Source organism: Erinaceus europaeus, unplaced genomic scaffold, assembly GCF_950295315.1.
Source record: "Erinaceus europaeus unplaced genomic scaffold, mEriEur2.1 scaffold_723, whole genome shotgun sequence".
In the NCBI taxonomy this organism is placed as follows: domain Eukaryota; kingdom Metazoa; phylum Chordata; class Mammalia; order Eulipotyphla; family Erinaceidae; genus Erinaceus; species Erinaceus europaeus.
In genome coordinates this window covers 1-66,056 of record NW_026647730.1, presented here as the reverse complement: position 1 = coordinate 66,056, position 66,056 = coordinate 1, and the positions used below count along the sequence as shown (strand labels likewise).

At 46.5% G+C, this 66,056-nt stretch overlaps 1 protein-coding gene across 1 annotated transcript; it reads left to right on the top strand.

Annotated features, from left to right (window-relative positions):
- Positions 1–18,562: 18,562 nt before the first annotated feature.
- LOC103110565 (hormonally up-regulated neu tumor-associated kinase) lies at positions 18,563–64,263 on the top strand (the record flags this gene model as incomplete). The annotated part of the gene is made up of 8 exons (XM_060184305.1): positions 18,563–18,855; positions 22,737–22,792; positions 30,867–31,002; positions 49,432–49,559; positions 59,796–59,931; positions 60,956–61,118; positions 63,081–63,164; positions 63,967–64,263. Coding segments are annotated over 8 exons (1,278 nt in total), but the record flags the coding sequence as incomplete, so codon positions are not given.
- Between the last annotated feature and the right edge of the window lie 1,793 nt (positions 64,264–66,056).

The following is a 66,056-nucleotide window of genomic DNA, read 5'->3' as shown; positions in this document are numbered from 1 at the left end:
TCCTTGCGCACCGTAACGTGTGTACTCAACCAGGTGCACCACCACCCGGCCCCGGTCTTAGTTGTTTTTCAAAACCAAGACTCCCTTTGTGTCTTTCCTGATGTTTCACACAGTGGACTCTTGCTGCTCAGGAGAAGGCATCTTCTCTTGTTGTCATCTCTTTCCACACGTTTCCCCTCTCGGCCCATTGGCAGAATGGTCCCTGGAGGCTCCCTCTGTCTGGCTGTTGATGCCTGATGAGGGTTCTCCAGGATGGCAGCTCCCTTCCCCTAACTGTTGGTACATCATGGCGGTTCTCTAAGATGGTGGCTACTGGCTGATGTAGTGTGAGCAGTGAGGCCTGGGGCTGCAGGCACGGTCATTTAAACCTGCTGGTGTGCTCAGCGGGCATCTGTTGACTCTCAGAGAGGGAGTCTTGGAGACCTCCAAGGACTTCTGGTGGAGAATGTATGGAGGGTGTTTCAAAAGGTGGTGCAGTAGATAAAGCATTGTCTTCTCGACCATACGGTCAAGAGTTCAGTCCCTGGCAGCACATGTACTAGTCCTATCTTTCTCATCTATAAACAAATAAATTCTGAGAGAGAGAGAGAGATAGGTAGACTATATATGGAGGTCCAAAGTTCTTTCCTGACAGCACTACTGAGCCCTGTGCCACACTGAAGTTAATCGGTACTTGGGACTTTAAAGACCCAAGTCCAGTGCTGGTTTATTATGGTTGATTTTTAACTTCTCCAAGGGGACCGGTGCGAGATGGTTGGAACGAATTTCATGAGGTGTTAAGAACCTGTGAATCACCTGCTCTAACAAAGCACCACACCTGAGTGACTCAGAACAACTGCAGTTTATTGTCATGATTCTAGAGGCCCCAAATTCAAACTCAGAAGTGTTGACAGGTTCATGTCTCTCCTGGGAAGATTTCAGGGCAAGAGCCGGAGGTATTCTGCCACTGTCTCCAAGCTTCTAGGAGTTCCTGGTCTCATGGAAGCAAAAATACCAGTCTTCACCCTCTCCCCTCCTTTAAAAAAAAAATCTTTATTTATTGGATAAAGACAGCCAGAAATTGAGAGGGAAGGGGGTGATAAAGAGGGAGAGAGACAGAGAGACACCTGCAGCCCTGCTTCACTGCTGCTTCATCTGCAGGTGAGGACTGGGGGCTTGAACTGGGTCCTTGCACATTGTAACGTGTGCTCAACCAGGTGTCCCCCACTTTTTTTTTAACCCTTGTGGGTTTATGCCCCACTGTCCCTTTTTTTGGTGAAGATACCAGCTGTGTTGGGTTGGGGCCTGCCCTACAACCTTCTCTCAACTTGTGACATCTGCAATGTGACCCATTTTCCAAAAAGTCACATTCTGAGGTCCGTCCTGGAGGGTTAGGACTTCTATGGACATATCTGGGAGAGAGGAACATTCAACCCATACAAGTGTTAAGTTAGGGATTCTCTGGTAGAGCCCTGAGTTGGGTAGTGGGGTGACTTGGGTAGGGAGGTGACATTGCCAAGTCGGAGGAGGTCGTAGGTAAAGAGGTTGGAGAAGGGGGTGACGATCTCTCTCCACATGGTTCTCCTCTTGGCCCATTGGCAGAATGGTCCCTGGAGGTCCCCTCTGTCTGGCTGTTGATGCCTGATGAGGGTTCTCCAGGATGGCGGCTCCCTTCCCCTAACTGTTGGTACATCATGGCAGTTCTCCAAGATGGTGGCTACTGGCTGATGTAGTGTGAGCGGTGAGGCCTGGGGCTGCAGGCACGGTCATTTAAACCTGCTGGTGTGCTCAGCGGGCATCTGTTGACTCTCAGAGAGGGAGTCTTGGAGATCTCCAAGGATTCAGCCTCAGTCACATCTGTGTTTAGCTAATGTTTAAACCTGTAACTCAGCTTTCTCTGTTGACAGTGCCTGCCCTGGCTGTTCTTTCCACTGTTAACCGGCTTCTGATAATCATGGGATTCAACTGCTTTCTTTATGCTAAGATAGATCGCCTGAGATGTCTCAGTAAGGCCCCGCAGTAATAGAGAGATTTGTAGTTTATGCTTTTATTTTTCATTTTTTAACAGTTTATTTACTTATAACTGGATAGAGACAGAGACTGAGAGGAGAGGAGGAGATAGGGAAGGAAGAGAGACAGAGAGACAACTGCAGCTCTGCCTCACCACTTGTGAAGCTTTTTCCTTGCAGGTGGGGACCAGGGGCTTGAACCCAGGTCCTTGTGCACTATAATGTGAGTACTTAACCAGGTGCACCACTGCCTGGCCCCTTCTTACTTATTATTATTATTTTTTAAAAATCTTTTTGTGCTTTGTTTTTAATATTTTTAAAATTAAATTTAGATTTATTTGTTTATTGGATGGAGATAGAGAAAGCGAGAGGGAACGATAGAGAGAGAGAGAGAAAGAGAGGAAGAGAGGAGCACTTAACAGCAGTGCTTTACTGCCCTGAAGCATCCCCCCTGAAGGTGGGGACCCAGGGCTTGAACCCAGGTCCTTGATTATGGTGGTGTGTGCAGTCAACTGAGTACATCACTAATTGGCCCCTGTACTTTTTTTTAATACTTACTTTTTGCTTTCACTCAGATTTTTATTATTTTGTTTTGTTTATTTTATTTTAGTGTGAGAGAGATTCAGAGAGAAAGACTAGAGCACTGCTCAGTTCTGCTTGCGGTGGTGCTGGGGATTAAACCTGGAATCTCAGAATTTCAGGCATGAAAGTTTTCTGCAGAACCATTATGCTGTCTCCCCCCCCCCATCCCTGAACATAAGTGACTAATGTGTAAATAGTAAGAGGAATGAGTTTGTTCGAGTCCATTGCAATAACCAAACAGCAAACACACTGGGTAGTTTAGCTCAGACCCCTGACAAGGTCAAGTGTATCCTCTGTGTGGTATGAAGCTGTCCCATGGACCGAGAATCAAATCCGGCTGTACCATGTCCCAAATGGCCAACCCAGAACTGCCTGGTTGGAGAAGATGCACCCTCCCAGGTGGACAGGATTCGGGGGTGGGGGTGGGGTGTCACATGGGACCCTGCAGGCCCAGAGTCTCACAGAAAGCCTTACTTGTCAAATACTTACTAAGCAACACTAGTCCTCCTTTGAGATTTTTGGGACCTGGTGGCCATGGGCCACATATGTACCTTTTTATTTGTTTTTACACAATGAAGTTGACAAAGAAATGACAGTTCTTTTATATATATATAATTTCCCTTTTGGTTGCCCTTGTTGTTTCTTATTGTTGTTGGAGTAATTATTGTTGTTGTTATTGATGTTGTCATTGTTGGCTAGGACAGAGAGGAATGGAGAGAGGAGGGGAAGACAAAGAGGGGGAGAGAAAGACAGACACCTGCAGACCTGCTTCACCGCCTGTGAAGCGACTCCCCTGTAGGTGGGGAGCCGGGGCTCGAACCTGGATCCTGATGCCGGTCCTTGCGCTTCGAGCCATGTGTGCTTAACCCACTGCGCTACCGCCTGACTCCCAGAAATGACAATTTTTCACACATCAATAGCCTCTAGCCAGCTAGACTAGATGGTTTTGATGGTCTTTTTTTTAAATTTTTTATTTTTGTATTTATTGATTTTCCCTTTTGTTGCCCTTGTTGTTTTTTTATTGTTGTTGTAATTGTTATTGTTATTGATGTAGTCATTGTTAGAACAGAGAGAAATGGAGAGAGGAGGGGAAGACAGAGAGGGGGAGAGAAAGATAGACACCTGCAGATCTGCTTCACCGCCTGTGAAGTGACTCCCCTGCAGGTGGGGAGCCGGGGGCTCGAACCGGGATCCTTGAGACAGTCCTTGTGCTTTGCGCCATGTGCACTTAACCCGCTGCGCTACCGCCCGACTTCCGGTTTTGATGGCCTTAGTGGATTCCCCGGCCAGTGTGACTGTTGACATGGCTCGTGACATTCAGAGACTTGCTACTTTAATTGGCTGATGGATGAACCAACCTGGACAGTGAAGACGCATCCCTGATGTTCCTTAATCACTGTGCAGAATGTTAATACCGGGCCTGGGAAATAGCTCACTTGGATAGTGCTGTGCTGTATGTGCTGTGTGCATGACCCAGGTTCAAGCCAGTCTCCCTCTCCCCCCATTGCGTTAAAGGTAGCTTCGCTTCTGGGGTCTTTGACTCTCCTCCCTGCTTGCTGCTTTCTCTTCCTAAAAACAGAACAAAACAAAACAAGCAGAAAACCATTCATGTCACTAGTTAATCTTTTCCTTAGAAAACGGCAATGGGGGGAGTCGGGTGGTAGCGCAGTGGCTTAAGCGCATGTGGCATAAAGACCAGTGTAAGGATCCTGGTTCGAGCCCCCGGCTCCCCACCTGCAGGGGAGTCGCTTCACAGGCGGTGAAGCAGGTCTGCAGGTGTCTGTCTTTCTCTCCCCCTCTGTCTCCCCCTCCTCTCTCCATTTCTCTCTGTTCTATCCAACGACACCAATAACAATAACTACAACAGTAAAAAACCAAGGGCAACAAAAGGGAATAAATAAATAAATATTAAAAAAAGAAAAGAAAATGGCAAAAGGGTGTTGAATGAAATAATCCCTACGGATCCACTTTAACAACTTTAAGAATTACCGAAGCATCTTTTTAATTCTTCTTCTTCTAATTCACCAGAGCCCTGCTCAGCTCTGACTGATGGTGTTGGGGATTGAACCTGGAAGCCTCAGGCAGGAAAGAGAGTGTTTACAGAACCATCATGCTGTCTCTCTTCTCCCCGCCCCCACTTTTTTTTTTTTTTGAGAGTGTTGGGGTCAGTAACCAGTTAAGTCTCCTCTCTTCTGAAAGGGACCATTAAAATCTTTTCAGCCTGATTTTTTCACATAACAAAGTCCCATTAATTGTGATGAAAGAAATAGCTAACTGGTCATTGACCCAAATTCTCAGTGTGGGACTCCACAGGCTGGGAAATGAGAAATAACATAATAACTCCAATCACAGCTACCACCCTTTCCCTCCAAGTAAAAAATAAAGACCCCTCAGAACCTGAACTCTTATTTTTGCTGTTAGGAATCATACTCTTTTATGTGGGAAGGGTCCTTTTGAAGTCTCTGTACTTTCTTGAAGTGATTCTTTTTATTAGACGCGACGATATAAATATTCATGTTGCTGTCTGTGTATATTGCATATTGTGTTGTTGGCTGTTTTTCCCCCCCCTCCCCATTGGAAGATTTAAAAAAAATTGTTTGCTAGCTACTGAAAATATTGTTGTTGACAGTCATTTTAATTCGTAGCCAAACAGAGTGACTTAGACTCGCCAGGTTTAAAAAAGAAAATAATAATGACTTCTGCAGTAGGCAGTTGGCTCAACGATGAATAAGAAATCTACATTTTAAAAGAATTCTGCACATGGGTGTCCTGAATGGAGTTGGGATAATTGGGTTCCGCTCTGGGCTTGGCTATTCTCACAGAGAAAGCCCCACAGCTCAGCAAAGGACACTTCTCCCTTCCTGCAGAGGGAAAGAAAAGCCTCACTCCTGACCTCCTCTTAAATGGTTCCGTTTTCAGAGGTCTGGTGTTCAGAAAAATACTTTTGCAAAATGAGAATGATTTTATGGAGGAGGAAAAAAAAAACAAAACAGAAAGGTTTTTAAGGTCATCTTTAAAAGTATGTTCAAGCCTTGGGAACATTACAGCCCCCATGATAGCAAAACATAAGCAAGGACCCAGGTTCAAGCCCCCCCGTCCCCACTTACGGAGGGAAGTTTCATAAGTGTTAGAGCAGTGCTGTAGGTGTCTCTCTGTCTCTCTCCTTTCCTATTTCTTTCTGTCTCTTTCATAATTAAAAGTTCATTAAAAGGGGGTGGGCGGTAGCACACCGGGTTAAGTGCATATGGTGCAAAGCACAAGGACCGGTGTAAGGATCCGGTTCAAGCCCTCGGCTCCCCACCTGCAGGGGAGTCACTTCATAGGCGGTGAAGCAGGTCTGCAGTTTTCTATCTTTCTTTCCCCCTCTCTGTTTTCCCCTCCTCTCTCAATTTCTCTCTGTCCTACCCAACAACAACAACAATAACAGCAGCAACAACAACGGGGGGAAAAAATGTCCACAAAAATGCTGTAGTGGATTCACAGTGCAGGCAACGATCCCCAGCGATAACCTTGGAGGCAAAAAAAAAAAAAAAAAGTCATTAAAAGCACAGTAGTTAAGAGTGGAGTTTGTTCAAGTTGCTTTTCTTTTATCTGAGAATGTTGCTGAGTCTTCATTCCTTTAAAGCTGTTGCTTTTTCCTTCTTCTTCTCCTTCTCCTCCTTCTCCTCCTTCTCCCCCTTCTCCCCCTTCTCCCCCTTCTCCCCCTTCTTCTCCTTCTCCTTCTCCTCCTCCTCCTCCTCCTCCTCCTCCTCCTCCTCCTCCTCCTTATTATTATATTTGGAGGGAAAAAGATGAGAGACATTACAGCACCACTCCACCATCCATGGAACTTCCTCTGGTGCACTGAAGCCCCCATGTGGTGCTGGGGTTTGCACCCAAACATAGAGCATAGTACATCATGTGCTTTACCAGGGAGCTTATCCCCTTTCTTCCTTAAAAAAAAAAAATTATTGTTTTATTTAACGAGAGAGGGAGGAGAGACCAGAGCTCTGCTCTGGTATATGCAGTGCTGGGGATTGAACCTGGGGCCTTCCTCTATCCCTGAGCCACTTCCTCTGTCCGCCCTTAACGTTGTTTCTGTTCTGATTATTGGAATCTGCTAGCAGTCGCAGTGGGTATTATGGGCTGAGCTGTGTGTTCCTCTCCAAATGTGACTGACTGTCCTTGGAGACAGTCTTTTATTAGTGACTTAATATTGATTTACAAAATTATAAGGTAACTGGTATAACTCTGCACCGTTTTCCACCACCCCAACCCCTCCATTGGAAGCTACAGTAGTTCTCCAAGCCTGCAGATGTGGGTTAATTATTATGTCTACAACCATACGTCTCTCTTTGTATATATTTACCCCCCCCTTTAAGATACCAGCTTCTGCTCTTTTCCAAGTCACACGTGCACCTATCACAACATCCAAATGTCCCTCCCTTTTCCCTCTTCTCTCTCCGGGTCCTGATGGAGTTGGAGTTCAGAGCCCTCTGGTCATCTTCCCCCTCTCATTTCTCCCGCCCTGGCAGTAGGGATCAAAATTATTTTGGGGGTGCCGAAAGTGGAAGTTTTGGCTTCTGTAATTGCTTCTCTGCTGGACATGTCTGTTGGCAGGCGGATCCATACCCCCAGCCTGTTTCTGTCTTTCCCTAGTGGGGCAGGACTCTGGGGAGGTGGGGCTCCAGGACACATGGTGGGGTCGAGACAGGGTCTTTAAAGAGGGTATCCATTACGGTGTAAAAGACATCAGACCTCAGAGACACCATCTGGGAAAAACCAATGTAAATACCTCACTGAGAATGACTCAGGGGCTACGTGATGGTTGAATGCATGTTGCAATGCGCAAGGACCCGGGTTCGAGCTCCTTGTCCCCATCTGTAGGGGGAAAGCTTTGTGAGTGGTGAAGCAGTGCTGCAGGTGTCTTCTCTGTCTCTCCCTTCCCTCTCAATTTCTGGCTGTCTCTATCCAATAAATAGATAAAGAAAATTTAGAAAACAAAAGCTTAATGCATGAGATAAAAAAAAAAAAGAAAGAAAGAAAGAAAGAAAAAAAATGACCGAGTAGCTGCCCGAGAGGTGGTGCAGTGGCTAAAGTGCTGGACTCTTGAGCGTGAGGTCCTGAGTTTGATCCCCAGCACTGCATGTATCAGAGTAATGGTGTGCTTTGTACCCTTTCTCTCTGTCATCAATAATATATATATAGATTAATTAAAAAATACGAGAACAGACAAGAGCAAAAAGGCTTGATAGGGCCCAGTGAGACGGCTCACCAAGAAAGGCAGTTTTTTGTTTCGTTCTGTTTTGCCACCAAGGTTATCACAGGGCTCAGTGACAGAACTATGAATCTGCTGCTCCTTGTGACTGATTTTTTCCTTTGTGTTTTGTTTATTTGACAGGACAAAGAGAAATTGAGAGGGCAGGGAGATAGAGAAAGAGAGACACCTGCGGGAGTTGGGTGGTAGCACAGCGGGTTAAGCACAGGTGGCGCAAAACCAAGGACCGGTGGAAGGATCCGGGTTCGAGCCCCCAGCTCCCCACCTGCAGGGGAGTCGCTTCACAGGTGGTGAAGCAGGTCTGCAGGTGTCTGTCTTTCCCTCCATCTCCCCCTCCTCTCTCCATTTCTCTCTGTCCTATCCAACAACGACGACAACAATAAAACAACAAGGGCAACAAAAGGGAATAAATAAATAAGTAAATAAATAAAATAAACAAATAAATAAATAAATAAAAAAGAGAGACACCTGCAGACCTGCTTCACCACTTGTGAAGTGTTCCTCTCTTGCAGGCGGGGAACCGGGGGCTCAAATCCAGGTCCTTGTGCTTGCTAATCTGTGCGCTTAACCGGGTGCACCACTGCCTGGCACCCAGAGGGTGTCTGCTCTGCCAGGCACGAGACCTAGAGCTGAGCCTCACAGCACTGAGGGACACTCCGGTGCTGTGGTCTTGCTCCCTGTGTCTTTGTATCTGAAAAATGTCAGCCAGGAGAAGCAAAACCCTGTGTAATCAAAAAAGAAGCAACAGCTAGGATATGGAGACCACTTCAATCCCACAGATACATGAATTGCCGGAGGAAGTGTGAGATGAGGTGAGGCGAGCTGGCCGCCTCCTTTCTCTGACCACTCGTGACCTGTGTGTGACCTGGGACCTGTAGGACAGATGGGCCTGGAGGACAGATGTGTCGAAGGGAGCTGGCAGCCACTGAATACTGAATGGGCAGCACTGCATCACCACAGTTACTCAAGAAATCTTCAACAAATAAAAACATAAAAAAAAAGGGGAGTCGGGTGGTAGGTGAGTCGGGTGGTAGCACAGCAGGTTAAGTGCATGTGGCACAATGCGCAAGGACCGGCTTACGGATCCCGGTTCGAGCCCCGGCTCCCCACCTGCAGGGGAGTCGCTTCACAGGCGGTGAAGCAGGTCTGCAGGTGTCTGTCTTTCTCTCCCCCGCTGTGTCTTCCCCTCCTCTCTCCATTTCTCTTCGTCCTATCCAACAGCGATGGCATCAATAATAATAACTACAACAATAAAACAACAAGGGCAACAAAAGGGAATAAATAAATAAATATTAAAAAGAAAAAATTCCATAGTAACAGAAAATAGGGAGGTTCGGTCCTCAGAGACAGAAGTGATGGGGGAAGGGTGGGAGGAAGGAGGAGACAGAGAAAGAAAGGAGGGAAGGAAGGAGTTGGGGAGGAGGAACTCCTCAGGAGGTACTGCTTCTGACAGAGTTTTGGCTTTGCAAGCTGAAACGCGCCCAGGCCCAAGCTGCTGGCGGTGGCGGTTCTGCAGGCGCACGCATGCCCTCGGTGGCCCTGAATTGCACACGTAATAACATATCAGGTGCCTCTGGACAAAAAACAAAGAGGGGGAGTCGGGCGGTGGCGCAGTGGGTTAAGCGCACGTGGCCACGCAAAGCACAAGGACCGGCGTAAAGGTCCCGGTTCGAGCCCCCGGCTCCCCACCTGCAGGGCAGTCGCTTCACAGGCGGTGAAGCAGGTCTGCAGGTGTCTGTCTTTCTCTCCCCCTCTCTGTCTTCCCCTCCTCGCTCCATTTCTCTCTCTCCTATCCAACAACTATGACATCAGTAACTACAACAATAATAATAAAAAACAAGGGCAACAAAAGGGAAAATAAATATAAAAAAATTAAAAAACAAAATACAAAGAGGAAAGGACTAAAACCCTAAGGACTCCGCCGCATGGGTGAAAGCTGTTGGATTAAATGGAAAGTCGACGAGAGTGTGTAATATTGTGTATAATAGAATTTTGGTGTTTGATACAATTGTGTGTAAAAAAGAAACGGGGAGAGGTGAGGAGAGCTGGGGCCTGAACCCTAAGGATGTTGAGGAGTGGAGTGTGTTTGAAAGACGTAGGAAAAGGGGATGATGGCATAGGCGTGAGGAAGGGACTTTCTGGTGGAGACTTGGTGACTGGTTACTGGAATGGGGTGAACTGTTTTTGGTTTTTTTTACGGGGGGGTGGAGGGAGAGCATGTGTTCTTGGAAACAGGGGCACCATGAGCCTTTGCCTTCAGGAGATTCAGTGAGGACAGGGACATTGGAGAGGCTGGGTGGGCGCCTACGTGGGGAGCTCTTATACCCAGCCAGCCGCCAGGGACAGGGTGGAGGGTCGGCATAACGGAACTAACTGCTTCTTTGGCATGCTGTGCATCCCCTTGCTTTAGATGAAGTAACTAGTAACTGAGGCTTCCTCTCTGTCCTTGTGTGGACTTACAGGGCAGAGGGGGGCTGGGGTTTGAAAGGCACCTGAGACAAATGGGGTATCAGCTTTTTTTTTTTTAAAAAAAAACCTTTTTGGGAGTCGGGCGGTAGCGCAGCAGGTTAAAGCGCAGGTGGCGCAAAGCGCAGGGACCGGAGTAAAGATCCCGGTTCCAGCCCCCGGCTCCCCACCTGCAGGGGCGTCTCTTCACAGGCGGTGAAGCAGGTCGGCAGATGTCTGTCTTTCTCTCCTTCTCTCTGTCTTCCCCTCCTCTCTCCATTTCTCTCTGTCCTATCCAACAACAACGACATCAATAACAAGAACAATAATAACTACAATAAAACAAGGGCAACAAAAATGAATAAATAAATATTTAAAAAGCTTTTAAAAAGAATATTTTGTTTATTTATTTACTTACTAGCTAGACAGAGAAAAATGGAGAGGAGAAGGGGAGATAGAGAAGGAGAGAGACAGAGAAACACCTGCAGCTCTGCTTCACCACTTGTGAATTTTCCTCTTGCAGGTGGGGACCAGGGGCTTGAACCCGGGTCATTACACACTGTAATGTGAGCACTTACCCAGGTGCACTACCACCTGGCCTCTGGATCTCAGTGTTTTTTTTCCCCACCTGTCTACGTACTAAATATATTTGACTTTGAGGCCCAGGAAGTGGAACTGTGTTTAAAATGTTAGACTCTCAAGCACAAGGTCCTTAGTGTGATCCCTGGCATGGCATATGACAGTGATGCTCTGGTTCTCTGTCCTCTTCATCTTCTGCCTCCTTCTTCTTTGCTCCTTTCTCTTCCTCCTTTTTTTCCTTCTCCTTTTCCTCTTTTTCTTCCCTCCACCTTTCTCTCTTTCTCTTCCTCTACTTCTTTTTTTCTTTTCCCCCTCCTTCTTTCCTCTGTCGCTTCCTTCTTTCCCTCTGTCTCTCCTGTATATATAAATGAGGCCCCCTCTGGCCCCTACCAGCGTGGTGTCTCCTGGGTATCAGGACAGGTTTGCTTTTGGGGGGGGGGTTGCAGAGAACCCCAGGGAGCGGGCACCTGGCAGCCTGGAACTTCATGTCCTCAACTAGAGCCCAGATCCCTTCTGATATTTCCCCCTGCTTCCTCCCTTTCCCCAAAGTCAGATTTCCATCTTATTTATTTACATATCTATCTATCTATCTATCTATCTATCTATCTGTCTGTCTTTTCACTTTTGTTGCCCTTTTTTTTATCGTTGTGGTTATTATTATTATTATTGATGTCATTGTTGTTGGGTAGGACAGAGAGAAATGGAGAGCAGAGAGGAAGACAGAGAGGGGGAGAAAAAGACAGACACCTGCAGACCTGCTCCACCGTCTGTGAAGTGACCCCCCTGAAGCAGGAGAGCCGGGGGCTTAAACTGGGATCCTGATGCTGGTCCTTGTGCTTCGCACCATGTGCGCTCAACCGGCTGTGCTACTGTCTGACCCCCAGTTATTTATTTTTACTTGTGCCCTGCTCAGCTCTGGCAGCTGTTGGTGCTGAGGATTGAACCTGGGAACTCAGAGCCTCAGGCTTTAGAGTCACTTTGCATCAGCACTGTGCTGTCTCCCCAGGCCTCTGTAAGTCAGGGGTAAGAGCAGGTGGCCTGGGGAGCTAAAGACTGTAGCCCCTCATTACACCATCATCACCAGCAACCAGCGTACCCATCCCCCAAGAGACAGCGGTACGTGCTTGCTGCCCTTAAATACAGTGAATACAAGTGACAGTGAAATTAATTTAGAAGCTAGCAAGGAAAAAAGAAGGGTGTGTGTGTGTGTGTGTGTGTGTGTGTGTGTGTGTGTAGGGGGTTCCTGCTCGCTGCTAAGTAAGTATCACCCCTCCCCCACTGCTGCGATGACACACCTCGCTTCCTGAGGAGAAGGCATGACACCAAATGATTCTCTAAGCGTTTTGCTGGGGTCATGCTCAGCTGCCCAGGTGACACCAGACTCAGCCCTGGGCCCTTGTCATGCTCTCTCTTTCTCTCTGTACTTTTAAGATCTATTTATTGGACTGGGGAGACTCATGCCGGAGGCTCTGAGCTCCCAGGTTCACTCCCCAACACCACCATAAGCCAGAGCTGATCAGTGCTCTGGTTTCTCTTACTCTCTCTAAAGTTAAATATTGAATGAAAGAAAGAAAGAAAGGGAGCAAGAAAGGAAGGAAGAAAGAAAGGGAAAGAAAAGTTAAGACTTTCCATACAGTCTTTCAAATGGGCTTTGTCTTTCTTATCTGGACACTTGTCCTACAAGACTAGGATCCCACGCTTCTGACCTCCTTTAGCTTTTGATTCCTCCTGAAGACCCCTCTCCATGTATAGTCACATTGGGGTCAGGTGGTCACCTTGTGAGTTTGAGGAGAGACATCTGCAGCCTACAGCCGGTGGTGAACGTTAACCACCTCATAGGACCCAAATCATCCAAAGCAGCGGGTCTGAATATTCACATCCCTTTCTGAGTGTCTGCCTGGCAGGTCAGGGATATTTCAGGAGCTGAATCCTTGTTTGCTGAAGAAGAAAGATCTCATCTGTATTTGACATACAGCAGTTGTTAGGAAAATAAAATTCCTGGAAACAAAACTTTCTATTTTTTGTCTGATTTCCACCTGCAAACAGAATTTAGCCGATCCAATTCCTAGTGCATTCTAATTCTCATCACTGCAAACATAAGGCATAGCAGCACTTTGATTCAAGAGAGACTATGAACTTAAAAAAAAAAAATTATTTTATTTATTTATTCCCTTTTGTTGCCCTTGTTGTTTTATTGTTGTAGTTATTATTGTTGTTGTCGTCGTTGTTGGATAGTTCAGAGAGAAATGGAGAGAGGAGGGGAAGACAGAGAGGAGGAGAGAAAGATAGACATCTGCAGACCTGCTTCACCGCCTGTGAAGCGACTCCCCTGCAGGTGGGGAGCCGGGGTTCGAACCGGGATCCTTATGCTGGTCCTTGTGCTTTGTGCCACCTGCGCTTAACCCGCTGCGCTACAGCCTGACTCCCTGAACTTTTTTTTATTATTTACTTTCCTTTTTGTTGCCCTTGTTGTTTTATTGTTATAGTTATAATTGTTGTTGATGTCATTGTTGTTGGATAGGCCAGAGAGAAATGGAGAGAGGAGGGAAAGACAGAGACAGGGAGAGAAAGACAGATATCTGCAGGTGCCAGGCTAGCTTTAAGGGTGGGAGAGAGGATCCAGGAACTCGTGGAGGCGTGATAATATAATTCTTTATTCACATGGGAACGCCCCAGAGTCGGGTGTGAGCACAGCGGGTTAAGTCACATGGTGCCAAACTGCAATGGCCACCTCCCGCTCTGCACGCCAGCCCTTCTCCAGGTATGGATGCAGGAGAGAAAAGAGAGAGAAACCAGGAATAGAAGTGGGTTTTATGGGATAAAACTGGAAGTGGCAAGTCGGGAACGGAGATGGCTAGGAAAAGAGGTGGAGAGAGGCAAAAGGCATGCTGGGAAGGTGTAAGTGTTCTTAGCAACTGTTGCGATGGTTTTAACTGGTGTGATTAGTTAATACCCTGCAGGCAGGGCAGGTCTCGAGGTAGAAAGAAAATAGATCAAGCAAAACAATGATTATATAAATAGGCCATACTGTCAGCAATGCAGCATGGAGAAGGCGGAGCTGGTTTAATGCCCAACATGCAGGCTTGCTTCACCGCCTGTGAATTGACTCCCCTGCAGGTGAGGAGCGGGGGGGCTTGAACTGGGATCCTTATGCCGGTCCTTGTGCTTTGTGCCACGTGTGCTTAACACGCTGTGTTAAGCACCACCTGACTCCCGACTGCGAACTTTTGAAAAAACCCAGCATACAGTTTATTGAAAGGACACTCAAACACGGATTCAGAGGGCCACATGCACCCTCTTAGCTGCATTATTCACAATAGTCAAAGAGTGGAAGCAGCCTAAATGTCCATCATCAGATGACTGGCTAAAGAACTTCTAGGATATATACACCAAAATATACTACCGAAATCAAAGATGATATTGTGTCCTTTGGGACAAGATGGATGGACCTAGAGTTGATTATGCTCAGTGAAATAAAAAGATGAAAGACAGCTACCAGGTGGTTTCACTTATAGATAGACTCTAGGAATATGATACATACTAACTTGCAGGACAAATAAACAAAGCCAGAAGCAAACAGACTCTCTCTCTCTGTCTCTCTTTAACCAGAGCACTGCTCAAATCTGGCTTATGATGGTGTGGGGGATTGAACCTAGAGCCTCGGATATTAGAATCTATTTGCATAACCGTTGTGCTATCTCTCACACACAGACTATGGTGGTCTTTAGGAGGTGGAAGGGTGGGGACAGAGAATTCTGGTGGTGAGGTTGATGTGGAACTAATTCCAATAATTTACAATCTTGTTTCCCACTAGCAGTCACAGAAACAAACAAACAGACAAACAAAAAACACTGTATGAGTGTCTGAGGCACAAATGTGTGCTGTGGTGATCAACAAGCACAGCCTCCCCAATCAGCGTTTTCTTTCCTCGGCTGTGCTGTTAGGTCCCTTTCACATGGCTTGTTTTCATTCCGCAGATAGGAGGCGGGGGCGATTCTCCTCGACGTGTCTCAGCGTGATGAATTCTGCAGGCAGTAGAGGATGATCTAAGATGAAGGGATGAAGTTTAAATCCTGTTAACGCTGATCCTGGGGAGCCAGTCTCTATTCCAGAGAGTAGCAAATGCGAAAATGTGCTTCAGGTTCCTTTTTAAAATATGTGAAACCTTTGAGTGAAAGGAAATGCACTTTTTTTTTTTTTTGCCTTTAGGGTTATCACTGGGGCTTGGTGCCTGCACTGTGAATCCACTGCTCCTGTGGCCATCATCCCCCCCCTTTTTTTGAATAGGACAGAGAGGAGGGGAAGACAGAGAGGGGAGAGAAAGATAGACACCTGCAGATCTGCTTCACCACTTTCGAACCGACCCCCCTGCAGGTGGGGAGCTGGGGCTCAAATCGCGTTCCTTTTTTTTTTCTAATTTTTTTTCCTATTTTTTATATTTATTTTATTTATTTATTCCCTTTTGTTGCCCTTTTTTTTTTTTTATTGTTGTAGTTATTATTGTTGTTGTCGTTGTTGGATAGGACAGAGAGAAATGGAGAGAGGAGGGGAAGACAGAGAGGAGGAGAGAAAGATAGACACCTGCAGACCTGCTTCACCGCCTGTGAAGCGACTCCCCTGCAGGTGGGGAGCCGGGGTTCGAACCGGGATCCTTATGCCGGTCCTTGTGCTTTGCGCCACCTGCGCTTAGCCCGCTGCACTACAGTCCGACTCCCTCAAATCGCGTTCCTTACGCCGCTGGTTCTTGCGCTTCGTATTATGTGTGCTTAACCTGCTGTGCTACCACCTGGCCTTGGAAATGCACTTTTTTTTTCTTTGCTAAACTCAGCCAGGATGCTTTCTCATCTTTTCTGCAGGTTGTTTAGTGAAAGGGTTGTGCAAATGACACTGACAGAGTCAGCTGCAGGTGTGGTCACAGAGCGGCAGGTGTCCAATGCTTGCCATCCTAGCCACTGGCTGGTTTATGTGTGCGGCATGGCTGGGCCATGTCATTTTGTAGGCTTCTTTTTTATAAAGAGTGGTTTAAGTCTTTGTACATACTTTTCCTTTTATTTGGTAGGACTGAGAGAAATTGAGAGGGAAGGGGGAGGTAGAGAGGGAGTCACCTGCAGCACTGCTTCACCACTCATGAAGCTCCTCTGCGGCAGAGCGGAATGTAGGCTTGAACCTGGGTCCTTGCTTTTCAGCTACTCTCCTCCTCCCCAGCCTCTTGAGAGGATGCATAGATGAATGAAGCATTTTTTTGGTTATGTATAACTACTGTTTTTAAAACTATGAGTCTGGGGGGGGGGTCAGGCAGTAGTGCAGTGGGTTAAGTGCACATGGTGTGAAGCACAAGGACCGGCGCAAGGATCCCGGTTCGAGCCCTCGGCTCCCCACCTTCGGGGGAGGGGGTCACTTCACAAGTGGTGAAGCAGGTCTGCAGGTGTCTATCTTTCTCTCCCCCCTCTGTCTTCCCCATCTCTCTCCATTTCTCTCTGTCCTATCTAACAACAATGACATCAATAACAACAATAATAATAACCACAACAGTGATTAAACAACAAGGGCAACAAAAGGAAAAAACAGCCTCCAGGAACAGTGGATTTGTGGTGCAAGCACCGAGCCCCAGCAATAACCCCAGAGACCAAAAAAAAAAAAAAAAAAAAAAAAAAACCCACACAACTATGAGTCTGGCCTTTACCGATGTCTTTAGAGGCCAAACTGCAGCCAGAACACAGCTGCACCTTCAGGGGTGGGAGAGCATCCAGAACACCCTAGGCTGTAAGGTGTAGGGGTGGGGCAGGAGGCCAGTGTCTTTCCGAAGTTTACCAGTTTCTGTTGTCCACTGGCATCCTTGGTCTAATCTTTGGAGTAAGGACCTGAAAACTTGTATTAAAATGTGATAGAAAAAATACCAATTCCTAGTTAGAAGAAAAGGAAGACACTGGAGTTAGCATAAGGTCTGGTGACAGTAGCTAAGGGTATTGTATTGTGTACTGGGAAGCTTGGTGGCTTTAAAAGCTTGGCACACATGTAGTCCTAATCCTGTAACTGGATTGGAGATGGGTGTTAACTAAACTCAGGGTGGCGCTCGTTTCTCTGTATCTACCTGTATCAAATCAATATGTTGTACCCTAAATGTGAATAACTGTGCTGAGCCAGTTAAAGAAGTAATGATATAGTAGTTCTCTCTCTCTTTAAAGATTTCATTTATTTATTAATGAGAAAGATAGGAGGAGAGAGAGAAAGAACCAGACATCACTCTGGTACATGTGCTGCTGGGTATTGAACTCGGGACCTCATGTTTGAGAATCCAGTGCTTTATCCACTGCACCAACTCCTGGACCACCAGTAATTCTCTCTCCACAAGGGATGTAGTTGCCGGTGTAGTCCCTGCCTTAAGAGATGGGTGCTTTAATCAGTATCAGAAATGCATTTCTAAGGACAGCAAGTAGATCAGCAATGACAGGAAGTGGGGTCAACAAGAACAGGAAGTAGATCTCCTAAGGGCAGGTGGTCTATTCTGTAAGGGCTGGAAATGGATTTTCCAAGGGCAGAATATAGTCACTGGAGGTCAGAGGCCTGGTGCTGGGCTGATAGGGGCCAGGGAGGAAGGATGGGGTGCCACGTTATTGGGAGTTGCCTCCTCCCATTTCTTCCCCACATCCTGGAGCTGAAGATGGGACTGGAGTCAGTGGTTTCAGACATAAGTCATGTGGGGTGGCCTACCCTGGAGGCATGAATAAGCAGATCTCGGGAGGGGTCATTTCTAGGAGATAGGGTCTGCCATTGACCAGCCAGTGAGTCTTTCAGAGTTGTGGATGAGGTGGGAAGGGGAGTGAGTTTAAGTGTGCTTAAGTTTTCTTCCCTTCCTCAGTAAGTTAGCTTTTGGTCTTTGTTGGTGGTAACATACGTGTGTGTGTGTGTGTGTGTGTGTGTGTGTGTGTGTGTTCTCCCAAAGGGGAGGTTCTATTTATTTAGTTAGTTATTTTATTAGTGATTTAATATCTTCCCTCCATTTAAAACTACAATAGTTCCCCCAAGGTTACAGATGCAAGTTGACTATTATTTATTTATTTATTTTTAATATTTATTTATTCCCTTTTGTTGCCCTAGTTGTTTTATTGTTGTAGTTATTATTGATGCTGTCGTTGTTGGATAGGACAGAGAGAAATGGAGAGAGGAGGGGAAGACAGAGAAGGGGAGAGAAAGACAGACACCTGCAGACCTGCTTCACTGCCTGTGAAGCGACTCCCCTGCAGCTGGGGAGCCAGGGGCTCGAACTGGGATCCTTACGCCAGTCCTTGGGCTTTGTACCACCTGCGCTTAACCCACTGCGCTACTGTCTGACTCCCGACTATTATTTATTTTTAAAGATTCATGAGAGAGAGAGAGAGAGAGAGAGGGAGAGAGAGAGAGAGAAAGAGAGAGAGAGAGAGAGAAACAAGGGCACTGGCATGAGGCCGAACCTGAGGCCTTGGGCATGCAAGGCTGGCTCTGACTCCCCAGCGGCACTCTGTCTCCCATGTGGGCCTTCCTCCTGGTTCTCAGTGCTTAGTGCTCCGTAGTGTTAAGGGAGAGGGAGAGAGACAGAGAGAGAGAGAGAGAGAGAGAGAGAGAGAGAGAGAGAGAGAAGAAAGAGTGGGAGAGAGGGAGGGAGAGAGGGTTACTTTCCCTGGGGTCCTGGGGGCAGTGTCTGACCACGGCCCTGGCCCGGGTCTCTCCTCAGGTAGCCATCAAAGTTATTGACAAGAAGCGGGCCAAGAAGGACACGTATGTCACCAAAAACCTGAGGCGGGAGGGGCAGATCCAGCAGATGATCCGCCACCCCAACATCACGCAGCTGCTGGACATCCTGGAGACGGAGAACAGCTACTACCTGGTGATGGAGCTGTGCCCGGGCGGGAACCTCATGCACAAGATCTACGAGAAGAAGCGGCTGGACGAGGCAGAGGCCCGCAGATACATCCGGCAGCTCATCTCTGCCGTGGAGCACCTGCACCGGGTGGGCGTGGTCCACAGGTGAGGAGGGTGGGATGCAGGGCGCTGGGCTTCTCAGTGCTTAGTGCTCCTCAGTGTTAATGGAGAGGGAGAGAGAGTGGGAGAAGGAGGGAGGAAGAGAGGGAGACAGAGAGAGGGGGGGGGAGAGGGAGGGAGAGAGGGGGAGAGGGAAAAGGAGAGGGAGGGAGGGAGAGGGGGAGAAGGAGAGGAGAGAAGGAGGGAGAGAGAGAATAAAACTCAGCACTTTGAGGAAGGCTTCCAGGTTACACCCCTCCAGTTATAGACTCCAAGGCACCTTCTGTTGTGCTTTCCAGATTCTTGTCTCACGTTTGCTGACTTGTCTGTGGATGTCTGTCTGTCTCCTGCACCACCCACAGCCTAGTCCAGGGTCAGCCCCGCGGGCACAGAGAATGACTTTGCTCTGAGTCTAGCTAGTGTCATGAGTGGTGTGGGGATGGAAACTTCCTGGTAGGTCCATTCCCCCCCCCCCCCCCAAGATTCCACGTTCTTGCTGGACTTCCGGCGGAGTTCCATTGGGTTAACCATGGTCTGTTTGTTCTTTAAGTCACAGTTTATTAAGCGGCACTGTAATTTTTCTCTCTCTCTTTTTTCTTTTTTCTCTTCCTCTAGTGAATGAATAGCTCTTTTATTTTATACACAGAGTCCTTTTCGGGACCAATGCCAGAGCTCAGGGCCAGTTCCCTCGTGGAGAGACACGTCAGGTACATGCTTAGCAGGGTCAGTTTTATGTCTTTTGCCAAATTGCCTGTCCTGGAAAGAAGTCAGAGAGGGAAAAAAAAAAGAATAATTGATTTTAATGCTTTTGAAAATAAGCCTGACAAAAACCAAAAGAAAATAAAAATAACAGCTGTTCACTGCAAAATGCCTGTTGCCATGAGGAGTTAAAATACTCTTCACAGGGGGCTGTTGTTTGTTTGTTTGTTTGTTTTTCTTAGCTTTTTCCTGAACTTCACCTCCTGATCCTCTCCATTATTGACACTTGTTCCCCCAGACCTAATCCTACTTGAGCTGGTCCCCCAAGCACCCCCCCATCTCTGACTTTTCCTGGGTGGGGCTAAGTAGCTTCCGAGACTGTTATCACCTAGTTAATCACCAGGTTCCGTGTTTTCTGGAATCTTCTGGAATCTTGGGTTTCCTTCCTCTTCACTTTCACCTTGTAGCCCTCACGGGCAGCCTCTTTCTCCCTCTGTGAAGCCTGTCCCCGCCCTTCTCTCAGCTGATGGGCCTGCCCTCCAGCCTTCTGAGAACACTTGTTTTTTATTTTGTTTGTTTTTTACTCTTCAAGAAAGAGCCAGAGGCTGAGATACCTGGGCCTCTCCTGACAGCCCTGCCATCTTGTCTCTGCTCAGGCCCCAAGCTGCAGTCCTCCAGGGGACCCTGTCCTGTCCCCTCTCTTGAACCCTGCCACTCTCCCCCTCTGTTTTTATCTCTCTCTCTAGTTCTTTCTTTCTCTCCTTCCTTCCTTCCTTCTTTCCCTCTCTCCCTCCTTTATTTCTCTCTCTCCTCCTTTCTTTCTTTCTTTTCCTTCCTTCTTTCTCTTTCTTACTTTCTCTTTCCCTTTCCTCCTCTCCCCCTCCTTTCCCTCCTCCCTCTTTCCCTCTTCCCTCCCTCCCCCTTCCTTCCTTCCTTCCTTCCTTCCTTCCTTCCTTCCTTCCTTCCTTCCTTCCTTTCTTCCTGTGTTGCCCAAGTCCCTCATTTACACCATGTCATCCTAGTATTCATTTGTTTTGCTATTAAGATGTCACCTGCTACACATATGTTTTTCTTTCTTAATCGACTCCAGTGTTATCTCTGGGGCTCAGTGTTGGCACAACAAATCAACACCCTCCCCACCTCCACCCCACCCCCCACACTTTCTATTTTATTTAATAGGACAGAGGGAAATTGAGAGAGGAGGAGTGGGGATGTAGAGAGGTAGAGAGAGACACCCACAGACCTCCTTCACTGCCTGTAAAGCTTCCCTGATGCAGGTGGGGGGCCGGGGCTCGAACTCTAGTCCTTGTGCATGGTAATGTGAGTGCACAGCTGGGTGCATCACCACCTAGCTCCTGCTCTATATTTAAATTTTTTTTACTGGGGGATTAATGATTTAAAGTCAACAATAAACACAGTAGTGTGTGCATGTGTAACATTTCTCAGTTCTCCACATAACAATCTAGCCCCCCCCCCCCCATTTCAGGTCCTCCTCTGCCGTCATGTTCCAGGACCTGAACCCTCCCCCCACCCGAGTCTTTTACTTTGGTGCAATACACCAAACCCAGTCCAAATTCTGTGTTTCCCCTTCTGTTCTTATTTCTCAACTTCTGCCCATGAGTGAGACCATCCCGTATCCATCCTTCTGTTTCTGCCTTATCTCACTTCACATGATTCCTTCAAGCTCCATCCAAGCTGAGGTGGAGAAGGTGGAGTCACCATTTTTTATAGTTGAGTAGTATTCCATTGTGTATATAGACCACAGCTTGCTCAGCCACTCATCTGTTGTTGGACACCTGTGTTGCTTCCAGGTTTTGGCTGTCACAAATTGTGCTGCTATGAACATAGGTGTACACAGATCTTTTTTTGGCTCTTTTGTTCTTTTTCTTCCCTGTAAACTATGGGAGCCTGAGGGTTTTTAAACTATAAGTAGGCTTCTTAGCTTTATCAGTCACTGCTCACCAAGAGATAAAGCAGTGTGGGGGAGAGATATCACAGTGGTTATGCAAAGAGACTTTCACACCTGAAGCATCCAAAACTCCAGGCTCAAGTCAGCTTCTCGCCAAGCCAGGCAGCACTGCTGGGCCCTGTGATTTTCTAAACAAGTTCCATTTATAGTGGGTAGGTGTGTTGGGTTCATCAGGCTCTCTCTCCAGGAGAGGAATTGCAGTCATAGGGTAGGTCCACTTCTAGCCTTGTGAGAGTTCTCCAGACTGTTCTCCAACAGTGGAGGACTTTTAACTCATGTCACTTGACCTCATAACTGTGTTTCCCTATGTTTTCCAGTTTAAAGACATGTCCCCAGTTGTAAAATGTGAGATTTTTGTGCCCTGGGAGGTGGTACTGTGGCTAAAGAGTGGAACCCTCAAGTATCAGGTCCCGAGTTCGATCCCTGTCACTGCGTGAGCCACAGTGAGCTGTGGTTGTCTCCCTCCTCACTTCTTCAGGGACACATCCACCTGTTTAATAAGTGACATTCCCCCTGCACTTCCTGTTCTTTCTTAGTGTCCTGGGACTATTGTTCTGCTAATCATCAGGGCTGTTCTCTAGGCCTTCCTGGCTCCAGAAATAGCCAACCTTGGTTTCCTTCTTTGTGCTCTTTCTTTCTTTGCTCTCCCTCTTCAAGCTGTTCCTCTTCCACCATAGTTACTTTTCTTTTCCTTTCTTTCTTTCTTTCTTTCTTTCTTTCTTTCTTTCTTTCTTTCTTTCTTTCTTTTCTCTCTCTCTCCCTTTCTTTTTTTTTTCTTTCTTTCTTTCTTTCTTTCTTTCTTTCTTTCTTTCTTTCTTAATCTTTATTTATTGGATAGAGGCAGTCAGAAATCGAGAGAGAGGGGGGAGTTAAAGAGGAAGAGAGACAGAGACACCTGCAGCACAACTTCAGCGCTTGCAAAGCTTTCCCTCTGCAGGACTAGGGGCTTGAACCTGGGTTCTTCTGCGTTGCAGCATGTGCTCTCAATCTGGTGCGTCATCACCTGGCTCCTGCCATAGTTATTCCGCACCAGATTTCAGGATATTTCTCTCTCTCTTTCTCTCTCTCTCTCTCTCTCTCACCACCAGAGTTATCACTGGGTCTTGATCCAATAAATAAATAAGCTATTTTTAAAAAAGCAGGTTTCCCTTCTAAAATCCAATATTACTTTACCTCTTTGAATGCCTGCCTAAAGTCTTGTGTGTTCTGTCTGTTTCAGAGACTTGAAGATAGAAAATTTGCTCCTAGATGAAGACAATAACATCAAGCTGATTGGTATGAATATCTTCTTCTTCTTCTTCTTTGCCTCCAGGGTTTTTGCTGGGGCTCGGTGCCTGCACTATAAATCAACTGCTCCTGGAGGCCATTTCCCCCTCCCATTTTATTGGATGGAACAGAGAGAAATTGAGAGAGGAGGGGAAGATAGAAAGGGGGAGAGAAAGATAAGATACCTGTAGACTGGCTTTACCACTTGTGAATCGGCCTGCCTGCAGGTGGGGAGGGTGAGCTTGAACCTGGATCCTTGTGCATGGTGATACATGCACTTCACCAGGTGTGCCGACTTCTTGGCTCTCTCTTCTTCTTCTTTTTCTTTTTAAAGCTATTCTTTTAAAAAATATTTATTTATTTTGTTGCCCTTGTTGTTTTATTGTTGTAGTTATTATTGTTGTTGTTATTGATGTCCTGGTTGTTGTTGGATAGGACAGAGAGAAATGGAGGGAGGAGGGGAAGACAGAGGGAGGGAGAGAAAGATAGACACCTGCAGACCTGCTTCACCGCCTGTGAAGCGACTCCCCTGCAGGTGGGGAGCCGGGGGCTCAGACCGGGATGGTTATGCGGGTCCTTGCGCTTGGCGGCATCTGCGCTTAACCCACTGCGCTACCACCCGACGACTTCCTCTTTTTCTTCTTATAGTCAAATAGTTCTTTCTTGGCTGTGCTGTCTCTTCTCCTCTACTTCTGCGCAGTGGGTTCTGAAAATTGTTCATGGTCTGTTTCCCAGACAGTGTAAGCCACACTTAAATGGCCTTGAAAATTAATTTTAGGGGCCAGGTGGTGGCGCACCTGATTGAGCGCACGCATTACAATGAGCAAGGACCTGGGTTCGAGCCCCCGGTTCCCGCCTGCAGGGGGAAAGCTTTGCAAGTGGTGAAGCAGTGCTGCAGGTGTCTCTCTCTCTCTCCCTCTTTATCACTCTCCTCCCTCTTGATTTCTGGCTGGCTCTATCCAATAAATGAAGATTAAAAAAACTGAAAAAAAAAGATTAATTTTAATAATAATCTAAATATCCTCCCAAGGTAAAAATACTATAAAATGAGTTGTGCAGCCAAAAGTAAATAGCATGTCCTTTGAATAGGTCAAATGTCCCCTTCTTGGACTAGGCAGTGGAGGACCCAGTTAAGGGCACATGTTAACCATGCACAAGGATCCAGGTTCAAGCCCCCTGCCCCCAGCTTCACAAGTGGTGAAGCAGTGCTGCAGGTGTCTCTGTTTTTCCTTCTATGTCTCCCCTCAATTTCCTCTTTTTTCCTCTCAATTTCCCTCTTTTTCTATAAGCTGCCCTCACTGTAGCCAGGTCTTCTACCTCTGAGCAGATACAGGGGGCACGGGGACCAGCGGGAACACAACTTAGCCTTAACTTCACAACTTAACCCTCCGCCTTCCTACCTGAGCCCCTCGTGTTGTACCTGGCGGCTGTACAGAGGGAAAGCTCCCCTGAGAGCTCATTTCAAAGTCTGCTTTAACCAGGAAGATGTCAAGAATCAGTTCGCCATTCAGGATCCACAGTGAATTCACTCTGGCTCACTCTAGAAGGATTCTGTGTTTGTCTCCCCATAGGGTTTCTCTTGCCAAGCAAAACAACAACAAACTTGTACATGCGCATGGGGAGATATATTATAGCATCGGAGCCAGAGCACCGTCTACATAGTGCTTGGGCTCAAACTTGGACCTCACACGTGACAAGTCTGCAGCTCACCCCAGTGAGCTCTCTCTCCCACCCTGGGCACAAATCTGAGGGCATTGTTTTTACATCCAGATACTACACCACACCATCTTCCCTTCTTCTCTTTTAAATATTTTAATGAGAGATAGATAGATACCAGCTTTACCTGATGGTAGTGCTGGGGGAATTGAACCTGGAACCACAGAGCCTCAGGCATGAGAATCTTCTGCAGAACCATCATGTTTTACTCTAGCTCCCTAGCCCCTATCAAAACACAAGTCATGGCCAGAAGACTGACTATATCTTAAAGGACCAAGGCCTGCAGGACCCCCAGGCCCTAAGGCATGCAGTGAATCTCTCCCTTATCAGAAGAGGAAGCCAGCCTGCCCCCATCCCCCAGAGGATCTTAAAGAATGTGTTCTTAGAAGACCCTGAGGGAAGACGTGAATGACTGCCTGGCATATCCGCATATCCCTTCATCACGGTTTCTCAGTCGCCTTTCCGTTGTCCAAATACAGCAGCAGGAGATAAATGCTGAGAGGCCCTCAGGATGCCGCTCAGGTCTTTGCTTCTGGAATCCCGAGAGTGAGGACTGGAAAGGAGATATTGGAAGGTTCCTGGCAGGCAGGCCTGTGGCTTGTCTTTGGAAACAATGTGGAGGTGACAGTGGTAGCATAAGAGCTGGCATGATGGGGGTGGATGGAGTGAAGGTGGGAACGCCTCTCAGTAGAAGTTAGAGGAATCCACTCCCACTGCCTGCATTATTGACCAGGGCTGGGGAGCCTTTGATTCTGCCAAGGGCCATTGGGGTGTTCACAGTGTTCCTGGGCCATACAAAATGAGCAACTTGGGGCTGCCTGGTGGCACACCCGGTAGAGCACACGTGATGGAATGTGTGAGGTCCCCGGTTCAAGGCCTCAGTCCCCACCTACAGGGGTGGGCGGCTGACTTCACGCATGGTGAAACAGGGCTGAAGGTGTCTCTTTGTCTCCCATTTCCCTCTCGATTTCCCCTGTCTTTATTAAATAGGTAAATAAATGATCAGTTTTAAAAATGAGCTATGAACAAAAGTCTAGTTTGGCCTTCTCCAGCCTGTGGGCCCATATAGACTAAGGCTGCTAATTCTAGCAAAGCACAAGTCCATACATATCCCATTCATGTTGCCTCATTTTCTGGAAGCTTCTGTGCCTGCTTTCTCTCCCCGGCTTAAGTGGCAGCAGTAGGTGACCACCAGGAAACTGAAAAAGTCCTAAGGAATAGGCCGAACTGAGAAACAGGGTTTTTTTTTTTTTTTTTAATTAGTTACAACTTTGCTGGGGTAGGGGGTGCTCACCTGGTAGACCACAGGCCTGGGCTGTGTGTGTGAGACTGCGGGTTCGAGCGCCAGCACAACAGAGGAGCAAAGCACCATGGGTGGAGGAGCATTGTGGGGTGTCTTTCCTCTCTCTCCCTGTTAGGGGGAGATTAGGCCCTGAACCCCACTTCCTCTGGGACTACTTGAGACTTGGAACTTTTGTGACCAGTGTGACCAGGGCCCTTTGGCTCTGTTACTAAGGGGAAAGAGGAAAGGACACCTGAGGAAGTGGTAATACATGTAGGCATGGCTTAGAAAGGAAGAGGAAGACGGGGCCTTAGAAAGTCTCTCCTGGAGGACAGGACCAATAGAGGAGGCAGGTCACTGAGCACTAAGAGAAGCTCATTCCAGGTAGGATAACAGGATAACAGAGCCAGCGCGTGGCAGTTGTCCCTGAATGACCCGTGCACATCTGTACATGTGTTTTCATTTTTCCTAAATGAAGTATGTGATGCCTGACCACAGTCTCCCTGATTCTTTGTGGAACACCCCATGGTGAAGCAGACATGATGTCATTCCCCCTTCAACACTCCCTCTTCCCCCCAAAACAAAGAACACTCAGAGGTTTGATACCCACGTGAGGCCCTGGGTTCGCTCCCAGGGTCTGTGCCAAGGGCAAGATCAAAGAAATAAAATCATATAATTAAATAAAATGGGGCCGAGTGTTGGCACACCTAGCTGAGTGCACATGCTACAGTGTGCAAGAACTCAGGTTCAAACCCTTGGTGCTGGCTGCAGGGGGAAAGCTTTGCAAGTGGTGAAGTAAGGCTGCAGGTGTCTCTCTATTTCTCTCCCTCTCTACCACTCCCTTTCCTATTGATTTCTGGTTGTTTCTACCCAATAGATAAATAAAGATAATAAAATTTTTAAATGATTGCTTTCTCTAAAAATAAATAAATATTAATATAGTTTTAAAGAGATAAATTTTTGTAAACTTTATTTCATGTGCACAACATACATATGTAAATTTTATTTTTATTATTATTATTATTTTTTCACCAGAGCATTGCTCAGCTGTGGCTTAGAGTGGTGTGAGGGATTGAACCTGGGACTTCGGAGCCTCAGGCACGAGAGTCTCTTTGCATAACCTTTATACTCTCTATCCCTACCCCATATATAAATTTTATAGATATGTAAAATTTTATGTGCTACATAGTATGCATGATTTTATACACATACTGATTTTTTAAAAAGATTTTATTTATTAATGAGAAACATAGGAGGAGAGAGGAAGAGCCAGACATCACTCTGGTACATGTGTTGCCGGGGACTGAACTCTGGACCTCATGCTTGAGAGTATGATGCTTTATCCACTGCGCCACCTCCCAGACCACACATATACTGATTTTACACAGTATTTTATGACTAGATTATATATGAAATAATGTTATGCAAAATAGTTTTATATAATATATAATTATACCCTATACATAAAATCGTGTATATATGTGATAGTGCAAAATTAAAAATTAAAGTGCAAAATAAAAGTAGAGAAGAGTTTTCTCAGAAGATTCTAGAAGAACTGTCTCCGTAAATAGCAAGTACTTTTAAAAGCTGTCAGGTTAGCTGTGTCATGAAAGCATTTAGAGAAACCCAGAAAAACAAGGTGAAAAGGTGGTACACATAAATGGGCCCTGAGGTTGCCCTGGAGGTGAATGGAAGGGAGGGAGGCTGCTCTTTGAGTTTGAGAGGCCATTTTGTTCATCACCTTTCAGTTTGGCCACTGCTGGGTTGGCATCCATTGGGCATCTTAGCTCTTGAAGACAAAAGAGCCTGCGTCAGAACATCAGATCTCCCCAAACTGCTGGGGTGGGGAGTAGGGAGTAGACCAGCGATTGTATTTCACCTTGCTAGGACTTTCTGCAAGATCCCCATGACTCCTTCCTGACTGGTTGAAACCACCCCCCACCGCCACTCCCATAGGGGAAAGAAGCATTACCCCACCACCACCACCACCACCACCACCAAGGGCAACTGGAGATTACACAAGATTCTCATCTAATTGCTTTCTTCCAGACCAGGTCAGAGAGGGTAAAGAGGTGCTGCAAAGAAGGAAGGCTCAGTGGTTTGTGGGTTTTCTTGCCCTGGGGTTGGTTGGGTAATTTGGATCCAAAGTCTCCTGCACCCAAGTGAGAGTCCTTTGAGCCTTTCCTTCAAAGGAATTACCTGGTTTGTTTTTCTTCCCAAGCTTGATGATGGCTATTACTGTGCTCTCGTCATAGTTTCCCTTTCTTTGAAACGACTTGCTTTAAATAAATTCACTTACGCCATAGAAAGGGTCTTGCCAAAGAGTCAGAGTTAAGTTGAAACAAGATTTGATTCAAGCAGGATTTTTACCCTCTTTGGGGGGAAAAAGGGGGGGCTGGGGAAAGGGAGAATCTTATGTTCTATCAGGATAGGTTTTTATTTTATTTTTGTTTATAAAATGGAAATATTGACAAGATCATAGGATAAGAGGGGGTACATTTCCACACAATGCCTACCCCCAGAGCTCCATATCCAATCCCCTCCCTTGATAGCTTTCCTATTCTTTATTTCTTTGGGAGTTTGGGCCCAGGATCATTGTGGGGTGCAGAAGGTAGAAGATCTGGCTTCTGTAATTGCTTCTTTGCTGAACATGGGCATTGGCAGGTCGATCCATACTCCCAGCCTGTCTCTCTCTTTCCCTAGTGGTGCAGGGCTCTGGGGAGGTGGGGCTCCAGGACACATTGGTGGGGTCCTCTGCCCAGGGAAGTCAGGTTGGTATCATGGTAGCATCTGGAACCTGGTGGCTGAAAAAGAGTTAAGATACAATGCAGAACAAACTGTTGACTAATCTAGAACTTAGAGCCGCAAATATTGCAGATGAGGATTTGGGGTCTCTGTTTTGGAGAAAGCTCGTAGGTCTATTTTAAGTATATTCTAAGGGGCCCATGACTTTACTAGTTTTTCTTGTGCCTGACATCTAATATGCAGGCGGATCCAGGTTATTGTTTGGGGAGATGGTGTCAGAGTTGGAAACAGGATCGTTTTAAAGGGATGAGCCACAATTTAGGAAACAGTTTGGCGCGTCCATTTGTCCCCGGCAGCCTTCATTCGGGCATTTTTTGAGGTTCATTTGGCAACTTTCAGGAAATTGAGTGATAATTGCCTCAAATCTAATTGAAGCAGACCCGGATGACAAACTTGGAGGAAGAGAACAACAGTGCTCGCCCTCTCTCTCTCTCTCTCTGTCACTTCACAATTCTAATTATAGACAGATGTGTAAAATTTTAATGATTATCGTCTCGAATGCGAAACATGCTGATTATTTCTCTGCAGTATATTTTAAACAAATCTTTTTGGCTAGGTCCACACAAGTCACTTACGGTGCAGCTTTTTAAAATATCTTCACCACTTCCCAAGTCTTCTGTTAGTTTATCTTGAAAATGTGCTGAAGACAGGCAAGAATTCTTGTTTCCAAGTTTGCTTGGAGGAGGGGGTGGATACAGGCAGGCAGAAATAGAAAGGGAAGGGGGGTGACAGAGAGGGAGAGAGTCACCTGCAGCATTGCTTCAGCACTCACAAAGCTTTCCTCCTGTAGGTGGGAACCAGGGGCTTGAACCAGGATCCTTGCACATTTAACATGAGTGCTCAACCAGGTGCACCACCACCTAGCCCCACTATCTATCTATCTATCTATCTATCTATCTATCTATCTATCTATCTATCTATCTGCTGATAGAAAGAGTGTGAAAGAGGCCACAGCACCACAGATGCCTTCAGTGCAGTGGAGGCCAGACTCAGACCTGGGCTAAACACATGGCAAAGTAGCTCACTGTATTTCACAGGCCCCTGGTCCTATTCATTTTTCTGAGAGTGATAGAAAGAGAGAAGAGCATCACCTAGCTCTGGCATGTGGCACCTCTGTGGAAGGGAACCTGGAGCCTCAGGCATGCAAAGTCAGAACTCTAACATGCTGAGCTATCTCCTCAGCTCTTTGGGGTTCTAATACTCGGAAGAGCTCTTCATCACACAGCTCACATTGCTGGAGACCTTAGCTCCCCCCTGCCCCACCCCTGCCCCACCTTTCTCACCTGTTCCCAAGTCCTTCCTGCCTCTCTCCTGATCCCAACCACCAGGTGCTTTCCAGGAGGGAAAAGGTTTCCTTGAGGAGAAAGACAGCCGCTTTAAATTTGGTGGAAATCCTGCCCTCAGAGATAGGTGTTGGGTTCTAGAGAGCTCCGGAGCCAGTCTCTGGCCAGGGCTGTGTTTCCATGAGCCCAGTGGGCCTGGGAGTCTTCTGTCTTAGGCTTGAGAACCATAATATTTACATTCAACTTCAAAGAGGGATCTAGGATCTTAATTCCCAGATCAGCACCATTCAGGGCAAGCTATCTGATGTGGGTGGCCCGCTCAGTGTTTACACACACACACGCACGCACGCACACACACGCACGCACGCACGCACACACTCTGACCCAGCTCAGCTCTCTGCCTTTTGTGTTTCCTTTAAGACCCCCAGTGTCCCTTCCCTTTCCCAAAGTCCATCCCTTCCCCTCTTATCCCACTGTCCTTTGCTATAGTGCAGTACACTCTACCCAGTCCAAGTTTTACTTTGAGTTTTTGCTTTCTTAATATATTTATATTTATTATTGGTTAGAGACAGAAATTGAAAGAGGAGGAGGAATTTTAGAGGGAAAGAGGCAGACCTGACTCAGCACTTGTGAAGCTTCTTCCCTGAAGGTGGGGACCAGGGATTGAACCTGGGTTCTTGTATACTATAATGTGTGCGCTTAACCAGGTGTGCCTGGTTAACCACTGCCTGGTCCCTCTTTGTTTTTTTAAGTTCTGCCTATGAGTAAGATCATCCAATATTTGTCCTTCTTTTTCTGGATTATCTCACTGAACGACATGCCTTCAAGTTCTGACTGAGATGTAGAAAAGAAGATTACCTCATCATTTTCACAGCTGTGTAGTATTCCACTGTATACACTTACCGCAACTTTAATGTGGTTTCGAAGTTCAGTGGGAATGTGAATCAGCCATGGTGTTCCCTAACCACAGCCCCCATTGGCTCTGCCTTCTTTGCAGATTTTGGTTTGAGCAACTGCGCTGGAATCCTGGGCCACACGGACCCGTTCAGCACACAGTGTGGCAGCCCTGCTTATGCTGCGCCCGAGCTGCTGGCCAGGAAGAAATATGGCCCCAAGATCGATGTCTGGTCCATGTGAGTCCTTGAGCCTCGCTGTGAAGTGGAGGGCTCTCTCCCAGTGAAAGCTCTGTCTGTCCACCCGTCTGTGGTGAAGTGACATTTGTCTGCCTGGTGGGTGGTGGCACGTGCTGTTAGGGGCACCAGGGTGGATAACGGGGGGGGGGGGGCTCCTTCACCTCTGCTCCTTCTGGTCTCTCTGAAGTGTTTATTTATTTATGGCATAGAGACTGAAGTCAAGAGGGGAAGAGGGAAGAGAGAGGAGATAGAGTAGGAGAGAGACACACATGGCAGCATTGTTTTCCCATTCGTGAAGCTGCAGGTGGGGCCAGGGGCTTGAACACGGGTCTTTGTACATGGTACCATGAGCACTCAACCAGGTGCACTACTGCCCCACCCCGCTGTGGAATGTTTCTGTCTCTTTATCTGGAAGGTGTTGGTCCAGTGTGGTGAAGCCCCTGTGATATGCCAGGCTAGCATGGGGGTGCCTCCTCCCCAGGTACGTGCTCTCTGGGTTGGAGAGAACTCGACCGGAGCCAGCCTGGGCTGCTACTCAGTGACATGGGAGGCAGATGACGCAGGAACTCGTGGCAGCGTGGTAATGCAAAAGGTCTATTGATCAGAGAGCCAGTGCTTTTATAGGATAAAACCGGAAGTGGTAAGTCAGAAACGGAAGTGGCTAGGAAAGGGGGTGGAGAAAGGCAAAAGCGGGCTGGGAAGGTAGAAGCTTCCTTAGCAACTGTTGCGAGGGTTTTAACCGGTGGGATTAATGTGACCCTGCAGGCAGGGTGGGTCTCGAGGTAGAAAGAAGATAGATCAATGGGATGGGTGGGGATCTTTCAGGCAAACAATGATTATGTAAATAGGCCGTAGTATCAGCAATGCAGGATGAGGGGGAGGGACTGGCTTAATGCCTGACAGGGATAGAGAAAAAAAAGATAAAGCCAAGGGGACGGGGACCGAGGTCCTGTGGCAGAGTGCGTGCTTAGCTGTGCATGAGCTCTGGCTCCACAGAGGGGTGTCACAGATGGCACTGGGGATACTCCTGGATGGTGGAGTGGTGCTGTGGTGTCTCTCCTTCCCTCTCTCTCAAAATGGTCCAGGGACCCTGTGCAGGAGTGATATCACATGTTTGAGCCCCCAGATTCATCCCCCGATGCTGCATTAAAAAGGGGGGGGGGAGGACAGGCAGTAGCACAATGGGTTAAGTGCACGTAGAGCAAAGCTCAAGACTGGTGTAAGAATCTTGGTTCGAGCCCCTGGCTCCCCACCTGCAGGGGGGTCACTTCACAAGCAGTGAAGCCGGTCTGCAGGTGTCTGTCTGTCTCTCCCCCACTCTGTCTTTCCCTCCTCTCTTGCTTTTTCTCTGTCCTATCCAACAGCAACAATAGCAGTAATAACAATAACAACAACAACAAGGGCAACAACATGGGCAACAAAATGGGAACAATGGCCTCCAGGAGCAGAGGATCTGGAATGCAGGCACCGAGCCCCAGTGATAACCCTGGAAGCAAAACAAAACAAATAAAAAGAACATTCTAGAATATTCTGTCTGCATCCCAGTAAACTCTCTGTGTTCCAGCCCTTTTCCTTGGAGAACTTGCTTCTGCCCACTTCTCCCTCCATCCCCCCTCTGAGTCACTGGTTTTAGGATCAGTCTGTTCAGTTGGAAAGGATATCATGTGACAGCAGAGACCACAAGCCATGTCTTTGCCTTTTTTTTTTTTCTTCCAATATAACCAGAGCCCTGATCAGTTTTGCTTATGGTGGTGCTGGGGACTGAACCTGGAACCTCGAAGGATCAGGCATGAGAGTCTTTTGCATCATCACTGTGCTTATCTCCTGGGCCCTGGCCTTATCTGTCCATTTCATCTCTATTTCCAAGTACAGCGAGGGCTGGGGAGATAGCTCATCGGGTAATTCACTCAGGGTGGGCACTCACACACAGTAGGGCCCACACTCTACCTGTGGAACTATCTCCCTGGCCCCAGTGGCTGACTTTTCTTCACTGCCGGGGAGGCCTCAAACAGCCTAGGCAGTTGAGAGATCTGAGTGTGAAGAAATCTCTTCTCCAGTTCCCCCTTCTGCCTCAGATTTCAAGGATCCTCTGGAATCCCTGATGCCCGCCCTCCCCAGATATTTCCTGGATGCAGGCATTTGACTGCTGAAGCCTACAACTGCTTACTCTCCCGAGCCCTTTAGAAATGCACTGGTGTTAGCTGGAAGGTTCTAGAAGGTGCATGTCATGTTGCAGGAAAGAGCGAGGCTGTGGAGGAGGGGAAGGCGAGAAGACTGAGAGATTCAGATGTGACGTGGAGGCTGTGGTGACAGGAAAGGGGACAGGATTCCTGTCCTGTCACAAGGGATTTAGAGGAGGAAGAGTATTGGTGTGAAGAAGGATGCACGAGATCCTGAGTATAAACTCCTCGTATGCCAGAGGAATGCTCTGCTTCTTCCTCTCTCATAAATAAACCTTTTTAAAAAGATACATGGCAGTGAAGCCACATCTACACAGACAAGAAGGCTCTGGAGCAGAGTTTTGGTGGCTGCTGAGGGACTCGGGCTATCCAGGTGGAGAGGAAGAGGGGGTCTTTCCCTAGCACAGGAACAGCTTCAGTAAACATGGGCTGTGTGAAGAATCGGATTTCTGTCTCTAGACTGCAAAAAACACGAAGTGCCCAGCCACCTGCTGTGAGGGGGGACTTTCCCACGGCCGGAATGCTGTGTCTCAGACTGTGGTTAGGGTTCTGTTCTGTGCTCATGACTGCTGACAGAATTGTTCCCGGAAAGCCCAAAGATAATTTAATGTAATGGGATGTTACACAGGGAGAGGGATTCTGGGACCAGTTTTCTCCCTGGGCCATACATTGTGCTTGGTTAGAAGATACTCCTCGTCATTACTTGGGAACCACCTCAGAAGGAAGAGTTGGCTTCCAACAGAAAGCATTCTTCCCCTCTTTGAAGGTTCTAGCCTTATGTCTTTTCTCTCAAGACTGTGGACACTGATTTAGGGAGAAGGGCAGCTTCAAGAAAACCTTGGTGGAAAGAAAGCTCTTCCTCACAAGTATGACCCTCAAGATCCTCCTTCTCTAAAATAGTTGTTAACTATGAATGGCCCAGGAATTTGCACAGCAGGGAGACTTGCAAGGGTAATGTGTTGAGTTTGGTGAGGTCAAGCTCTCTTTCTTGCTCATAAATAAATCTTAGAACAGAGAGGCCAGGCAGTGGCACACCTGGTTGAGGGCACACATTAAAATGCACAAGGAACCCATCTTGATGCTTACCTGCAGGGGCAAGTTTCATAAGTGTTGAAGCAGTGCTGCAGGTGTCTCTCTGTCACCCTCTATCTTCTCCTCCCCTCTCAATTTCTCTCTGTCTCTAAACTAACTAACTAGCTAAATGAATAAATAAATTAAATTAAATAAATAAAATATGAACAGAAATGGCAATACCATCTTGGGAATTTTCCATACTTTCAATGGTGGTGATTTTTCAAATTTAGGCCATTTATCAATATCTTTAAAAGCAGTCAGTTCTTTTCTTTAATCCAGGTGAATGAGATAATTCTGTTTATTAGATCCATTTCTAATGAAATTGAGGCTTCAGACAAGAGCACAGTTGTTCACTCTCATGCAGTGAACCTCTTTTTAAATTAAATAACATTTCATGATATTTATTTCATAGAGATAGCCAAGAATCAAGAGGATGATCTTTACTTATTTGATAGAGATAGCCAGGAATCAAGAGGAAGGCGGATACAGAAAGGGAGGCAGAGGTAACTGCAGCACTGCTTCATCACTCTTGAAGCTTTCCTCCTACAGGTGGGGACTGGGGTCTTGAACCCAGGTCCTTGTGCATTGTAACATGTGAGCTCAACTAAGTGTGCAAATGGACTTTTCTTTAAAGTGATGTACATGCTAATTAAAAAAGGTGTACTTTTGAAATGAATAAAAATTAAGATTTGTTTTGCAGTATCACAGTTTCTTTTGAGAACTTTGATGAAAGCAAGGAAGGTAGAACTTGAGAGTGTATTTCCAAAAAGACTTGAGAATGTGACAGTTTTTCAACCAAATCTGTTCTTTGTTATATGCTTGTCTATTTTCTGTCTTTATGAGAGAGACCAGAGTACTGCTCAGTTCTCATATAAGGTGGTGACAAGGATTAAACCTGGGGCTTCAGGCATGCAAGTCCTGTGCTCTAGTACTGAGATGTCTCCCTGGTTTGAAAGCTTCTCTTTGCTCTTCTAGGGGTGCCTGCAGTGGACAAAATGTGTAATGACCTTATTCTTAGCAGAAGTCATGTACAACATGCCCAGACCATGAATGTGGGGTGAAAAAAAAAAATCTCTACCCAGTGTTGTCCTCCTGGGTAGACCAGTTGGCCAAGGAGAGCCATTATGTTTCCAGCCCCTATAAATAAAGGCTGAAAGAATTTTTTCCACTGCTCAGGTTCTGTTTTATTAAAGGTCTGCCCAATACCATCAACCCCTGCCAGCAATCAAACAGAAAGGCAGACAGCTTTTTCTCTTCATGCAGATTCTCCTCCTCCAATAAAGGACGTTAGGAAGTAGTGTTAGAACAAGAGCTATGGAGTTTTTCAAGGCTCTTGATATATATATATATGGTGTTAGTTTTGTTGTTACTATTTTTTAATGCATGTGATTAATAGTGGGTTACAAGATTATAAGATTACAGGGATTAGTTCCATATCACACCCACCACCAGAGTTCTGTATCCCTACCCTTCCACATCCTAAAGATAACCACCAAAGAGTCCTCACAAAGTCTTAGGGACTGTTTGCCTCTGGCTATTGTTTTTGTGTTTTTCAGGTTCATGTGTATCACTTCTCTAGAGTCCACACATGAGTGAACCCATCTCATCTGGTAGTCGTCTTTTGCATCTCTTTACTTACTTTTGCTAAGCATAATCACCTCCAAGTCCATCTATTTTGTCCCAAAGGACACACTATCATCTTTTTTGATTGCAGAGTAGTATTCTGTGTGGTGTATATGTCGCAGCTTTTTTATCTAGTCATCTGTCGATGGGCATTTAGGTTGCTTCTACTCTTTGGCTATTGCAAATAATGTAGCTATGAATATAGGGGTGCATATGTTCCTTTGAATTAGTGTTTCAGTATCCAATGCCTAGAAGTGATCATCTAGATAACTTCTAGATTATCAGTTAGTTACATTTTTTAATGTTATTTTATTTATTTATTTATTTACTTATTTATTTATAAAGGGAGACATTAACAGAACCGTAGGATAGGAGGGGTACAACTCCACACAATTCTCACCACCAGATCTCTATATCCCATCCCATCCCCTGATAGCTTTCCCACTCTATATCCCTCTGGGAGTATAGACCCAAGGTCATTGTGGGTTGCAGAAGGTAGAAGGTCTGGCTTCTGTAATTGCTTCCCCACTGAACATGGGCGTTGACTGGTCGGTCCATACTCCCAAGTCTGTCTCTCTCTTTCCCTAGTAGGGTGGGTCTCTGGGGAAGCGGAGCTCCAGGATACATTGGTGGGGTCGTCTGTCCAGGAAAGTCTGGTCGGTATCATGCTGGCATCTGGAACCTGGTGGCTGAAAAGAGAGTTAACCTATAAAACCAGACAAATTGTTGAGCAATCATGGACTTAAAGAGTGGAATAGTGCAGAAGAAGTGTTGGGGGGGGTACTCACTGCAGACTCTTCTGTACTGCTTTCAGGTATATGTATTTCCCTGGTTTATGGACACGTGTGAACATATGCTCTATCTCAGGGAACCTGGTCTGTATCTAGGTTTTGGGACTTTGTTAGGAAGTGAACCACCTGGAATGGAATTAGAGTATACTATGAAAGGAAAGGTCTCACCTGAGTAATGAAGCTGAAGAGTTGACATTCCACACATGAAGTCTCTGGACACAGCCTGAAGTGAAGCATGCTCAGGCGGTACTCGTTGCATTGATTAGGTTGGGATCAGCGGATACAATATTTTTGGTATGAATTAAGAGAAGCATGCAGGAAAGTGCGCCCCCCCCTAAGGTTCCAGGACTGGGGGAAATATAGGCAGGTAGTTACATTTTTTTTTTTTTTTTGCTCAAGGACCCATAGACTGTTCCAATGGGTCTGCACTAGTTTGCATTCCCACCTGCAGCGGAGCAGAGCTCTTTTTTTCCCCACAACTTCATGAACACCTGTCATTTCCTGTGTTGTTGATGGACGCCATTCTCACAGGCGTGAGGTGGAATTTCAGTGTGGTTTCAATCTGCGTTTCTTTAATGAGAAGTGAAGTGGAGCGTTTCTTCACACATCTGTGAGCCATGTGTATCTCTTCTTCAGGAAATGGTCTAGTTCTTCAGTCTGCTTTTTTAATTGTGTTACTTTTTTGTTATTGAGCTATACCAGTTGTTAGAGATGTTTGATCTTAATTGCTTTTTCAGGGTATAATGAGCAAATATCTTCCCCAGTATACTGGCTTGCCTGATTTTTTCTCTTGTAGTTTGCTTTTGATGTGTAGAACCTTTTCAGTTTGACGTACTTCCACTTATTTACTCTTGTTTTCCTCTCCCATGCCTATGAGGTTGAGTCTCCAGATAAATCTTTGTCAGTCAAGCTCCTGCAGTGTTCCACCTATGTTTTCTCCTATAAATTTTAGAACTTCTGGTCTCATATCCAAGGGGTTTTGATCCATTTTGATTTGACTTTGGTATTTAGTGCGAGGTGGTGGTCTAGTTTCCTTTTTCCTTTTTCTTTTTTTCTTACTAGAGCACTGCTCAGCTCTGATTTATAGTGGTTCAGGGGAGATTGAACCTGGGACTTTGGAGCCTCAGGCATGAGAGTCTCTTTGCATAACCATTATGCTATCTGCCCCTGCCCTAGCTTAACTTTTCCACTGGTGGTTGACCAATTTTCTCAGCACCATCTGTTGAAGACACCTTCTTTTTAAATTTTGTTGTAGTTGTTACTATTGTTGCTGTTGAAGTCATTGTTGTTGGATAGGACAGAGAGAAATAGAGAGAGGAGGGTAACACAGAGGGGAAAGAGGGGGAGGTAGGAAGCTGGGGGCTCGAACCGGGATCCTTACAGCTGGTCTTTGCACTTTGCGCCATGTGCGCTTAGCCTGCTGTGCTACCACCCGACCCCCTGAAGAGACCTTCTTTACCTCATTGGATGGTTTTGACCCCCTTTGTCATATATTAGGTGGTTTGATATGTGTAGGCTCATTTCTGGGCCCTCACTTCTGCTCCATTTATCTAAGTTTCCATTTTTTTTAAGTTTCATGTATATATATTTATTTATTTTCCCTTTGTTGCCCTTGTTTTTTTATTGTTGCTATGGTTACCATATCGTCGTTATTGGATAGGACAGAGAGAAATGGAGAGAGGAGTGGAAGACAGAGAGGGGGAGAGAAAGAGAAACACCTGCAGACCTGCTTCACCGCCTGTGAAGGGACTCCCCTGCAGGTGGGGAGCTGGGGGCTCGAACCTGGATCCTTAGACCGGTTCTTGCACTTTACGCCACATTCGCTTAACCCACTGTGCTACCGCCCAACTCCCTAAGTTTCCATTTTTATTCCAATACCATGTTGTTTTGATTACTATTGTTTTGTAGTATAATCTGAAACTGTGGAGCATGATACTTCCATCCCTCCCTTTTTTTCTTAGAAGTGTTTTGGCTTTTTTTTTTTTTTTTTTTTGTGGTTCCATAAAAAATTTTGGATAAAATTTTCAGTCCTTGAAGAATGTCACAGGGATTGCATTGAAACTATAGGTTGCTTTTGGTAGAATGGCCATTTTAATGATGTTTATTCTTTCCATCCAGGAACAAGAAATGTTCTTCCATTTTTTTCTTTTTCTTCTTTCTTTCCTATTTTTTGTTTTAAACAATATCCTATATTATACCCTGGAAAGATTTTTCACTTCCTTTCTGAGATTCAGTCCAATGTATTTTATTTTGAGGGCTTGGTTGTAAATGGGATTAAACTCTTCAATTCCCTTACCTCTAACTCGTCAGTTGGATACAGAAATGCTACAGAGTTGTGGATGTTAATTTTGTTTCCTGCTATTTTACTGAATTGTTAAATATTTCCAGTAATTTTTTTTTTCTAGAATCTTTGGGATTCTCTGAGTGTAGTTAGTATCATGTCATCAGTGAATAGTGAGAGCTTGGTTTTTTCCCCCTCTCCAATATGTATACCTTTGCTCTCTCTTGTCTGATTACAATGGCAAGGGCCTCTAAGACTATGTTGAATAATGATGGGATAATGTATATCCTTGTCTAATTCCAGATATTAGAGGGAAAACTTTCATTTTTTCCCCCATGAAGAGGATATTAGCTTGAGTTTATTATATATGAGCTTTATGATCTATTGCCAATTTCTGGAGGGTCTTTATTATAAATGGACATTGGATCTTGTCAAATGCCTTTTCTATATCAATTGATATAACCATTTTGCTTTTTCTTTCTTTTTGTGGATTTGGTAGATTGCATTGATTCATTTGCAAATATTGAACCATCCTTGCTTCCCAGGGGTGAATCCCACCTGGTCTTAGTGAGTTATTCTCTTGATATGTTATTGGGTTTGTTTTGCCAAGATCGTGTTCGGGATTTTTTAAAAAAAATATTTATTTCCTTTTTGTTGCCCTTGTTTTTATTGTTGTTGTAGTTATTATTGTTGTTGATGTCGTCATTGTTGGATAGGACAGAGAGAAATGGAAAGAGATGGGGAAGACAGGGGGAGAGAAAGACAGACACCCGCACACCTGCTTCACCACCTGTGAAACGACTCTCCTGCAGTTGGGGAACCCGGGGCTTGAACTGGGATCCTCATGCTGATCCTTGCGTTTTGCGCTACCTGCGCTTAACCCACTGCACTACAGCCCAATTCCCGTGTTCGGGATCTTTCCATCAGTGTTCATCAAGGATGTAGATATATAGTTTGCTTTCCTGGTAGAGCCTCTTCCTGCATTGGAGGTCACAGTGATGTTAGCCACGATTAACATGTTTGGTAGTGTTTTCCCTTCTTCGATTTTCTGGAGGAGTTTGAGGAGAATAGGTGTTCTTTTCTGAAAGTCTTATATCTCCCCATCTCGGTTATTTCATCTCTCTTGTTCCTAATTGTTTTTATCATAGCTTTCTCTGCTTTCCTTTTTGTGCATCTAGCCAGTGGTTTATCTATTTTATTTATCTTTTTCAAATAACCAGCTCTTGGTTTCATTCATTTTTTTTTTAAACATTGGTTTACAAAATTACAAGGTAACCGTGGTACAATTCCACACCATTCTCACCTCCTGAGTTCTATGTCTACATTCTCTCCATGGGAAATTGCAGTAGTTCTCCCAAGGTCACAGATATGTGTTAACTATTATTTCTATAACTATATATACATATTTTTTTGGGGGGCCTCCTTTTTTATGATCCTGTTTTCTCTTCCATTCTAAGTCACACTTACATCTGTTACTACTTCCGAATATCATTTTTTCCCCCTCTTTTCTCTCTGGGTCTCATTATTATTCTGAATCACCTTTTTGTTTCTATTTCATTAATTTCTGCTATGGTTTTGACTCTTTCCTTCTGTTGATTTTTGGGTCTTTGCTGCTCTTTTTCTAGTTGGTTCAGTTATGATGTTAAGTTTATTTGAGATCTTCTCTGTGTTAATGTGGGTCTGTATTGTCATAAAATTCTCCCTCAGAACAGCTTTTGATTGGGGCTTTTGGCTTTTAAGAGATTCTCTCTCATGCTCTCTCTTTCTCTCACTGCTGAGATTCTTTGGTTATACAACCCAAGACTTCTTTTCCTTTTTTCTTTTTGTAGCTAGCATGCACCCTTAGAATACAAAGAGGAGAGAGGAACAAGGGAAAAAGCCTTGGACTCTGAAAAAAATAAGATCCGTTCTTTGAGAACACGGAGTGTTCAGTGGGGGCCTCATGAAGCTGCTTTTGAGACTTTACCTGAAAAGTTATATTGAAAGATGGAAGGATATTACTTCTAGGTAGAGACTTCTTTTAACTTACCCAGTTACATTCTCCTTTCTTCCCTCCTCCTCCTCCCTCCCTCCCTTCCTATCCTTTCTCCATCTCTCTGTCTCTCTGTCTCTCTCTCTCTCTCTCACACACACACACACACACACTCACACACACACACTCACACACACACACTCACACACACACACACTCACACACACTCACACACACACACACACTCACACACACACACACACACTCACACTCACACACACTCACACACACACACACACTCACACACACACACACACACTCACACACTCACACACACTCACACACACACACTCACACACACTCACACACACACACTCACACACACTCACACACACACACTCACACACACACACACTGACACACACACACTCACACACACTCACACACACATACTCACACACACACACACACTCACACACACACTCACACACACACTCACACACTCACACACACTCACACACACACACACTCACACACACTCACACACACACACTCACACACACACTCACACACTCACACACACTCACACACACACACACTCACACACACTCACACACACACACTCACACACACTCACACACACACACACTCACACACACTCACACACACACTCACACTCACACACACACACTCACACACACACTCACACACACACACACTCACACACACACACTCACACACACACTCACACACTCACACACACACTCACACACTCACACACACACTCACACTCACACACACTCACACACACACTCACACACACTCACACACTCACACACACACTCACACACACACTCACACACACTCACACTCACACACACACACTCACACTCACACACACACATTCACACACACACAGTTACACACACACACTCACATACACACATTCACACACACACTCACACACACACTCACACACACACTCACACACACTCACACACACATACACTTACACACACACACACACACACATACAAAACACTCCTGCAGTTCCGCTCCTCCAGGTAGATTCTTATTTATTTATTTATTTATTTATTTTCCAGGTAGAGGATGAAAGGAGAGGAGAGGAGAGAGAGAGAAAGAGAGAAAGAGAGAGAGAGAGAGAGAAATACCATAGCACTGATCCACCATTTGTTAAGTTTTCCTGTGCAGGGCTTTCCCATGGTGTCCAGAGACTTGAAGAAGCTGGGTTGGGTCTTTGTGTGCGGCAGGTATGCACTCTACCAGGTGAGTTGTCCGCTAGCTTCTCAAGGTCAGTTTCTTAGTCACACAGAAAGAAGGTCTCGGAGTCGGGCGGTAGCGCAGTGGGTTAAGCGCAGGTCGCGCAAAGCGCAAGGACCAATGTAAGGATCCCTGTTTGAGCCCCCGGCTCCATACCTGAAGGGGAGTCGCTTCACAGGCAGTGAAGCAGGTCTGCAGGTGTCTATCTTTCTCTCCCCCTCTCTGTCTTCCTCTCCTCTCTCCATTTCTCTCTGTCCTGTCCAACAACAATGACAACAATAATAACTACAACAACAACAACAACAAAAAGAGCAACAAAAGGGAATAAATTAAAAAAAAAAAAAAACAAAGACGGTCTCTCGGTATTACTGGGGAGGTAGGTGACTCAGGTGGTAAAATGTTAGACTTAGATGTCCGAGGTTCCTGGTTCGATCCCCAGCACTGCATGTACTGGACTGGTGCTCTGGTGTCTGCTGTCTGTCTGTCTGTGTCACATGCAAAAGAAGATCGTTCTCCCTGTGAGAGCAGTGGGCAGACCTTCCACCTGCTGGTGCAGCTCTGGCATCACCGTGTCCCTTGTGTCTTGTTAAAGCGTCTGTCTGACTTCTCCAGGGAAGCGTGGCTCTGTCTTTCCTCTCTGGGCTGGCAGGTGACACTGGCAGATATGCTGGACTAAGTCACAGCAAGTCACTGGGACTAAGTCATTTGGGTCCTGACTTTACCCTACGTACATTTCCTGGAGTGTTGGATGTCCATTTCCCCTCTTCTCCCAGATGCCTGCAGAGTTACTTCCTCCCTCCTCTTCTCTCCTCTTCCCTCTCTCTCTCATTGTTTGATTAGAGAAATAGTGGTGGGGGTAGATAGCATAATGGTTATGCAAAGAGACTCTCATGCCTGAGGCTACAAAGTCCCAGGTTCATCCCCTTCACCACCATAAACTAGAGCTGAGCAGTGCTCTGGTTAAAAGGCAGAGAGGAATTGGCATATGGCACCCAAGTAAAAGACTCTGGGGTGGGTGGGTGGGGAGAATACAGGTCCATGAAGGATTCAGAGGACCTAGTGGGGGTTGTATTGTTATATGGGAAACTGGGGAATGTTATGCAGGTACAAACTATTGCATTTACTCTTGAATGCAAAACATGAATTCCCCAATAAAGAAATAAAAATAAATAAATAAAAGACAAAAAAAAAAAGACAGAGAGAGAGAGAGAGAGAGAGAGAGGGAGAGGAAATAGCTTATAAGACAGCTGTTGTCACATGGGTACAATCTCTCATCCTTTTGTGATAGGAATCTGAACACCACTCCCACCACCAACAATATCTGCTCAGTGTTTGGGTTACTACAAATAGTGTTCTATGAACAAGGTGTACACAGGTGTGTGTGTGTGTGTGTGTGTGTTGTTTTTGATGGATCCTCAAGAGAGGAATTGGATCATAGGGTAAGTCCATTTCTAATGTTCTTTCTACATTTTATTTATTTTGGGTAGAGACAGAGAGAATTTGAAAGGAATGGGGAGATAGAGACCTGCAACACTACTTCACCACTTGTGAAACTTCCCCCATGCAGGTGGGGACTTGGGGATTTGAACACACGTCCTTGAACAGGTTATTATGTTTGTTTAACTGAGTGTTCCATCACCCACCCACCCCCACACTGGTGTGTGTGTGTGTGTGTGTTTTCCTCCAGGGTTCTCTCTGGAGGCTCAGTGCCTGCACTACAAATCTACTGCTCCTGGTGGCCATTTTTTCCATTTCATTGGATAGGACAGAGAGAAATTGAGTGAAAAGAGGGGAGACAGAGAGGGAGAGAGAAAGATAGACACCTGCAGACCTGCTTCACCACTTCTGAAGCGACCCCCCTGCAGGTGGGGAGCTGGGGGCTCAAACCTGGATTCTCATATAAGTCCTTCTTTGTATTGCACTTCGTATTATGTGTGCTTAACCAGTGCACCACTGCCCGACCCCCCCCTCCCCACTTTTTTTTAAATGCAGTATGAGGGATCAAGCCCAGGGCCTCTCCTACACACGGCATGCTCTCCAGCTGCTAGGCTACCTTCTTGGCAAAAGAGACTCCATTTCTCTTTGCAGGTGACTGATCACCAGATCATATATAACTGGGAATAAAAGAAGTGCTAGTGCTCAGATAAGCACCATGAAATGCCATAAATCTCACTGCCAATCAGGCCAGACTCAATTCTCTGCCCCCACTCTCCCCCCCAACCCAGGTGTCCAACAACAGATGAGTGGCTGAGCAAGTTATGATCTATATACACAGTGGAATACTACTCAGCTATTAAAAATGGTGAATTTATCTTCTCCACCTCATCTTGGATGGAGCTTGAAGGAATCACGTGAAGTGAGCTAAGTCAGAAACAGAAGGATGAATATGGGACGATCTCACTAATAGACAGAAGCTGAAAAACAAGATCAGAAGGGAAACCACAAAGCAGAGGCTGGAGTTGATGTATCGCCCCTACTCTCCCCCCACACACAGACACACTCAGAGACGTGTATACATACACAAAGACAGACACATATATAGACCTTCATTCTCAGTGCCACGCCCAAACTTGGGTGTGCTGGGTCTGCTCAAACACTGGGTTCTGGACCTAAGAACCTGCATTAGTGGCAAGTTTCCGCAGTTGCTGCTTCCTACTGTAGCTCTGAGGCCCCCACTTTGGGAACCATCATTCTGTTGAGATCATTGAGAAACGCCCTCGTCCGCTGCTACAAGCCCAGGACCGCCCTTGACAGCTCAAGACTTTGTGTGCCTCTTTCTCTCTAGCCCATGATGACTAAATGATCCATTTGGGGCAAAAAACTGTGTTTCTCGGGGGTGGAGTGGGGCTTCATTTTGTCACACAGCAGGTGCTGAACCAGACTGTGTGCAGTGGTAGGTGCCCTTGCTTAAAATGGTGGGTGTCAGCCGGACCAGGTGGTCCCTGGCAGGCTTTGTAAAATACTGTAGTGTAGTGGTCCAGGAGATGGCACAGTAGATAAAACATTGGACTTTCAAACATGAAGTCGTGAGTTCAGTCCCCAACAACACATGTACCAGAGTGATGTCTGGTGCTTTTTCTCTCCAACATTTCTCAGTAATAAATAAAATCTTAAAAATGAAATAATAAAATAATTTAGTGCAGCTCCATAAGAAAGTCCAAATGAGAACTGCTGAACGTGTTCTGGTACCACTTTTTGAGAAATACTATTGACAGATGACTTGAGTATTAGGAGACACTTAACCTCCAAGATGGCAGTCTCAGAGTCCAAGATGGCAGACTCTAAATCCAAGTTGGTGGACTCTAAGACCAAGATGGCTGCAATCTGGTTGGTTCATCCATAGAACCTGGACCACAGCTGGGAGCCCAGAGCCAAGCAGCAAAGTCTTTGTGGGAGGAATGTTTGTGTATTTGTCTCTCTCATCCAGCTATAGCATTATGCTATTCCACTGCAGAATAATGTGCCCCAGTATGGTTCCATAGCCCCTATGTCCACTTGGTTGATTCCAAATTATATTCCTCCATGAGGATAATTTCTGGAACCATCCATTCCACCCCAGTTCCATGGCTGTCAGTTCTTAGCAACATCGCCCCGCCAGATATTCATCTGGATGCGGCATCATCTAAGTTCATTTCCCACGTCTACGCTCGACCGGACCTGCCAATATATGCGGAGATCTTCGCCCACCCTGTCCAACGCTTGACGTCTCGTCACCCAATCTGGTCCCCTATGGCTACACTGAACTTCTCTGTTCCAGACTCTTGGAAACAGAGTTGGCAGTCAGCTGAGGTCAAGAACAAACACCTCATCACAGACCCCTGCAAGCGTCAACCCGGCTTTGACCTAGCATGTTATGATTGGGCCCTCCTCAATCGCTATGGAACAGGCCATGGCCGGCCGCTATGTTCCATCGCTGGGGAGCCAGAGACGACCCGAACTGCCCCTGCGGCTACAGACAGACTATGACCCACATAGTCAACGACTGCCACCTCTCCAGATTCAAAGGAGGTCTCGAAACTTTACATCAGGCTCAACCTGACGCTGTTGACTGGCTACGGAAGAAGGGCAAACGCTAGAAGAAGAAGCTATAGTTTATGGAGCAAGAATCAGGGCTCAGTTAACCCATGGACCCTGGTGATCTGCAGCCACTGTGATTCAGACATGGGCCCCAAGGGTCTTCATTTCAGTCAGTCTCACTGGATGTGTTTTGACTAGAAATCCTATTGACTGTTTTGTTTTGTTTTTTTAAAGACATATTCCTTTGGGTGCTTTTAAGCACACTTGAGACCTCTTGGTAGGTAGGGCTTTCCTCCCAAGTCAGGAAATCTCATCCAAATATATGGTTTGCACATCAGGAAAATAAAGTCCGCTCAGACAACATGGCTGCTCTCCAGCCTGGCTTTGGCTGGAGGCACGTTGACTCGTTCAGGTAGTATTTGACCACATCTGAGAAATGGGGCCCTGGGCTGAGGCAGAATCTCCCCAATAAATAAAAATAAAGGGCATAAAACAATAAAAGAGGGAAAAGACACCTTCTGCCTCTCCTTCCCCTAAGGAATTTCTCTAGTTACAGGCCAAAACAGAAATCAAAGGGAAAAGCAAAACACCCATTTGGGGTCAGAGACTTTCATTTCAAAGAGCTGAGCAGTTCCAGGCTGTGACATGCCCACTCAGACAGGCTCAGACCCTGTGCTTTTTGGTCTCCGCTCCTCCAAGTTACCTGGTAAATGATACTTACGAAACCACAAAATGGCATTTCTTAACAATCCTCCCAGGTATTTTCCACATAATTCGGTCTGAACTTCCTCCTAGAAAAAGAAGACATTGTTTCCCCTCCTGAAGGTGGGTTAGCTCTGAAAATGCCTTTTTAAAAAAAGTTTTTATTTATTTATTATTGGATAAAGACAGAAATAAATTGAGAGGAGGAGATAGAGAGGGAAAGAGACAGAGAGACACCTTCAGCCCTGCTTCACGGCTAGTGAGGTTTTCCCCCTGAAGGTCCTAGAACCCTCCACCACCTCACCCCAAGACTTCACTTCTTTTTATATATATTTACTTATTTTCCCTTTTTTTGTCCTTGTTGTTTTTCATTATTGTTGTAGTTATTGTTGTTGTTGTTATTGATGTCGTCGTCATTGTTGGATAGGACAGAGAGAAATGGAGAGAGGCGGGGAAGACAGAGAGGGGGAGAGAAAGACAGACACCTGCAGACCTGCTTCACCGCCTGTGAAGTGACTCCCCTGCAGGTGGGGAGCCGGGGGCTCGAACCGGATCCTTACGCCACCGGTCCTTGTGCTTTGCACCACAAGCGCTTAACCTGCTGTGCTACCGCCCAACTCCAGAAACTTCTCTTTGTTAAGTTAAAACTTACTGTGTGTGAGATTTAATGCTCTTTTACAGAATTATCAGGCATCAGGAATAAGTTTGCATCCACCTCTGGTGCGTGCGATTCACCTCATCCCCAGCAAAGTCCTGTGCTGCCCCACAACCACCTCCTTAATTCTCATATCTTACAAGACATAATCTGATTATTTGCTCCTTCTTTCTCTTTTTCCTTTTTTTTTTTTTTAATTGCCACCAGGGTTGTGTGCCTGTACAATGAACCTACCACTCTCGGTGGCCATATATTTTATTTTATTTTTGTTTCGCCTTTCTTTTTCATTTTCCTTTTTCTTTATTAGATAGGATAGAGGGAAATTGAGAGTGGAGAGGGAGGGCAGAAAATGAGAGAGACAGAAGACACCTGCTTCACTGCTTGTAAAGCCCCACCCTGCAGGTGGGGAGGGGTGTGTCTAAACTGGGTCTCTGCACATGGTAATGTGTGTTTAACTGGCTGTACTACAGCCCTAGCTCCTTTTTCTTCCCTCTCTCCTCCCTCCACCCCTTCCTTTCAACTATACACAAGCGAAGCCATTGCGTAGTTGTCTTTGACCTCTACTCATTTCACTTAGCACAAGCACCTTTAATTTCCTTCACTTTGTTCCAAAATGATACGTACCGTCTATTTTGATTGTAGTGCAGTACTCCATTGTGTGTGTGCCCCACACTCCTACCCATAATTCATCGGCCCAGTCTTCAAAATTGTGTTCTTGGGCTGGTAGAGTGTACCCCTTAACGTGCGTGAGAACCTGGGTTTGAACCCTAGCAGCACCTGGGTGTACGTGGAGGGGCTCCACAGATGGTGGACATGGTGGTGTGGTGTCTCTTCTCTCCAGAAATAAGTCTGTAGGAATGAAAAACTGCAGGGTGAGAATGTCATACATCAGAAAAGGGAGCAGCAACAAATGCTGGAGAGATTGTGGGGACAAAGGAACCCTCCTGCACTGCTGGTGGGAATGTCAATTGGTCCAACCTCTGTGGAGAGCAGTCAGGAGAGCTCTCAGAAGGCTAGAAATAGACCTATCTTATGATCCTGCAATTCCTCTCCTGGGGATATATCCTAAGGAACCCAACACACCCATCCAAAAAGATCTGTGTATACCTATGTTTATAGCAGCACAATTTGTAATAGCCAGAGCTTGGAAGCAACCCAGGTGTCCAACAACAGATGAGTGGCTGAGCAAGTTGTGATCTATATACACAGTGGAATACTACTCAGCTATTAAAAATGGTGAATTTATCTTCTCCACCTCATCTTGGATGGAGCTTGAAGGAATTACGTGAAGTGAGCTAAGTCAGAAACAGAAGGATGAATATGGGATGATCTCACTCATAGACAGAAGCTGAAAAACAAAATCAGAAGGGAAACCACAAAGCAGAGGCTGGAGTTGGTGTATTGTACCAAAGTAAAAGACCCTGGGGTGGAGGGAAGAGGGTTCAGGTCCTGAAACAGGATGGCAGAGGAGGACCTAGTGGGGGTTAAATTGTTACGTGAAAAACTGGGAAATATAACGCATGTACAAACTGTTGTATTTACTGTCGACTGTGAAACATTAATCCCCCAATAAAGGAAACAACAAACTGTGGGGTGAGGGGGAAGACAGCTCAGTCGTATTTTCATGCCAGGGCTCATCCCCCATTGCTTCATTAAAAGGATGTGTTTCCACCCGAATTTTCCCTTTGACTGTTGAAGCTTCTAGCAAAACGACTGAAGGAAGGAAGCTTGAGGCCAGCATGAAAGCAGTAGACCTGAAGCTTCACCAAGCTGCTTTCTTCTCTGTTGGGAGCTCCTTCTCCGGCCCTCACGCTGTGTTCTCTCTCTCTCTCTCTCTCTCTCTGTCTCCTCAGAGGTGTGAACATGTACGCCATGTTGACTGGCACCCTGCCCTTCACAGTGGAGCCTTTTAGCCTCAGGGCTTTGTACCAGAAGATGGTGGATAAGGAGATGAACCCCCTGCCCACACAGCTCTCCACAGGTAATTAATGCGTGATGGTAGGTCTCTTGCTAGTGTAGAAATTCGAGGGGTCCATAGATGCAACAGAATACTATATGGCTATGAAAACAACAGGATTTTTGTCATGTGTGACAACATGGCTGGCCTTAGAGATTATTCTGCTAAGTGACATAAAGCAGACAGGGAAAGCCAGGTGCCGCGTGATTTCACCCATACTAAGAAGATAAAGAAGCAAAGGGAAGCCGCGCTGGTGGAGAAAATGCGGTGGTGGTGACCACAGAGAAAGGAGGAAGGAGGAGAGGCTGGCGAGTTGGGGGGAAGGGGTTGATTTTCTGGTGGGGGTGGGGACTGGATTTTGGGATGCCCGCAGTGCAATATGTACTTGAACCGCATGTTTGAAACCAGTGTGACCCCAGTCTTAAGACCCTTCTCACCCTCTCCCCTCTCCATTAGCTCAGTGCGTCTAGATCAAAAGGGGCTTAATGTGCTTCAGCCGAAAAAGAATCGCTGGCCTAATGTTAAAAACTCACCATCCTTTGCTGACTTTGCAAAAGAGTTTAAAAATCGGCAGGGGTAGATAGCATAATGGTTATGCAAACAGGCTCTCATGCCTGAGGCTCCAAAGTCCCAGGTTCAATCTCCTGCACCACCATAAGCCAGAGCTGAGCAGTGCTCTGGTTAAAAAAAAAAAAAAAAAAAAAAAAATATATATATATATATATATATATATATGATAATAAAAAAAGAGTTTAAAGATCACATTTATCAGGGGCCAGGTGGTGGTGTACCTGGTTGAACACACATGTGCTCAGTATGCAAAGACCTGGGTTCAAGCCCCCAATCCCCACCTGTGTGGGGTGTAGTTTCTTGAGTGGTGAAGCAGAGTTGCAGATGTCTCTCTGTCTCTCTCCTCCCATTCCATCTCAGTTTCTCTGTCTTGTCAAATAAAAAAGGAAGAAAGAAATAGGAGGAAAAATTCTTTTTAAAAAATCAAACATTAATGGTAGTGCAGTGGGTTAAGTGCACATGACGTGACATTACAAGGCCCAGTGTCAGGATCTGGGTTCGAGCCCCCGGCTCTTCACCTATGGCAGATGGGTCACAAGCAATGAAGCAGGTCTGCAGGTGTCTATCTTTCTCTCCTCCTCTCTGTCTTCCCCTCTTCTCTCGATTTCTCTCTGTACTATCTAATAACAGCAATGACAACAATAACAACAACAACAAGGGCAACAAAAGGGGAACATGGCCTCCAGGAGCAGCGGATTTGTAGCTCTGGCGATAACCCTGGGGGCAAGAAAAAAAATCAGGCATTAGTTGAGTTCAGGCTCAGTCTGCTGTTTGCTTCTTGAGTTTGTTGTTTATGGTGCTTTTTGAGTTTTTCAGCCTCTCCCACAGCTCTCGGGTATATAATAGGGTCAGTGACTTGATGAGACTGGATCAGGTGTGTCGAGAAAGTACAATTAAACTTGGGTTGGCTTATCTTACTTATGGTCGAAAGTCCGTATTAAGGTTTGGTTTCAAGTCCACTACACTGGAACAATTTGTTCTTTTAGTCAACCCCCAGTTCGGGCTCTTGATTTCCTCTTGGCCTTGAGACCACTGAATGGACTAAACTGGACTGAGCCCGGCTTTACTTTGTCTAAAGGCCTGGGGCCCCTCCAATAACAATTTCATCTCCACTTCTGAGACACGCTTAAAACACTTTTAGAAAAATATATTCTCTTTGTGTATTTTTCCCCCCTCAGTGCTAGGAATGTTTCCATATTTTATTTTATGTTATTATTTATTTATGAAATGGAGAGAAGGAGGAGTGTCACTCTGGCATGTGCTGGGAATTGAACTCGGGACCTCATGTTTCAGAGAGTGCAACACTTTACCCACTGCACTCCCTCCCGGGTCAAAACATTATGTCTGTTGTTGTTTATTATCATCGTTATTGTTGTTATTATTGTTATTACTGGATAGAGACTGAGGAACTGAGAGGGGAGGAGGAGATAAGAGGGAGAGAGACAGAGAGACTCCTGCAGCCCTGCTTCACCACTTGTGAAGCTTTCCCCCTCCAGGTGGGGACCGGGGGCTTGAACCTGGCTCCCTGTGCACGGTGATGTGTGCACTTAACTGGGTGTGCCACCGCCTGGCCCCTACTAATGACCACTGTCTGTCACTGGAGTTGATAAAGCTTCCCTGAATTTGTTGGCCAGATGAAATGCCAGCTGAGATGCCGTCTTGTCTCTAAAGATGTAATCTGATCTGTAGTTTTCCCCTGTGTGAGGGACGGTTGGGTCTCTGGAGACGGCACCCAGTCGGGGGAGGATACGTCATTGTCTTGTGCTCATAAAAAGAAAGCTTTCTACACCAAGAGCCGTGGAGTCAGACACTGTGCCGGGTGTCAGGTGAGCATCCGGGCCATGGCACATTCAGCGGTGTTGGAGGCACTGCCTGACTCCTCTCATTCATTGATTCCCACTTCCTACTCAGTTACTTCACAAGTCTGAATCGGGGGCCAGGTCTGTGCTAGGAATGTTCCAGGAAGACAGGAAATAAACCAGATTTCTTCTGTCAGCTGAGGAGATAGAAAAACTTAAGAACAATAATAACCACACATAGTGCTTGGTAGTGTCAGGGCTCTGAATAAAAATAAAAATAAAATAAATAAATAGTGGCCTGGGAGGTGGCCCAGTGGATAAAACATTGTGCTCTCTCAAGTATGAGGTCCCAAGTTCAGTCCCCAGCAGCACCTGTATCAGTGACACTATGAAGACAGATTAAGGGTTTAGGCAATAATGGTTTTTGTTTCCTCCCCCCCAAATATTTCTTTTTATCTTATCACTGAGGTTATCATTGGTTTCCAAAGCTGTGTATGTCTCAAGAGATACAACTCCAACTCTCAACAGAATGTGTGTTGCCAGGCCTCTCCCCACCACCAGCCAGGGGCCCTCTCCCACATCCCCCCCCCATTTAATCCACCTTTGCTCACCTCAATTTTGGGGTCAGTACCCTGGGAGTTTTTTTGTTAATTTAATTTTATTATTATTTAAAAAATTATATTTATTTATATTCCCTTTTGTTGCCCTTGTTGTTTTATTGTTGTAGTTATTATTGTTGTTATTGATGTCGTCTTTGTTAGATAGGACAGAGAGAAATGGAGAGAGGAGGGGAAGACAGAGAGGGGGAGAGAAAGACAGACACCTGCAGACCTGCTTCACCGCCTGTGAAGTGACCCCCCCTGCAGGTGGGGAGCCGGGGGCTCGAACTGGGATCCATGTGCCAGTTCTTGCGCTTTGCGCCATGTGCGCTTTAACCCACTGCACTACTGCCCGACTCCCTTAAAATTTCTTTATTGGGGGAATTAATGTTTAACCATCGACAGTAAATACAATAGTTTGTACATGTGTAATGTTTCCCAGTTTTCCACATAACAATACAACCCCCACTACGTCCTCCTCTGCCATCATGCTCCAGGACCTGAACCTGCCCCCCACCCCAGGAGTTTTTATTTTACTTAATTCTATCTGTTCCCTTGCTTTATTCCTTCCTTCCTTCCTTCCTTCCTTCCTTCCTTCCTTCCTTCCTTCCTTCCTTCCTCCCTCCCTCCCTCCTTCCTTTTTCTTTCCCTCCTTCCTTTCTTCCCTCCTTCGTTCCCGTTCCCTCCCTCCCTCCCTCCCTCCCTCCCTTCCTTCCTTCCTTCCTTCCTTCCTTCCTTCCTTCCTTCCTTCCTTCGTCTTTTATAGAGTGGGAGAGAGATATAAAGAGTGGGGCCAAGCACATCACAGAGCAGACAGAGCACTGTTCAAGTGAGCTCCATTTCAGGCCGACTTGCTTCTCTTGGCCCCAGATCATACAGGAATGAGATTTTTCCTCATATGTCTGGTTCCTTCTGGCTTATTTCACTTAAGACCATCCCTTCCATTTCCAGCCGTGGCCTCATCTTTTCTTAGGGCTGAGCTGTGTTGCACTGTGTATAGCGTGTGGCATGTGGGAAAGGCCGTCTCCTTTGTCTTTTGGGCACTTGGGCTGCTCCCACCTGCTCGTTGCTGCTCTGAGCTGCAGTGAACATAGGTGCACATATACTCTTTCCTTTTCTTTCTTTTTCTTTTGCCTCCAGGATTATCACTGGAGCTCAGTGCCTGCACTACCTATCCACTGCTCCTGGCATCTGTCTTTTTCCCTTGTTGCTGTTGTTGCTGTTGCTGTTGTTGTTGGGTAGGGCAGAGAGAAATTCGGAGAGAAGAGAAAGATAGACACCTGCAGATCTGCTTCACTGCTTGTGAAGCGGAACCCCCCCTCCCCCCCCCACACACACACAGGTAGGGAGCTGGGAACTTGAGCTGGGATCCTTGTGCCAGTCCTTGCACTTCATACTATGTGTGCTTAACCTGGTGCACCACCACCCAGCCCCCCATATATCTTCTTTTAGAGAGAAAAAGTGAGTGGGGGGGGGCAGGCGGTGGTGCACCTGGTTGAGCACACATGTTACAATGCATAAGGACCTGAGTTTGAGCCCCCAGTCCCCATCTGCAGGGGAAAGCTTTGTAAGTGGTGAAGCAGTGTTGCAGGTGTCTCTCTGTCTCTTATCCAACAAAGAAATAAAGATAGTAAAAAGTTAAAAAAATGCATCTAAAAAAGTGAGTGGGATTTTTATTTTATTGTTTATTTTTTAAAATATATTTTTTTTGTCTTACTTTAATGCGAGAGAGACTGGAGACCAGAGCCCTATTCATATCAGGCTTATGGTAGTGCTGAGGATTGAACCTGGGACCCCAGAGCCTCAGCATGGAAGTCTTTTTGCAGAACCCTTATACTATCTCTTTAGGCCTATGGTGACGTTTTTATTCTTTTATTTTTATTTTTTAATACTTTATTTTAATGAGAGAGATACAGAAATACAGAGCTGTAGTAAGACCAGAGCACTGCTCAGCTCTAGTTTATGGTGGTGCTGGGAAGTGAACCTGGGACCCCAGAGCCTCAGGTAAGAAAGTTTTCTTTCTGCAGAACCATTATACTGTTTCCCCAGCCTCCTGAGAGTAAGGTTTGTAAAAGGCTTTTATTGTGACGCAATTGCACCTTCATTCCTAGTTGAAGAGATCAGACAGAGAAATGTGTTCTTCAGTCTTTCTCGTGGGTAATTCCTGGCAGAAGTGGGGCCTAAGTTCACCCCAGCAAAAGCATATTGGCGGCACACGTGTGTGTGTGTGTTGCTGTGCATTCAGTTCTGCGTGAGCACGTCTTGCTGGTGGACGCGTGTGACAGCCACTTTGTTACGATGCACATCCTTCTCACCAGCAAGGATTCTTCCTTTTTTTTTTATTTAAACTTCTTTATTGGGGGATTAAAGTTTCACAGTCGACAGTAAATATGATGGTTTGTACATACATGACATTTCTCAGTTTTCCACATAACAATGCCACCCCCACTAGGTCCTCTGCCATCGTGTTCCAGGACCTGAGCCCCCCCCGCCCCCCCCCCCCCAGTCTTTCACTTCGGTGCGATACACCAGCTCTTTGTTCCTGCTGTTACTGTTCTCCCCTTCCTCTTCCTGTTCTTCCTCCTCTTTCTCCTCTTCCTCCTCCTTCTTTTCTTCCTCCTCCCCTTTCTTCTCTTCTTCCCCTCATCTCTTTCCCTTCCTCCTCCTCCCACATGGCATTAACCTTTTGCACAACTGTGAAGGATCACTTAGCCAAGCTAGTAAGGAGGTGAAAGGCAACTGTAGAACTAAATACATGAACTTGAGACACACACACACACACACACACACACACACACACACACATCTATTTACTTTTACACATGAAACACAGAGGTGACAACACTGCTCAACTCTGGCATAGCTGGTGCTGGGGATTGAACCTGAGACCTCAGAGCCTCAAGCATACAAATTCTCTGTCACATTGAACTATCTCCCTGGCTTGGTCTCCCTCTCTCTCTCTCTGAAGTAAAGAGTGAAGAAAGCATCTTAAGGAGAGTGGCTGCTCTGTGGTGGCACTGGCAGGAAGGGGAGAGAAGGGGATCGAAGGGAAGGAAGGAAAGGAAAGGGAGAGTGGAGGGTGACAGGTGGCCTTGCTTGCCAAAAATTTTCCCAGACGCTGTGTCCAGACACTAGATTCATCCATTCTGCTCAGGAGACACTAGGGGTTTTCAAGTCCCTAACGCCCAGTTTCAAGGCGCTCAAAGGACGCTTGTGAAGCCCTTTTTTTGGAACAGCCAGGCAGCGTCTGTGATGCCCAAAGAAAAGAACCAGACTTCGTCAGTGCAGCTTCGGACACAAGCGATCGTACTCGTCAGCAGTTTGCAAAGGCACAGAGAGCTGGGTTCTGAAAATAGATCAAAAACCACACACTCTGAGATCTTCCGGCTAATCAGCCTCGGGATAAAGCCTAGCTGCTGCCTGGGGGTGGGGGGTGGGGATTGCTGAGGGCCTCTGACAGGAAGGCACAGAGATGCCTTAGCAGTGTCACTGACTCTGTCCTTCATTGTCCTTCAGGAAGCATGAGGGTGACACCTGCCATTGCGAGATGTTGCGAGAAGGGACATAGGCCCCCCCCCCAAAGAGAGGGGTCTCGTCTTGGAGATCTCTTTGCTCTTCAGACCAATGACGAACATTGTTGGGAAGCTTGGTGGTTTTTTTCAATATGTATTTTATTTTTTATTAGTCATCTAATATTGATAGACAAAACTGTTAAGATAACAGGCGTATAATTCCACATTGTTCCCACCACCAGAGTTCTGTGTGTCCCCATTCCCTCCACTGGAAACTACATTAGTCTTCCCGTGGTCACAAATAAAGTTGACTATTATTTCTGTAACTATCTATAATTTTATATATTTGCTCGTTTTTTCCCTTGTTTTTAAAAATCTTTTTTTAAAATTAAATATTCCCTTCTGTTGCCCTTGTTTTATTGTTGTAGTTATTATTTGTTGTTATTGATGTTGTCGTTGTTGGATAGGACAGAGAAATGGAGGGGGGAAGATGGAGAGGGGGAGAGAAAGACAGACACCTGCAGACCTGTGGATCGACTCCCCTGCAGGTGGGGAGCTGGGGACTCATACTGGGATCCTTACACCACTGGTCCGTGAGCTTTGTGCCACCTGTGCTTAACCCGCTGTGCTACTGCGCAATCAATGCCCCCGTTTTTTTTTTTTCCGAGTGGTCCTGCCCTCTTATCCTAAGTCACACCTACTACTTCCGAGTGTCCTTTATTCCTCCCCGCGCCCCCCCCCATTCATTTCCCATCTCTCTCCGGGTCCACAGGACCCAGAGAGAGGGTTTCAGAGTCCTCTAGTCATGTTCCCCTAGCATTTCTCTCCTGCTGGGAGTATGAACCAAAATTCTCTCTGGAGTGCAGAAGGTGGAAGGTCTAACTTCTGTAATTGCTTCTCTGCTGGACATGAGCATTGGCAGGTCGATCCATACCTCCAGCCTGTTTTTACTTTCCCTACTGGGGTAGGGCTCTGGAGAGGTGAGGTTCTGGGGACTCACTGGTGAGGTCCTCTGCCCTAAGAAGTCAGAAGGCAGGGAAGGAGAGACACCTGCAGAACTGCTTCACTACTTGTGAAGCTTCCCTCCTGCAGATGAGGAGAGGGGCTTGAACCCTGTCCTCTCGTACCATAAGGTGTGCAATCAGCTGAGTGTACCACCATGCAGCCCCCCTCCCCCATTGTTTATTTTTTTAATTTTTAAAAAATATTTTATTTATTCTCTTTTGTTGACCTTGTTGTTTTATTGTTGTCATTGTTGGATAGGACAGAGAGAAATGGAGAGAGGAGGGGAAGACAGTGGGGGAGAGAAAGATAGACACCTGCAGACCTGCTTCACCTCTTGTGAAGCGACTCCCCTGCAGGTAGGGAGCCGGGGGCTCGAACTGGGATCCTTAAATTGGTCCCTGGGCTTTGCGCCACCTGTGCTTAACCTGCTGCGCTACAGCCCGACTCCCTTTTTAATTTTTTTTTTAATATTTTATTTATTTTCCCTTTTGCTCTTGTCGTTATTGTTGTTGTGGTTATTGTTGTTATTGATGTTGTCGTTGGATAGGACAGAGAGAAATTGAGAGAGGAGGGGAAGACAGAGAGGGGGAGAAAAAGATATAGACACCTGCAGACCTGCTTCACCACCTATGAAGCGACTCCCCTGCAGGTGGGGAGCTGGGGACTTGAACCGGGATCTTTACACCAGTCCTTGCGCTTTGCGCCACATGCTCTTAACCTGCTGCGCTACCACCTGACTCCCCCATTCTTTATTTTTTACGAGAGCACTGCTCAGCTCTGGTTCTTGGTGGTCTCGGGGATTGAACCTGGGACCTCTGAGCCTCAGGTGTGAGAGTGTGGCGTAGACCGTTTGCTGCTTCTGCTGCCCAGACTGTCTCATTTAGACACCTTCAGTCTCTGGTTCCTTTCTGTGTTTTCAGCCAGACCTCAAGACCAAGCGTCTTCTTCCTTCCTTCCTTTAAAATTTATTTATTTATTTATTTTCCTTTTTGTTGCCTTTATTTTTTTATTGTTGTTGTTGTTATTGATGTCGTCGTTCTTAGGTCAGAGAAATGGAGAGAGGAGGGGAAGACAGAGATGGGGGGAGAGAAAGACAGACACCTGCAGACCTGCTTCACCGCCTGTGAAGCGACTCCCCTGCAGGTGGGGAGCCGGGGGCTCGAACCGGGATCTTCACGCTGGTTTTTGCGCTTTGCGCTTAGCCCGCTGTGCCACCACCGGACTCCCTCATTGTTTTCTTTCACCCCTCCAGGTCAAGTTAGTGGAATGTCTCTTTGGGGCACTCTCAGAGACAGGCCCCAGGAGAGACCCCCCAGACTGCAATGGAGATATGCCTAGGGCTGCCAGGGAAAGGACTCTGATCCCCACCTTCCCCATGAAATAAAGAAGAATTAGTGCTGGGGAAACAGCATAATGACCCTGCAAAAGACTTTCAGTCCTCAGGCTCTGAGTTTCCAGGATCAGTCCCCAGCACCACCGTAAACCAGAGCCGAGCAGTGAGCTGGTGTCTTTTTCATTGTCTTTTTCCATCTTTCTCATTAAAGCAAATAAAAATTTTAAAAAGGAATAAAGAAGAATAGAATTAATCATTGAAAGGAGAGAAAGAGAGGGGCAGGAGTTGGGTCAGCAGTATTACACCAGATGTGCTTACATAGACCCAGTGGTTCCAGGTTGAACTCTCAGCACCACTGTAAGGTAGTGCTGAACTGTGCTCTGGTCTCCGTCTGTCTCACACTCCCACTTTCTCCCTCACTGTCTATTTCTGTATCTCTCTCATCAAAACAAAGAATTCATTTTTTTTTATTTGGGGATTAATGGTTTACAGTAAATACAGCTGTTGGTACATGTGTAAAATTCTTCAGTTTTCTGCAGAATATTCTCACCTCCAGCCTAGGTCCACCACCATGCACCAGGAGCTGAAGAGCACTCCCCTCCCTTCCCCTCGCCCCCGACTGCCCCAGGGTCCTTTGCTTTGGTGCAGCACACCAGCTCCAGTCCAAATTCTGCTTTGTGCTTCCCCTTCTGCTCTTATTTCTCAGCTTCTGTTCATGAGTAAAATCTTCCCCTATTCATCCTTCTCTTTCTGGCTGATCTCACTTCACATGATTTCTTCAGGCTCCATCCAAGACGACTTTAAGGAGAATTCCTTAGTAGTTGAGCAGCTGAGTAGTATTCCACTGTGTATATAGACCACAGTGTCCTCAGTCACTGGTCCGTTGTTGGACACCTGACCTGCCTGCAGGTTTTGTCTATTACAAATTGTGCTTCTATGAACTTAGGGTGTACACAAATATTTTGGGATGGGTGTGTTTGGTTCCTAAGCTATATCCTCAGGAGAAGAGTTACAGGGCCTTAGGACAGGTCCACTTCCAGCCTTCTGAGAGTTCTCCAGGCAGAGAGAGAGGGCCAAGAGATAACACAATGGTATTACACCAGACATACATACATAAGGCCAAGAGGCCCCAGGTTCAAACCCTGGCATTGCTGTAAGCCAGCACTGAGCTATGCTCTGGTTTCTCTTGGAAATCATCCTATAAAAGAATAAGTAAACATGTAAACAAGCATGTTTACTTATTAGTCTTTCAAGGAAGAGAGAGAGAGAGCCCCAATCTTGGTGTTGCTTTATTGATAGCATCTGACACAGGCATCCCCCGAGATCCACAGAGACAGCTTCGCACCCCACCCCAGATGTGGCTCCAAGGAGGTGGAGTCTGAGCGGCTTCTGCTGGGTGTCCCCATGACAGCTGTGTCCTTCCCACCTGCCCCCCCTCCCAGGAGCCATCGCTTTCCTGCGCTCCCTGCTGGAGCCTGACCCCGTGAAGAGGCCCAACATCCAACAGGCCCTGGCGAACCGCTGGCTGAACGAGAACTCCACGGGCAAGGCCCCCTGCCATGTCACCTACCCCAACAGGTAGCCAGCACACCCGCATGGCTGGGGGTGGGTGGCACAGGGGTCTGGGGCGGTTCTGGGGGACATGAAGGCACTGCCATCAACCATCCCTTGTCACACCTATTCCCTGGATGGGAGCTTCTTTCTAGTCACACAAAGATGACCCATAGACTTGCCGTGGAGACCGGGAGAGAACTCACCTGGAAAGTGAGTTCTCTTCCATGAGGTCTTGGGTTCGAGCCTTGGCACCACACGTTAAGACCTGACCCAGTCTAACTCCAGAGTGCTGTGTGGGAATGCCATGAATAGCACCAGGGGGAGCCCCACAAGGGAGCTGTGCTGGGGTCTCTCTCTCTCTCTCTTGTGTGTGTGTGTCCCTCTTTAAAATAACGAGTGTAGGGTCAGGTGGTAGCACACCTGTTGGAGTGTACATGTCACCACACACAAAGACAAGCCCCACAGCCCCACCAGTAAAAGGGGAGGCTTTGTGAGTGGTGGAGCCGTGATGCAGGTCTCTCTCTCTCTCTACTTCCCCCTCGCCTTTCTACTTCTATATTTCCAGCTAAAATAAATAAATATTGAAGGAAAAAAAGTAAAAATGTTAAAAAAAAAAAGTGGCTGAGGGAGGCCACTTAGTGGCTCTAAGTATGTGCAAGGCCCTGGGTTTAATCCCATGAAAATAAACAAACATATGAAAAGCTTTTGCACAAAACAAAACAAAAGGGTGAACATATTTCACCTGTGTGTAGTAATGAAAGCATCCAAGCAGGGACATGGTCCAAGTGAAGCTAAACTGAGCCTTCAGACTCTGAGCCCAAACTCATGGCAGTGGAAAGCCAGTGGAGAGGGTAAACTGAGTCAGAGTGGGCAGATGTGGGTTCAAGGCCAGACCGTGTGAATGGGAGTGAACCACCGTGTAAGTGAACCAGTGAGCGAATGAATGAACGAATGACCGAGGAGTGTATCGTGCCGCCCTGAGTGGTGACCTGCTGCCGCTGAGCCCCTGTGGCTGTGGAGAGGTGACGGGGTGTCTGCCGCCCCCCAGGATTTCCCTGGAAGACCTGAGCCCCAGCGTGGTGCTGCACATGACCCAGAAGCTGGGCTACAAGAACAGCGACGTCATCAACACGGTGCTCTCCAATCGCGCCTGCCACATCCTCGCCATCTACTTCCTCCTCAACAAGAAGCTTGAGCGCTACTTGGCTGGGGTGAGTGGGACCCCCCAGGACACGCTGATCTGGCTGAGAGGGCTCTGGGGGGGACGGGAGAGATCTCTTGGGCTCGAACCTCAGTACCACAGGGGAACTCCATATCTTTCTCTCCCCCTCTCTGTCTTCCCCTCCTCTCTCCATTTCTCTCTGTCCTATCCAACATCAATAAAAACAACAATAATAACTACAACAACAAGAAAAAAAACAACAAGGGCAGGAGTCAGGCAGTAGCACAACAGGTTGAGCGCACATGGCGCAAAGTGCGAGGACTGGTTAGGATCCCAGCTCAAGCCCCCAGCTCCCCACCTGCAGGGGAGTTGCTTCACAGGTGGTGAAGCAGGTCTGTGGGTGTCTCTCTTCCTCTCTGTCTCCCCCTTCTCTCTCAATTTCTCTCTGTCTCTATCCAATAACAAATAAAGAAATAAATTTAAAAAACAACAAGGACAACAAAAGGGAAAATAAATATATATATTAAAGAAAAAGAAAAGAAAAGAAATCTTCTGTAAGTTTCCACCTCAAGCTAAAGGCCACTGTTTCCCTGCAGTTGAGGACACTGTTATCACCATCAGCACACCCAGGCCCTGAGGTGACAGTGGGGAAGGTGTCTGAGAGAGAGAGAAAGAGAGAGAGAGAGATCTGGGTAGCATTTGAAGCAGTGCTGAGTTGAGGAAGACGCTGCCAAATAGCCCAGATGTTTCTGAGCTGATTCAGCAGAGACTTAGCTGAGCAAGAAATCAGCCACAGAAGCGCCCGTTTGGGTGAGTCATGCAAGGAAAGAGGTGAAGACGAGGAAGCAGCCTCTATGTGAGATGCTTAAAAACAAAAAAAATCAGACCTGTGGTGGGTGGTGGGAGGTGGTGCGCCTGGTCGAGCACAGAGAATTTCAGTGTAATACTTCTCCAGTCAGAGGAAGGAAGAAAAGGTCGGCCCTGCTGGTCGATTTTGCAAACGATGAGTACTGTTCAAGAATTAGTTTATTTATATTTTTCTTTGAACTTTTTTTTTTTACAGTTAATAATGGTGTACAAGATTGTAAGGTTACAGGGTGATAAGAGAATAAAGGCCAGGTGGAGGTGCAGTCAGTAGAGTGCACATGTTAACCATGGACAAGGACCCAGGTTCAAGCCCCTGGTCCCCACCCACATGGGGGAAACTTCACAAGTGGTGAAGCAGGGCTGCAAGTCTCTCTCTCTGTCTCTCCCTCTCTCTGTCTCTTTCTCTTCCTCTCGGTATCCCCTTTTCATCTCAGTTTTTCTCTGTCTCTGTTCAGTAAATGAATAGCTAATTTAAAAAAATGGGGGGGGGAGTAAGGCAGTGGTGCAGCGGCATAAAGTGCAAGGACCGGCGTAAGGATCCCGGTTCGAGCCCCAGCTCCCCACCTGCAGGGGGGTCGCTTCACAAGCGGTGAAGCGGGTGTATAGGTGTCTGTCTTTCTCTCCCCATCTCTGTCTTCCCCTCTTCTCTCCATTTCTCTCTGTCATATCCAACAACAACAACATCAATAACCACAACAATGTTAAAACAACAAGGGCAACAGGGAGTCGGGCTGTAGAGCAGAGGGTTAAGCGCAGGTGGCACAAAGCACAAGGACCGGAATAAGGATCCCGGTTCGAGCCCCCTGCTCCCCACCTGCAGGGGAGTCGCTTCACAGGTGGTGAAGCAGGTCTGCAGGTGTCTATCTTTCTCTCCCCTTCTCTGTCTTCCCCATCTCTCTCCATTTCTCTCTGTCTTATCCAACAATGACAACAACAATAACTACAACAATAAAACAACAAGGGCGACAAAGGGAATAAATAAAATAAATATTTTTTAAAAAAGGGCAACAAAAAAGGGAAAATAAATAAGATAATAATAATAATAATAAAGAACTTAGTGATTGCTCAAGAGCTGTTTCTGCTAAGTGAAGCCTGGCTTTTGAAATTTTGTTTGTTTGTTTGTTTGTTTTCTCTCCTCCGGTAGAAATCTGACATCCAAGACAGTGTCTGCTACAAGGCCCAGCTCTACCAGATAGAAAAGTGCCGGCCTGCCCAGGAACCCTACGAGGTGAGCCGCCACCCCCTTGGGAGAGTGGCTAGAAATCAGAAGGGCCGTGACCTTTGGCATCTAGAAGGGGACATGGTCATGGGGGTGGGGTGTCCTCCTCCCAAGATACTGTTGGGTGCTGTGTCATGGGGGCCTTTGCTATTTGAGGAAAAGCTTCAAGCTGTTCACTGTTCTGTTTGTCTCAGATTTACTTAAATTTATATTTGATTTTTTTTTAGGGGGGAGCAAAAGAGACACAGTACTGAGGCTTCCTGCAATGCAGTGGGGGCTGGGTTCGAGCTTGTGTCACACACATGGCAAAGCAGTGCACTGAGCTATTTTGCCCACACTCTTGTTTTATTTTTTGTTTTGTCACTGGGGTCATCACTAGGGCTGGGTGCCTGCATGACTCTGCCACCCCAGCAGCCTTTTTTTTTTTTGGATATATAGGAGAAAGAGACAGAGAGAGACACCTGCAGGCAGCACTGCTCCACCACTTGTGAAGCTTACCCCCTGCAGGTGGGGACCGGGGTCTTGAACCCAGGTCCTCGTGCAATGTGACGTGTGTGCTTTACCGAGTGAACCACCGCACTGCACAGCCCCGCTGCTGCTCTCTTCGACTTGAATATCAAGTTTTTCCCCAGAATAGCAGAGCTCTCCTGCTGGCTTCCACAGCCAGGGAGGGAGTCTGACTTTTGAATCAGTCAGTGTGAGTTGAGTAACTCTCAGCCAGCGCGGCAGGGAAGTGGCTGGGAGCAGCGTGCGGGGAGAACAGACAGCGGGTGCGGGTTCTGAAGTTGTGGGCAAATGCTGCTCTTCACAGGCCTCTCTGGACACCTGGACAAGAGACCTTGACTTCCATGCTGTGCAGGTAAGAGCTTGCGGCTTAGCCTGCTGGGCTAGAGTGCTCCAGAGGGATAGAGGGATAGCCTCGTGTGTGTGTGTGTGTGTGTGTGTGTGTGTGTGTGTGTGTGTACACGCACGCCAAGCTTTCAGTTCTGTCTCAAGGCTTTCCAGAGGCAGAATTTACTCTTCCTTGAGGTCTTTCTTGTTTTATTTTGTTTTGTTCCTCTTGAGCCCTTCAGCTGTTCACACAAGGAAGTGAGAGAGAGGGAGGGAGGGGGAGAGGGAGGGAGGGGGGGAGAGAGAGAGAGAGAGAGAGAGAGAGAGAGACACCACAACTCTTTCCTTCAAGGCTGTGGGAATTGGGCTCCAACCTGGGTTACACACATGAGCTATTTTGCCAGTCCAAAGGATTTGTCTTTGACTCTTTTCTTTTCTTTTCTTTTCTTTTCTTTTCTTTTCTTTTCTTTTCTTTTCTTTCTTTCTACTCCAGGGTTATTGTTGGGGCTCAGTGCACTACGAATCCACTGCTCTGGAGTGTTATTTTTCCCTATTTGTTGCCCTTATTGTTTATCATTGTTTGTTGTTAAAATTCGGAGGCTCCAGCTGGCCGGGCTAGCATCGCGGCGGTAGACAGAGACTCGAGGACACACGGCTGGGCAGGGAAGCTGTATTTCTTTATTCAGGAACAATGATTCATAAACTAAGACAAACTAATCACCAAACAGAACTCTGCTGCCTCGTTTTTCCGCGGCAGTGTCAAGTACTCTCTAACTCCGCAACTCTCCAACTCTGGAACTCTGGAACCCTCTCGGGGTTCCTTGGGGCGGGGCCAAGCAGCCCGCGAAATTAGCAGGACTGATCCAATTTTCTTGGCAGGGGAGAGCTAGAACAACCCAATGTCAGGCATACAACAATTGTTGTTGTTGCTGCTGTCATTGTTGTTGGATAGAACAGAGAAACGGAGAGAGGAGGGGAAGACAGAGAGGGGGAGAGAGAGACATCTGCAGACCTGCTTCACTGCTTGTGAAGCCACCCTCCTGCAGGTGGGGAGCCAGGGGGCTCAAACCGGTATCCTTATACCGGTCCTTAAAGTTTGCACCATGTGCACATTTGCACATTGCGCTGCCTGTCTGGCCCCCTTTTCTTTCTTTTTGCCAGAACACTCCTCAACTCTGGTTTATAGTGGTGCAGGGTGGATTGAACCTGGGATCTTGGAGCCTCAGGCTGCATAACCATTATGCTACCCCCCTACCCCTTTCCTTTTGTTTGTTTACATCCTATAGCTGAGTGAGGTAATCAGTACTTGTCTTTCTCCTTCTGACTAATCTTGCCAACCTCAGCGTCCTCCAGGGCCATTCACATCACAGCAGATGACTTGTGTCCTTGTTTTCTTGTGGATGTGTGTGTGTAGTATACCACTGTGTACACAGACCACAACTTACTTCATTTCATTTTATATTTGTGATCAATAGTGGGTTATAAGATTGTAAGATCACAGAGTGGCATAAATAGTTCCACAGAACACCCACAACCAAAGTCCTGTGCCCTCACCCTCCAAAAACATAACCACCATAGTGCTCACAGAGTCTTAGAAACAGTTTGCTTCTGGATTTTTGTTTGTTTGTTTGTTTGAGAGTCCACTGTGTATCAGTTCTCTAGATTACACATCCGCTAGTTGTCTTTCATCTCTTTACTTATTTCGGTCAGCATCATCACAGCTGCCTTCTCCACTCACTCGGCATGAGGCATGGCAGAAATTCCTCTTTCTCGAGGTCCTCTTTCTTTTTCTCTTGAATCGTTCAATTGATTGCACGGGACTGGGCTGTTTCCATGTCTCCGCTGTTGTAAATGGAGGTGCAGTGGACGTGGGCGTGTGTACACCTTTCCGTGTCTGTGTTCTCCGGGTAACTGCCGAGGATGGATTGCTGGATCTCCGTGTAGTTTCCCCTCTGGAGAAGCCTCTGTCCAGTTTTCCGCAGGGGCTGGCTCGCCTAACACTCCCACCCAGCCCACCAAGGGTTCCTTTTCCTTCACCTCTCTGCCAGCACTCAGCTCCGGAACTGAGGA